This window comes from Girardinichthys multiradiatus, chromosome 18, assembly GCF_021462225.1.
Source record: "Girardinichthys multiradiatus isolate DD_20200921_A chromosome 18, DD_fGirMul_XY1, whole genome shotgun sequence".
In the NCBI taxonomy this organism is placed as follows: domain Eukaryota; kingdom Metazoa; phylum Chordata; class Actinopteri; order Cyprinodontiformes; family Goodeidae; genus Girardinichthys; species Girardinichthys multiradiatus.
The window spans coordinates 8,336,129-8,393,341 of record NC_061810.1 but is presented as its reverse complement, the minus strand read 5'-3'; the positions used below and the strand labels follow the sequence as shown (position 1 = coordinate 8,393,341).

At 41.5% G+C, this 57,213-nt stretch overlaps 1 protein-coding gene across 2 annotated transcripts; it reads right to left on the bottom strand.

Annotated features, from left to right (window-relative positions):
* Positions 1–6,910: 6,910 nt before the first annotated feature.
* Positions 6,911–49,535, bottom strand: LOC124883446 (SPRY domain-containing SOCS box protein 4-like). Of its 2 annotated transcripts, none has more exons than XM_047390545.1 (3): positions 49,443–49,535; positions 14,339–15,214; positions 6,911–8,062 (listed from the first exon to the last, which is right to left on the bottom strand). In XM_047390545.1, exons 2-3 carry the CDS (start codon positions 15,045–15,047, stop codon positions 7,935–7,937), a joined length of 837 nt encoding a protein of 278 aa, XP_047246501.1. In that variant the 5' UTR covers positions 15,048–15,214; positions 49,443–49,535; the 3' UTR covers positions 6,911–7,934. The 2 variants fall into 2 exon arrangements, with proteins under 2 accessions (XP_047246501.1, XP_047246500.1); XM_047390544.1 differs by lacking the exon at positions 49,443–49,535 and adding an exon at positions 47,657–47,958.
* Between the last annotated feature and the right edge of the window lie 7,678 nt (positions 49,536–57,213).

Sequence of the window (57,213 nt, the reverse complement as noted above, 5' to 3'; positions counted from 1 at the left end):
TAAAAGGGTCTCTAAACGAGCTATGAACCTAATCATCTGAATCAACAAGTTAACTCTAAACACCTGCAAAAGATTCCTGAGGCCTTTAAAACTCCCAGCCTGGTTCATCACTCAAAACCCCAATCATGGGTAAGACTGCCGACCTGACTGCTGTCCAGAAGGCCACTATTGACACCCTCAAGCAAGAGGGTAAGACACAGAAAGAAATTTCTGAACAAATAGGCTGTTCCCAGAGTGCTGTATCAAGGCACCTCAGTAGGAAGTCTGTGGGAAAGACAAAATGTGGCAGAAAACGTTGCACAACGAGAAGAGGTGACCGGACCCTGAGGAAGATTGTGGAGAAGGGCCGATTCCAGACCTTGGGGGACCTGCGGAAGCAGTGGACTGAGTCTGGAGTAGAACCATCCAGAGCCACCGTGCACAGGCGTGTGCAGGAAATGGGCTACAGGTGCCGCATTCCCCAGGTCAAGCCACTTTTGAACCAGAAACAGCGGCAGAAGCGCCTTACCTGGGCTGCAGAGAAGCAGCACTGGACTGTTGCTCAGTGGTCCAAAGTACTTTTTTCAGATGAAAGCAAATTCTGCATGTCATTCGGAAATCAAGGTGCCAGAGTCTGGAGGAAGACTGGGGAGAAGGAAAAGCCAAAATGCCAGAAGTCCAGTGTCAAGTACCCACAGTCAGTGATGGTCTGGGGTGCCGTGTCAGCTGCTGGTGTTGGTCCACTGTGTTTTATCAAGGGCAGGGTCAATGCAGCTAGCTATCAGGAGATTGTGGAGCACTTCACGCTTCCATCTGCTGAAAAGCTTTATGGAGATGAAGATTTCATTTTTCAGCACGACCTGGCACCTGCTCACAGTGCCAAAACCACTGGTAAATGGTTTACTGACCATGGTATCACTGTGCTCAATTGGCCTGCCAACTCTCCTGACCTGAACCCCATAGAGAATCTGTGGGATATTGTGAAGAGAACGTTGAGAGACTCAAGACCCAACACTCTGGATGAGCTAAAGGCCGCTATCGAAGCATCCTGGGCCTCCATAAGACCTCAGCAGTGCCACAGGCTGATTGCCTCCATGCCACGCCGCATTGAAGCAGTCATTTCTGCAAAAGGATTCCCGACCAAGTATTGAATGCATAACTGTACATGATTATTTGAAGGTTGACGTTTTTTGTATTAAAAACATTCTTCTTTTATTGGTGGGACGAAATATGCTACTTTTGTGAGATAGGAATTTTGGGTTTTCATGAGCTGTATGCCAAAATCATCCGTATTAAGACAATAAAAGACCTGAAATATTTCAGTTAGTGTGCAATGAATCTAAAATATATGAATGTTAAATTTTCATCATGACATTATGGAAAATAATGAACTTTATCACAATATGCTGATATTTTGAGAAGGACCTGTACAATGTAAACAGTCATGAACAGATAGAAAACCATTAAATGAGAAAGGCGTTTTAAAACGTTTGACCAGTAGTACGTTTCCAAACTTACTGACCTAAAAATGGGACGTCCCTTCACTTCACTTGTGTATGGTCCAGTTTTGTACATTACAGCGTGACCTGAATATATATAAATAGCTTCAAGCACATTATAAAGGTGAGATCAATTTATTAGCATGCATTTTACTTCTGTGTTTAGTAGCTATTTAATTAACTGCTTTATTGATGACTTTTTAGTTTGATGCTTGTTAAAGCAATGCTAGTGAGAACTACATCCTGCATGTGGCTCCCACTTCATTAGTTCTTTCCTGGGGACCGATTTGCAGAAGTGGGGCAGCTCAACAGCAATCCATCTCCTTGATACCACAGCAAGACAGTTTTACATCCTCTCTTTGCTGCCATGAATACATTTCCCCATTTTCACCAACTACCAGCATCTCTTGCAGTGTTTTCACACTGTGAGAAATACTGCATAAAACTGGTGAAACTCTCAGTTCAATCATTCTGACTCAAAGATGAACAAGTGCAAGCTAAAAACAACCAATGAACAAGAACAGATCATGTCTCTTTGATGTTACTGGGCTTATCTGTAGCATTTACAAATTGTGAAGTGGGTCAAAGAGGAATCACTTACATTTTGAGGATTATTTGTCCTGAGGATATCTGCATGGTCTGAAGAAATGGGAAATGTTAGCTTTTACATACATTCAGATTTTCAAGCAAAGCAGACAGGATCTCTGCTCCTTTCTGGGACAAACAGCTGGTTTCCATCAATCCAGTTCATTTTTACGTCACATCACCATCTACATATACAGTAATGTAAAAAGTATTGATCCCTTTACATTTTTTTTTATTGTCAGCAAATATATTGTAATCAAAGATAACCTGAGTATACATGCAGTTTTCAGTTTTTCATTTATGAATTTGTAAAAGCTGTCCAAACCAACCTCACCCTATTTACAAATATAACTTTTCCCCTATATAAATCTAAAATTGATTCACATTTTATGGTTCAGTTGGTGGCGGTGGGTAAAGCTCCAAAGTTGGATTTTGTATTTTTGTGCTCCGCATATTCAGCGGGATCTTCCTTCCATTTGAATCTGATGCAGGCAGTCCATTACTGGCAGCTGCTCTCTGCCTGCTCCCTCCTCCTGCAGATGGTGGTTCGCTTAAGGACCGTTTTATGGTGATATAGTTTTGTGTGTTTTATTTATGTGTCTGAAAAGCTGGTTTTATGCATGATCAGCTGGTTTAGGATGTTATTAAATACAGTGCGCTGTCTGCATGTAATTCAGAAAGCTGATGTGTCTTTTTCCTTTTCTTGTTGTAGTCGCTCTTGAGATTTATTACCTTTTCCCTCAGCGAAAATGTTCTCCTTTCTTCTGGTCCCCTGGCCACTTAATGAACAGCAGTCTGTTCATGCTGCATGTAGTCTGTACTCAGCCCCGGTCGTAGCTGCGCAGGAGCAGCAACCAAAAAAGTAGGTACCCGTAAAAAAAAAAACAGTAATGGAAAAGCTTGCAAAGCGGGCCGAGTGAAGTGGAGCCGGGTCGATGACCCCCAAGACTTTAAGGAAAATATTCTGTGGACTGACGAGGAAAAAGTGGAACTTTTTGGACTGTATGTGTCCCATTAGAACTAGTATAAAACTAACACAGCATTTCACAAACTCATTTCTACAGTCAAACATGGTGTTGGGATGGTGTGAGGATGCTTTGCTGCTTCAGGAACTAGATGGAACCAACTGATGGAACCATGAATTCTGCTCTCCAGCAGAAAGCCCTGAAAGAGAAAGTCCAGCTTTCAGTTTGTGACCTTAAGCTCAAACACACTTCGGTTTTTCAGCAGGAAAATTCTCCAAAACACAACAGGAATTCCACATGTGAATAGCTGAAAAAAATTAAGGTTTTAAAGTGGTCTGTATTTACTCAGGTTTTCCTTATCTGATAGTGAAATTTCTTTGATGAATTGAACCAAGTCTAATCACATTGGCACTGACAGAGCTTTTGTGTGGGCAGAAGAAGAGAAAGACGAGTCACTTCGAACTAAATCAGAAAGGTCATGAACTTCACCTTTCAAGCTTTTTTCAATAATCCTTTAAATGACTGGTACTAGCATTATTGAGCAGCACCACATGTTGAGGGAGACATTCTACAGCTGGGGATCAATCGGAGAACAGAGATTTAAGCTGATCTAATCTCTGCAGAAACTTGCCTTCTATACTTGCGCTTTGATCCGAGAGTTAACAACCACATTCTCAAGTCAGTAATCACTCAAGTCTGCCTCAACTCATTTTTAGACGCTTTTATTGAAGCATTAAATATACACATCCATCAATTGTCTTGCATTAGCACTGATCATTCTGTCCGATGTAGCTAAAAGCAGAAGGACGGATGCCTCACAGGGTGATTAAGATGTTTTCAACAGAGGCTGCACTCTGCTGCACAACATTAATGGATTTTGTGCTGGAAGGAGCAGGAGGTTCTGAACTCACCTCAATCCATCCTGAAGCCAAAAGATTCTGATGCAGTCCCAAAACAACCAGCATTGGCAGCAAGGATTTTTTTTTCACCGCAGCTAAGCACAATTGTTCCGAAGACTGAGGTAAAATGATCCGTTTAGAGCCATCTTTGGTTATGATCAACAATTTCAACCATGTCTCCTTCAATCTCTTCCTGAAACTGAAGAAGGGCCCCTGTGCTCTGGATGTCACCCTGCATTATTCCTGCGCCAAACAACAGTGACCCAAGTGGTCTGAATGACTACAGACCCTTAGTTCTGAGATCCCATTTCATGAAGACCTTTGAAGTTAGTTCTATGCAAACCTGAGGAGCCAGCTAACATTTCTGGAGTCCGCATATGAGCCACGCATTTATGTGGAGGATAGAATCATTTACCTAATGCACAAGGTCCTCGCTCATCTTGAGAGGTGAGGAAGCACAGTGTGAGTCATGTTTGTATGACTTTTCCAGCGCTTTTAACACCCCCGGCCCTTCCTTCTGTGAGAGAAGCTGCTGGACATGCAACTGAATGCAGACACTACTTCCTGGATCACAGACTATCTTACAGGTCGACCACAGTCTGTCAGGGTGAGCAGCTGTGTCTCTGACATGTTAATCAGCAACACTGGAGCAACCCCAGGGTACTGTTTTGGCACCATTTGTAAGACCAAGGAGCTTGTGGTAGACCTTCACAAAATTTCATATACCTGTTTTCATTCAGCGTGGGAAGCAGTACGGGTGGAGCACATGAAGTCCTCGGGGGTCCGCATTAGCACGTTGGACTGGTTGCATAACACTGACACTCCCAACAAGAAAATACAGTAGACTGTTCTTTCTGAGGAGGTTGAGGTCTTTCAGTGTCACAAACTGCTAAAGATCTTCTCTACTAGTCGGTGGTACCCTGTGTTCTCTTTATATGGATATTGGTTTTTAGTGTTTTGATTACCATTATTGGTACTATAGTACTACTACTGCATTACTACTAGTAGTATTATTCCTACACTAGTACCATTATTGCCACTGTTATTACTTTCTCATTGTTTTCTTGTATTGTGTATTAAGTGATGTAACAACTGAATTGGTCTGGTGGTTTGGTCTGGCCTCCCCGGCGGCCCCGCGCCATTCCGGACTCTTTGTGGGGTGCCTTGAGACGACATTGTTGCAAATAGGTGCTATATAAATAAATAAACAAACTATCTCTGTAGTTATGCTGCTATAGGCTTAGGCTGGTGGAGGACATAATGACCACTACTCTCCATTTTTGCATTATTAGCTGTTATTTCAGCTTTTAACTTTATGTTCTCTTTCTTTTCTCTTCCTAGAAGCTACACCTGGCCTGACTCTGTGTCTGCCTGTGACACCTTTCTGGAGGGGGGCATCATCCAAGCTTCTGCTGGCAACAACTTAATGCTCCCCCTCTACCGATGATCCACATGGCCCTGTCTTTCAGTGTTTAACCCTTTCTCTCTCCTAGACATTGCAGTTGACTGAGCTTAACTGTAACTAATTATATGTGCTCTCTTTCAGACTCTAACCTTGAAAACTGGCTCAGAGTTAATCTGTTCTTTCTTTCTAGATGAAACAACTAAAGGAGCAACATCCATTAACATTTACTTTTCCTTCCATAGAAAGTACTCCTGGATCAGTGCTTCTTTGTTCTCTTTGTGTCTCTGCTCTGTTCTCTCAAACCCCCAGTCGGTCGTGGCAGATGGCCGCTCATACTGAGCCTGGTTCTGCTGGAGGTTTCTTCCTGTTAAAAGGGAGTTTTTCCTCTCCACTGTCACTACATGCATGTTCAGTATGAGGGATTGCTGCAAAGTCAACACCAGTGACTGTCCACTGTCTCTACATGCTCATCCAGGAGGAGTGAATGCTGCAAGTCACTGACTGGATGCAATCTGCTGGGTTTCCTTAGACAGAAAAACTTTTTATCCAGTTTGAATAAATAACTGAATCTGACTGCACTGTTCAATGATTAGGATTAATTGGAATGTATGTACCTGACTGTTGTGAAGTGCCTTGAGACGTGTTGTGAATTAGCGCTATATAAATAAACTTAATTGAATTCCACCACCTGGGGATCAATAAATACCTTACATCTATTAAAAGTAGATATGTCCCATTTCATTCCTTGGTTTCCAACTTGGTGTTTTTAATGGTCAATTCCCAGCACCTGTTGCTGGTCTATGTTGTGCAATGTAATCTGCCACAATCCAGCGGTGTCACCAGTTTAATAAAAAAAAATGTCAAAACCTATTTTTGTGTGTTCCAAAAAACCTTTCAGAGTTATGTAGTAAGAGACTACTGGCTGCTACACCTACCTGGCTACCTTTCATATGACCTGCTACGCCCCACAGACAAAGGTCATGTAGGAGAGATCTAAATGCCAGAATGAGATGGGTTTTTTCTACTTTTACAAAGTCAGACATTTACATCTTCTTAGCATTTGACAGAATTTGCCTTTTAGTACAACTTTTTTTTTTAACCAAAGTTTCAGGTATCCTTCAAGCTTCTGTCAATAGTTTGCTAAATTTTAGGCTATCCCTTCTGACAGAACCGCTGTTTAAGAGTCAAGTTTACAGACCACCTTGTATAACCAGCTCTGCCAACAATGTATGGGATTAAGATCAGGACTGTGATGGCCACTCCAAAAACATCGACCATTTTGACCGTAAGGCACTCTGAAACTATTGTGGTGATATGCTTGGCGTCATTGCCCATCTGTAAGACCCATTTGTACCCAAGCTTCAAGTCTCTGGCTGATAACTTGAGAGGTTGCTTTAATATTTCCACATCATTTTGTCATGATGCCATCTATTGCGTGAAGTGTACAAGACGCTGCGGCAGCCAAATTTCAGTGAAGCAAAGTTTCATCAATTTTAATTCATGGCTGGGCTTCACGAGAACAGTTGCAATAACATCTCTTCTAACCCCAACAATCAAAAAACGTTCAAACAGAACCTGTTGGTTTTTTTTAGCAGAGTTTATTTTTTATTCACATTTAAAAAGATTTTCGTGGCAGCACATTCTTCAAATCTGTGCATACGAGATATGTCCCACAGACATATTTCAAAATTCATTAAAAAGAAATTTCAAATTGTAAATCAGAGATAAAAACTAACAGTAAGACAATGAAATGTATGGGTTAAAAAAAAAAGCAGCATTTCCAACGTTGTGACAGAATGTAGTGTGCTTTTTATATGAATGCTTGCCGTAGTGGAGCAGGCACGTTAGCAGCCGAAGATACAGCTTCATCTTCTGCTTAAGAGCAGGATAACTGTGTCTGCAGTCCTAGTTCAATGAACCTGGCAGAGGAAATGTCAAACTGGAGGAAGTGATAGAGATGCACTGAGAGATGAGCTGACAGGAGAGAGAGAAGATTTCAAACATTCAAACCAGTTTGGAGGTGCTGCTTTCTACACCGTTGTGTGTTCTTGCTACAGACAGTGCATGCTATGTTTCCATTCATTGTATAGGTATATATCTGTGTGTGCGCACGAACAAAAATAGAACAGTGTATGTGTGTGAGGACACTCTCTCTTGGGAGTGTTGTGTCCCCACAGGAGCCTGCTGTGCTGTTGGGAACACAAACATAAACACCAACATGTCTGAGGAAGCTTCCTCAGCAGAGTCTATGCAGAGCATAGCGTTTGTGGAAACCACAGTGTGTAAGGCCGTTCTGACTGTGGCTAGACATGTGGTTTGACTGTGTGTCTTCATTTTAGCTTGATGCTAATCAAATCATCTCATCAGCACCTTTAATAACATCTAAGGGAAAAAAGTCAGAATATAACCATTAAAAAAAGGTTAAAACCAAGCGATAACATCCAAACCGAAAACTTCCTAAAGGTGTAAACAATCCCCCACTCACTGCACTCCGAACCGCCTATTTATGGTCAACTTTGCTGTGTTACATCAGCAGGAGGCAACAAGCAGGCCTCAGCGTTGCCCCGCCTGGATCTCTGTGTGTGCATGTGAAGGAGGGCAGTCACTGGTACTGGAGGTAGTTTTTCAGGGTCTGGGGCAGTGGAAGCGTCTCGATGTGATGGATGCGTTCCCGACCCAGAGCGAGCCGAGCTACTCGCCTGCACAGATCCATGAGGGGGAGGGGCTCCGCTGAGAAGGAGAGAACAAGAGACACATAGTTAGAGTCCAAACCGAGCTGCAGTAAGCATCTACTCCAGGATCCAGTTTGGTCCCACCAAAGCCCTGATCACAGCCAGACTATATACCACACTTCACAACTATAGGGGACCTCTGCTAAATTTCCTCAGTGCATATGTTACAAATGTTATTTGGAGTAACACAACATGAAGTAAATTAATCAACAAACAAACTTAAAACTACTAGATAAAACTCCGCGTAAAATAAAGGATTTATTTCCCCAACTCAGAGTTCACACAGGACTTGAAGATTTGGGAAGCAATGAACGTCAGGGTCTCCAAGGCCCAAACAGACAAAAATACCCCTTCTGGCTAATAAATAAAACAGGTCTCATCTAACAAAAACCAAAGAACAATACATAAACTGGCTGGCTGGAGAAAACTCAGCTCAAAGAATGCCTATCAAACTTCCCATCTAACACAAAATCTCCAACACTCAACAATTGACCTAAACAAGATTAACCACAGCATTATTATCTGACATTCAGTACACAGAGTTTCTCAATCAACCAGAAACAGATGCCCACAGAGAAGGGACGCATCTGTGGATGAGGAGTAACAGCAGGCCTGCAAACAAACATGAGAAAAACAGATAACTCCTTCCAAGGAAGAGAGCCCCCTATAGGTCAGAGGACGTAACCGCATCATTTAGACATTTACACAATGAGCTCCAGGTCCAGGCAACAAATGAAGGCTGTTGAGAGGTGAGTTGGTTAGAGGGGCTCCACCTCACTGCAGAGATTCCAGCATATAGTTCACAGAGGAAGTCTTAATGGCCAGCACGAGGCAGATGGAGTAAGGCACTGCTACACTTGAATGTCAATTTAAGAGCTAAAACCAGAATTATCCATAGCCTTCCACCTAAACTGACAGGGTGAGCAAGGAGAGGATGATTACAGAAGCAGCTAAGAGAGCCATGATAACTGGAGGAGCTGCAGAAATCTACAGCTTGGGAGGCAGGATCTGTTGACAGGACAGCTATTAGATGTGCAGTTCCCAACTCTTGCCTCTCTGGAAGAACGGTAAGAAGAAAGTCAAAGAAAATCAATTTTCAGCCAACAACAAGCCATGAAGGGACACTGCAAAAATGTGGAGGATGGTCCTCTAATTGAGAACGTTTTAGCATGAAAAACACTATGTTGTGGAAGAGTCACACTGTGCATGGCTCTAAACACACCACCCTGACTATGAACCGAGAAAGTGACAGCATTGTCCTTTTTTCTTTAGCAGGGACAGGGAAGCTGGTCACAGTTGATGGGAAGATGGATGGAGCTGAATACAGGACAGTGCTGGAAGAAAACCTGTAAGAAGCTGAAGAAGAAACTAAAACCAATTGAAAATCTGTGGGAGGATTCAGGAGCTGCTTTTCATAGACAGACACTCTCCTTCCAATCTGACTCAGCTGAAACTATACTGTGGATAAAAAAATGTAGTTTGTAAATATCCAAAGCTGGTGGATGACAGGCTTAAAGACTTGCATCAAAAGATTATTCTACCAGCAACTGACTCAGGGGCTGAATACGTCACACTTTTAAGACCTTAACTTGTTAAAATCCTCCATTTCCCCAATAATGAACTTTGTGTTGGCCTATCCCCTAAAATCCTAATATAATACATTGACGTCTCCCTCAGTAGGGAAATGTAAGTGTATTAGCAGCAAAGTGACGGGCAAATGGAGGAGCACAGATCCAGAGGTGACAAGAACACAAGGTAAGGAGAAAATCCTTCAAAGGAGCAATACAACTGTTAACTTTGACTCCAAATCACCTGGTGTTAGATCAGACTTCCAACATGAAAAGATGATAAAAAGGTAAAAATGGTGCAGTATCAGTGACTACATAAAGCTCATCTCCACCTTCTTCCTACCTCATTTCAACCAAGTTTCCTGCCAGGACTTATCAACTACAATATCTGGCATGTGAACGCATCATTGCTCTAGTTAATGAGTGTCTGCAGGATTGGCTGACAACCTTCTGATTCTGAAAGGCGAGTCGTGTCAGGATGTCAGACAGACTGCTGCCCGTTTACCAACGATCAGCTTCACCTCTAGGATCCGCCACCTGGCCGAGCACAGCTCCTGCTGCACTGATTTCAGCAGCACACAGTCTGAAGGACGCGAGACGAGGCATGAAGACATTATTACACACCTGACCAACCGGGTGACCACTGATAAAAGTTTCTTTGGTTTCCATTAACCTTCAGGGACTACTGAACTCCGCAAAGCACATTTGGCCTTTAGGCAGCAGAGCAGCATGTTTTTTTTTAATACATCTAAAGAACAAGAGTCCTGAATTTACTTATAAATGATAATATTTGCCACTGTAAGTGTTAAGGAGTAAATGTGAATAACTCTTGTAGTAAGCAAGCCTGGAATGAAGCCTTCTTAGGGGAACAGACCACCGTTTTAACATCTCATCACCATGACGGCACCTGTAATGAAATCTCACTCCAGCCATAGTTTCACTTGTGACAAGAGAGACATCAAGGATGAGTCAGCTTCGTCATGCTGCTTAGCAGTCCTTTCATTAAGCTTCCCAGTTAGTCATGAAGCCAGATGCACAAAAGCTTCATTACAAAGGATGCAGTAACTATTGATGCATCTGTGCTTCATTACTGCAAAAAGTGAAAATGTGCACTTTGAGAAAGGTCCATCTGAACAGTAAAATGTTTGCTATGGCAGAAATAATTTCTAAAAAGAAAACAAATTATGAGCACACACATAAGACCCAACAAGCCTCCTCTGTGACTGGCTGAACTATTTCTGGAGAAAGGGAGCCTGTCAGGAGACCCCAGCCATCCCTCCGGGTACAAAGTGCTGTCCCTGTGGCTGCGTGATCACCGAACGGTGGAGTCAGCAGAGAGGAAACAGCAGCTTCTCTCAGGTGAGGCTTGGATGAGAATCAGAAACTAACTCTGAACAGGGCTCTAGCAGAAATCATTCTGCAGCATCAGCTTTTCATTCAAGAAAGGATTCTTTTTGTTTTCATACTTCGCCTTGTTGCTTTCTTTGCATGTCACAGTGAACTCAAGTCACTTTTTCACCACGGTTTGTTTAGAAGACCTTTGAATGCATCGTTGAGTAAGAAACCCAGCAGTTGACGGATGTAAAGAAGCTGGATTCATGTCACTGATATGTACAAGATGAAACGTTAGGGGAACCTGAGGGACATAATGCAAATGAATTAACAGCCACATGAACATGCTTTAAAGACCACTTACACTAATGTGTACAGTTAATTGGTTTAATCCAACCAGCTTCTCAATTACTGCTTCAACTGGTGACAAAGATGTAACTGGACAAATTTTTTGTGCAGCATTTCCATAACATTACATCACTAAGATTTCATTGGCCTTTCTCTATAAAGACAAGCAGATGCTCAATCACACAGACGCCAGGATAGGAAATAAGACTCGTTAACCGGCTCAAATTTGAGCTTATAAAATAGATCCCGAGAGCTCAGTGCACCTGCATGCCTGTGTTGGGGCTAACAGCACCCAACAGGTGGTCTACAGTAACCAAAACAGGTCTAACATATGGATGGTTTCCATGGTAACCACATCCTCATGAGGACTGTAAAGTCACAGATGCACATGTGATACATGCACTGAAAGTGACACATTTATTACAAATCCATAGATCCGAGTGTTGGCTTAAATATCAGGCTACAGATCTGCAGCTACGCTGATAAAAATATTCTGAAACTATAAATTGCAGACATCAAATATGAGCATTGCTCCATTCTACTAGTGTAACATCACACTGATTTCAGAACTGTTAGTTTTCAGACTAATGCAGCGCTGCATATGCCTCCTCTGATTAAATAGAAAGTTATTATCGCTTCATGTAAAATCTCCTCTTTGGAGGTGAATCACTGTTGCTTGCAGTGATGCTACCACGAACACTTGCATCACTTGGCAGAGATTCTCCTGAGGGCGGCAGAGTGGTGATGATTCTACAGACTGAAAACCAGCCAATCACTGCTGACACAAGCCGGTCTCCATGGTAAGGGTTGCCTAGGGCGACAAATGGCCCTGTCAGACAAATTGATGAGCACCGACGGGAGGTACACACTAGAGGTACACACTCCCTCAAATGGCCCAACAGAGTGATGGTGCCGTGAGTGGTCTCTGTTGTGGTTGAAAAGTCATTTCAGCTGGGCTCAGTTTGTACCACAAGCTTTTAATTGAGACATTACATAGCAGATCCAACACATGTCACATAGAAATGTCAATTGGAGGGTATTTGACACGTCTGCTGCAGTCCACCAACTTCCTGCACTGCAGAACACTGCTGCAACAATACCTCTTTACATTATTCAAAATAACACGCAGTGCTGGAGAGAAACTTTGGACTGGACATGTTGGTTCAGGGAACTTCAATCTAAGTAGGTAAACAGCTTATTTGTCAGATTATGAACATTAAAAAGAAAATAATTTGTGGTGTCTGTCCACAGCAGCCAACTTCTCACCCTCTATACTTGAAGCTCCTCCCTGAAGCAGAATGAATAGTAAGACCAAATAATTCATCCGAGCTCATTTCTTTCTTCGGTTGAATGGCGAGCCTTTTCACACCTTCTTCATCCTTCTCGTTCCTCAAGTCCATCATGCAGCTGTCAATATGTGCAATCTTCCCTTTCTCACATTTCTTCTGAAACAGCCAGTGAGCAGTTTCTGACAGGTTTATGGCATACCAAAGACACGATGGAGTGTGGGAAAGTGTGCTTAAAGAAAGGAGAGTGCGTCGGATGCACCACTGGACCAGACATCCTCACAGGCAGGCTGGTGGACATGCACACCTCACACCTCATTGAGAACAAAGCAGAGGAAGGGGATATAAGCTCTGCAATGGTGGCGCGTCAGTTTGTCTGTCCTCAGTCAGGTGAGAGCGCTTACAGCCAAGTGGTGAGAGTTCATTCCCGTTTCTCTCACTTTCACACATGGAGCTCAATGAATCTTTGAGGTGTGGGTGTCGCACACACAGTAGGTCATTATGTCTGACAGCACCACCCAGTTATGTCAAGCTTAGAACTGCCACCCGGTGTTTCTGCCGTGACCAATTCAGAAATATGCACCGGGGTAGCAGTTTCAGGTACAGGCCTCCAGTCATGTTTATGCATTAAATTAAAAACACTATTCGGGCCGTCTGTCGTAGTTCTAACATCACAGGTGTATGTGTCACCCTAAAGGTGTGGACACGCCACCACTAGCGAAGAAAAAATGAATAAAATCTTTTTATAGCACCACAACTGCCTGTGTTTGCCTTGACAATCATATATGGCGCACCTCCACAATTTCAGGTACGGCAACTGTCAAACATTTGTGCCATGTGTAAATGAAAGTCCTGCTGAAAATGTTCGTTTTAGCATGACTTTGGATTAACTCTAGAGTGATGGCAGAGAATGGCAGCCCTCAACTACAAAAATACAACAAAAAGCAATCCTGTGGTCATAAAGCTACAAAGGAGGCTTCCAACATCATCAATTAAATCACCCATCAAGCCACAAAAGTGAGCTAAACTGTTTCCACAGCAACCTGCCACCACAATCGGTCGTTTAATTAGTGAAAGAAAGGATTAGTGTTGGAAAGGAAGAATAGAGGAGACATAAAAAACTGGTTAGATGGATATAAGACACAAAGACAGCTCAGTCAAATAGGATTCATTTGCAAAAGGGGAGGACAAGGATGTCAGACCATCCCTCAAAAATCATGTAAACCGCTTTGACCCAGCATGCTGCCATTACATCGGCCAAGGTTGGTGAAATGGAAAACATAGCTTCCCTGGTATGAGTGAGCCTCGGTTACTTCAAGACCAGGTCATGTGTCAGTATTACTGGTCAATGTAGAGTCTAAAGGAGATCAAAATTACATTCACTGTGGTTTTCTGTGAATAGAGATAAGAAAAGTTTAACAGCATGAGAAGAATAAAAGTGGCTTAGTGGGGGAGAGGTGGAGAGGAACAAGAATGTGAAAGGATTACAAAACTAAGAGGGAGAATCTAGAGAGTTAAATATTGATGCATCATCAGCTGAGGAAGGAAATGTACAGTGCCTTGCAAAAGGATTCAAATTTTACTCATTTCATCACATTACAAACATCAATGTATTTCAAAGGGATTCTATGTGACAGCTAATACAGTTGGTGAAGAAGAGAAAACTGCAAAGGAAAAACAACCTTTCACCCACAGTGGCTTGTGAAATATTCTGTTTTTGTGCATCAGTGTGGTACTTACGATCAAGTCCATTGACGTAGCGGATTGACACTTCACAGTGCCCCCAGACTGCACTGACGATGGGATACAGTTTCTTTCCTTTTAGCCCCCTGAAGGCCACTCCCAGATATTGTCCATCCACCATAAAACTCAGTGTCCCTTCGTCCATGTCCAATATTACTGTCAGGCAGTCTGGGAGTACAAACGACTCGTCTGGCTCCAGGAAACTGGGGTATGTGGGGGCCAAAGAGTTACCAGGTCTGTTCTTTCCATCGTGGTAAAGTCTGTTCCGGCCAAGGTCCCACCCCCAGGATTCAGCGTCTGAGCCCACAAGGGCCGTGTAACCCACCGAGTGTAAAGCTGCTTCAGCAGTAGCCACCCCTACTACAGCATGAGTGCCTCTCTGTCTGGCTGGCCAGTGAATCCTCCACACATGAAGGCCCCTGGTGTAGCCTATCCTCCCTCGAATGCAGTCTGTGCTCTGAGCGACAGGGTGCCTGTGAAATGTCAGCTTGTCGTCCTCCTTGACGAAGACATTGAGCGATCGGTCGTCAGAGTTCCAGGCGTGGCGAAGTTGTGTCTCAGGGTTTGCTGGCGGCATGTCGAGCAATAAATCTAGTCTGGGGGGCCGACAAAAATCTGGACCACGTAGTTCGCGACGCACTGGGCGAAATGAGGGCTCCCCACGTACATCCACTGACTTGATGCTGCCAGAGATCTTTTGGCCCATGGCTTAGGGGATCCAAGGGAGGATGAGACAGAGGGGAGGGACAAAGGGTGGTGATGAGGGGCCAGTAGGTCCGGACGTTACCTCATGGGCGTACAGAGATGCTGCATGACCAGTGTGGAAAGATGCTGCTAGACAGATGCGGTTTTCAGCCTGAGGGCACCAAAAACCTGAAAACACACACAAAGACACAATCTTAATTTGTGGTTCAGAATTGAGAGGTCCAAAGTAATTAGAAAAATCTTTTGTCACCAGTTTTATTGTTTTACTTAAAACAGGCGTTGTTGCACATTGCCATGGGCTAGTTACTGGAAAATCTTTCTTCAAACCATTCCTACAGTGTAAAAAGCTTTTAATGACTGACAATGTGGCAGAGTGGTAGGGGTTTTCACAGACTAGAGCAGAGTAACATAAGGGTTCACCCCTCCACCACCTGTTGCTGCACACTCCCAGTCAGCTGGTTTAAAGAACACTTTTTCCTTGCTTACATGTTTTTTGTGAGCAGAAACATTTCCAGTTATAGTGAGGAAACTGAAGGTATGCCACTCATTTTTACTGAGGTACCGCTGTTTTAAAACAGTAGCTAATAAGCCATAAGGGACATGTCTGTTAAACAGTTGACTGCAGGCTCTACTGGAGCAGACAGCCTGACTAACCAGTTTGTTAAGACATGTTACTCTACAAAAAAAAACAGAACAAAATGAATAAAAAAAAAAAGTGCTGATTTGTTGGAACACGTAATGTCTACTGCTCACTCCCAGTCAGTTTCTAGATATCCATGTTTTAATATGATATTTTAACTTGTATTATGTTCATGCTGGCTTTATATTCTGAAACTGTTGAATGAATGAAAGATACTTTTCCTCAAGATATTATATATGGGCTGGTATTAAACCAACCAATACCTAGTTAATTATACAGCTATAAGATTACAAACCGATTGCTTTAGATTAATTCAAACAATGTCCTCTGCACAGCTCCAGCTAATCTGAACTTTATAAAATGTAAAGAAATTTATATTTTATAAGAAAAAAGCTTTAGGAGAAAACTAAAAGCTGTTGGCTACTTTCAGACATAAACATTGCAGTGTGGTTTGATATGACTAAGCTGCTTAAAACCTGCTGCACCAACAGAACTTCTTGTTCGCTTTGTATCTGCAAACATTCTAATGTTTCACAATCCCCTGTGGTTTTAGAGGAAACTCCACATGGTTCTTCCAGGGAAAGTACAGTGACTGGAATTAACCCCTTTATCCTACATCATTCCAAATTAAAAGTTCATTACTGATGGCTTCAGCTAAAAAAAAACAAACCTAAGATGGAGACTGATTTCTACTTAAGGCCCAGATGAGAAACAGGCAGGGACTAAATGTGGTTCAGTGGATCTACTGTCCTATGATATTAGCATGGCCTCTAACTGATAAACTGACACTATCATGTTGTAGCAACAGAAAAAGGTCAATCTTTCATATTATTCTGATCTCATGATCCTGAAAGCATAAAGGAGGACATCATAGTCTGATTACCAGACACACTGTGTGTGTATGTGTGTGTGTGTGTGTGTGTGGTGTGTGTGTGTGGGGGGGGGGTGTATATCCTGTCTTTTAAACAACATTTTACTTATAATTATCAATTGACTTTACAGGGAGAACAATGACAACTTGGGGTTTTTAGTTTAGGTGTCATATGTCCACAAACACCAAGCATCATCAGTGATCAAGTACCACCTTCAGCATCACGTACAGTTTTAAATAACCACTTCACATTTTTTTACAAGTTTGGATCTACTTGTTGGTCCAGGGCTGGAGTGATAATCTCTTAATGGACTGATATATAGAATAAGCGACTCTTAATGAGTCTTTGTTACATGGGACAAACAGTGTTGTGGCAGAACCTTTAAAAGGTTAAGAGATGGACCCATCTCACCACAGCTTGAAATGTTCAGAAAAGGATGGAACAGAAAGATGATTTGACATTTCTAAGAAAAAATCCTAGTATACCCAGAGTGGTCTACAAAATGTCTTCATTTACACAAAATACAACACAAAAAATAGTGACTTAATGTTTAGGCTGAGAAGATCTCAAATCAGAAGAGAAAGCAAGACATGATGACATGACAAATGGACAACAGTTTTGGCAACAGCAGCACACAAGTATTCAGGCGTTAGAATCTCAGAGGATCATTTGCTGAACTGTGTCTCATGACTGAACTGCAACCAACAAGAGTGACTTCTAAATTTTTCATCACTGAAGATTACAAATGATGGAGCAATTCTAGGTTAAACTAAAAGGCCAGTTTCTCAACTGATGTAATTAACTCATAAACTATCCTCAGTTACAGTATTGGTTAACCTGTTGGCATGTATAAACATTTAATAAAGCTGTAACAGGCCCATGAATGGCTTTAGACAGCAATAGACCATGTCACAGTCCATAAAGCTACTTTTATATTAGATATTTAGCTTCTGCCTTAGAGGGAGTTCTTATTACACTAGGGGTAATTGAATGTCTAAAGCCACGTTTCCTGTTTAAAACACATTTCCACAGGAAACATTTTCTTTTGTCAATGAGGATTCTCTCGCATTTAAGAGAAAATTATGAAAAACAAAAATAAAAGAAAGCTCAGCCTTTGAGCCTAAATGCAACAACAGAAACAAAAAAACAGGACAAAAAAATTTAAACTTGTGCATAATTACAAAAAAACCCAAAAAGAAATCAAAGACAACAAAATCAAGCAAGAGCTGTCATAGGTATAGTGTTTTTTTCATCCTGTTGTACAGACAGATTCCTTGTAAAAAAGGCTTCAAATCATGTCTTTACTTTAGACAGTCTGATGAATTTCCATTAATCCTCACTAAAACAGTTTTAGTCTTTAACTCTTGTCTGGACTTAGACTGATAACTGCTTTGAATTAAGAGTAGGTTTTTCTGACTTAAACTTGTGTTTAAAGTCAGACTTGTGTTAAATGGCTTCATGTATTAATGTAAAACTTGTATGGATATGTTTGCCCCATTTGAATTTCTCCATTTTTCCTTTCCAAAGTTTCTTCAAATTCAGAAAATAGGAGGACAGAACTCCAAATGATGAGTGAAAACCTTAAGTGTACCATCCATTCTTCGACTGATTTCTTTTTTAGTTTGTATGCTTAGGCACATGTTTGTTTCTTCAATGAATTAATCATTAAAATATATACTAGAGATTACTAATCAGAAAATTATAGATTCTATTAGACTAGATGATAAATAATTCAAGTTTTAATTTAACTACTGTGATTCTCAGAACAATTACAGGTCCTTCTCAAAATATTAGCATATTGTGATAAAGTTCATTATTTTCCATAATGTCATGATGAAAATTTAACATTCATATATTTTAGATTCATTGCACACTAACTGAAATATTTCAGGTCTTTTATTGTCTTAATACGGATGATTTTGGCATACAGCTCATGAAAACCCAAAATTCCTATCTCACAAAATTAGCATATCATTAAAAGGGTCTCTAAACGAGCTATGAACCTAATCATCTGAATCAACGAGTTAACTCTAAACACCTGCAAAAGATTCCTGAGGCCTTTAAAACTCCCAGCCTGGTTCATCACTCAAAACCCCAATCATGGGTAAGACTGCCGACCTGACTGCTGTCCAGAAGGCCACTATTGACACCCTCAAGCAAGAGGGTAAGACACAGAAAGACATTTCTGAACAAATAGGCTGTTCACAGAGTGCTGTATCAAGGCACCTCAGTGGGAAGTCTGTGGGAAGGAAAAAGTGTTGCAGAAAACGCTGCACAACGAGAAGAGGTGACCGGACCCTGAGGAAGATTGTGGAGAAGGGCTGATTCCAGACCTTGGGGAACCTGCGGAAGCAGTGGACTGAGTCTGGAGTAGAAACATGCAGAGCCACCGTGCACAGGCGTGTACAGGAAATGGACTACAGGTGCCACATTCCCCAGGTCAAGCCACTTTTGAACCAGAAACAGCGGCAGAAGCGCCTGACCTGGGCTACAGAGAAGCAGCACTGGACTGTTGCTCAGTGGTCCAAAGTACTTTTTTCGGATGAAAGCAAATTCTGCATGTCATTCGGAAATCAAGCTGCCAGAGTCTGGAGGAAGACTGGGGAGAAGGAAATGCCAAAATGCCAGAAGTCCAGTGTCAAGTACCCACAGTCAGTGATGGTCTGGGGTGCCGTGTCAGCTGCTGGTGTTGGTCCACTGTGTTTTATCAAGGGCAGGGTCAATGCAGCTAGCTATCAGGAGATTTTGGAGCACTTCATGCTTCCATCTGCTGAAAAGCTTTATGGAGATGAAGATTTCATTTTTCAGCACGACCTGTCACCTGCTCACAGTGCCAAAACCACTGGTAAATGGTTTACTGACCATGGTATCACTGTGCTCAATTGGCCTGCCAACTCTCCTGACCTGAACCCCATAGAGAATCTGTGGGATATTGTGAAGAGAACGTTGAGAGACTCAAGATCCAACACTCTGGATGAGCTAAAGGCCGCTATCGAAGCATCCTGGGCCTCCATAAGACCTCAGCAGTGCTGCAGGCTGATTGCCTCCATGCCACGCCGCATTGAAGCAGTCATTTCTGCCAAAGGATTCCCGACCAAGTATTGAGTGCATAACTGTACATGATTATTTGAAGGTTGACGTTTTTTGTATTAAAAACACTTTTCTTTTATTGGTCGGATGAAATATGCTAATTTTGTGAGATAGACATTTTGGGTTTTCATGAGCTGTATGCCAAAATCATCCGTATTAAGACAATAAAAGACTTGAAATATTTCAGTTAGTGTGCAATGAATCTAAAATATATGAATGTTAAATTTTCATCATGACATTATGGAAAATAATGAACTTTATCACAATATGCTAATATTTTGAGAAGGACCTGTACATTTTAAAATATATTTTGTACAATGAATGCTCCCAGATGAAGAATTTAGCCTTCAAATGCATTTTATGGACATTTAGACCAATAAAAAACTATTTTTAAGGAGTGATGCATGAATTATATTAATTTGCCTTCTCTGTTGCTACATTTAATGACCCCACTGCTGTGTTTGCAAGCTTCACAAAGCTTTACAAAAAATGCTTTGAACACATCAACATTTTTCTCATATCTCAAATATTTCTAAAGGAGCCATTAACATACAATACACAGCAGATCTCTGCAACAACCCAACTAATTCAAACATGAAAAGAAATCCACACAAATGTGCAAATCAAGATCAGCTGCTTTATTATTACCTAATACTCTATAAGCAGGTTTCTCATTACCAAACTATTAAAAAAATGGAGTGGGAATAATTGAGTGACACTGGTAAAGGCAAAGAGACCCTTACAAAAAAGCCTTCCTGTTGAAAAACATACTAATAGCAATGGTTACACCTGCATTTCTAAACATTTGGCATAATTATGTCACCATCAACCAGCAATGGCGAGCTGTCCCTCGTAAGACGTCAGGGATATCTGGTAATAAGTAGGTACGGTTCTTCCCAAGAAAACAATATGGATTGCACTCGACCACATAAGACTCCACTGCTGAAGATGTTGAACCTTGTTAGAAGGTTACAACGAAAGATTTGGACAAGCCAGTGAAATACGAGGAAAATATATTCTGGTCAGATGAGGCCAAAATGTAACCATCTTAGAGCATATAGTTCTGGCAAACTTTATACAACAGAAGGAAGGATTAATGGAGAAGTCAACCGGGACATTCTTGATAACATCCTAACGATAAAGAGAGTCTGGATTTAAAAGCGTCACAACAGTCCCAAACACATAGTCCAGAAAACTGTTAACTGGTTTAAGAGAAAGAACGTGCTAGAATGACCTAGTCAATGACCTGATTTTTATCCAATTGAAATCTATGGAAATAATAGGAGAATAAATTGTATAGAAAGAATTTCCAGAATCTGGTAGATTTAAATATTGTTTATGTGGAAGAACAGGTCACAATTACACTGGAGCAACACAATTTTCTGAATACAGAATGCAAGTTATCATTGTCTAGAAACTATTTTCAACAAAGTATTCAATAAATCTCTGTAAGAATGTTTAATGCTCACTCATTTCAATATTTTATCCAAAACGTTTTTATTTTATTTTTATTTTTTTTATTTTTTATCTGTGGATTACTGAGATTGTTGCCTGGTATTAATTTTATATCAATAGCCTCATTAGAAATATTTAAACAAATAAAGTGAATTAGTTCAAAACGTATTTAACCTGCAATACAAAAACGGATCACTTCACGTCCATTATCGTTTTAAGTACGTCAAGTATGGCAGACACTAAAGCTGGATACTGGCTGTATGAACAGCTGGAACTTTTGTCTCTGTTCTTTACTATGAAGAAGACAGAAGTGGATTGTCTTTCTGGAAACTCTCTTTGGGAACACTAGATGTCATCTCCGTCGACGTGCCGGCATCAAGAAAACAGTCTTTCCAGCTGGCAAGTGCCAACTCTCAAAGCAATGTCATCCCAGCGTTTGATTGACAGGCCTAGTCACATCTCATGAGCACACAGGCGCAATGATGACTCACTGATCAATAACATTTGTAAAAAAAAAAAAAAAACTAGAGCAGTTTTTAAACAATATCGTGACTCTTCAACTATGTTGTACAAACAATAAGCTACTGTGATTATACAATATATGAAGCCACCAGAACCAATGAAATTAGCCAACTTAACCTCAACCTCTCCAATCTCAAGCATATCTCAAACATGTTGTAGTTTATATTATATGCCTAAAACCGTACAACCTGTGGCCTTTATTTAACCAGCCACTGATCCCTTTTCTATGCTTGTTCCCGAGGTTTTATTGAGGCATTACTGTGAGAGTAACAGAGACCATGTTTGCAGCTAAATGAGACTGAGCAGATCGAGAAACACTGCAACACAAACCTTAAACAATAACTTTCTGCAAAATCTTAGGTTTTCCACAACAGTTTATAATGTTAACAAGTGTGGGGGATAAAAGCTGGTGTTTCAACTATGCTCAAAAGAAGGTAGAATTCCCCAAAGCCAGAACATTTCTTTACCCCCAGCAGCTCAGACATGAATTTAAAACACTCTGTTGCCTTTATGTGCATCAAGTCTGTTGGAACAATCAAACATTTTCTCAAAGGAGCACAGAATTTGAGACATTTCTCTTTTGCCTCATATTCACTTATTTTATCATATCGTAAAACAAATTAAAATCACTGAAACCCAGATACCGCTGACCGGAAGGAATGTTTAAGTAATGGTTTATTGGAAGGACATACTGAATGTGTTGAACAAAAGAGAAAACGGATGTGGACACTTCCGAAAGCGTTTCTATTCCTTCCCCATGTGCAAATCAAGATCAGCTGCTTTATTATTACCTAATGCTCTATAAACAGGTTTCTCATTACCAAACTATAAAAAAAATGGAGTGGGAATAATTGAGTGACACTGGTAAAGGCAAAGAGACCCTTACAAAAAAGCCTTCCTGTTGAAAAACATACTAATAGCAATGGTTACACATGCATTTCTAAACATCTGGCATAATTATGTCACCATCAACCAGCAATGGCGAGCTGTCCCTCGTAAGTCGTCAGGGATATCTGGTAATAAGTAGGTACGGTTCTTCCCAAGAAAACAATATGGATTGCACTCGACCACATAAGACTCCACTGCTGAAGATGTTGAACCTTGTTTGAAGGTTAAATCAGTCCAATATTAGAATATTGTTAAAAAAATGATACTGTGAAATGATGTTACCAATAAGGACGATTAACTTTTTCTGGAAGATCTCCCTGTTTGACATAGACGAGATGGTTAAGAGGTGTTTATCAGTTTTTTTCAGATAATTTTGCTTAATTTTTTGAAGGACAAACGGCTTCCATTATGCCTTAAGGAAAGGCATCCTGTTGGTTCTCCATTCTAAGGCATTTTGCACTGGCCCCAAAGCCTGACACAACTGTGAAATTTCAGAAGCACTGGTTTGCAGACTCACTGCCTTGAAGTGCTGCCACTTATCACATCTCTATATCAGAAATCAGTTCACATACACCTGCTTGTGTCTCCACTTCAACATAATGTATTTAAAGTGCAGACAACATATTACCAACGACATAGTACACATTTGTATTCGGAGAAAAAAATCGATTTGTGGTTATTATGAGCTGTTCGTATTTAGAGATCCCACAGTAGAAAATTAGACATGACTGTAAAGCAAGCAGTCGTGGGACAAAGAAAAGGCTGCTGAAGTAAAAACTTTAAAATTGTTGGTGTGAAAGGAACATTGTGCCATGCATTCAGTGTTTCAGGTTTCTGTTGGCTGCCTTTCAAACACCTTGGCTGGGAACACTAAGTGAAGCTAATGTCACCAGCATGAATCTAATGTAAATAAACCTTCACAAATATATTACTATTTGTATTTTTAATCTGAATACAATTATAGTTGGTTGAAAGTGTAGCTTCATTTAGACTGATCGCATCTTTCACTGGTATAAAACAGATATTATCCAGACTGTGGCTCCTCAACAGGAAGGTCTACATTTAAATTCTCAGCTGAGGTATTTTCTGCATAAAGCTTAAAAGTTGTCTGCGTGTGCGTATGAATAGGTACCATGTTTCTCTCTCACAAAGCAGCAACATGCATGTTAAAAAAAACATTTGAAACACCTGTAGAGCTGGTGAGTGTGTATGCATAGTTTTGACTTTTTGATCCCTACTGGACCGACAACCTGGGCAGCAGGTACCCTGCCTCCTCCCCATTGACATAGTCTAAACTCCCAGTCACCCCCAAAACATTAAAAGGCAAAAATTACAAAGTAGGAATATTAAATGAGAGGGAGAAATCTGCTGCAGAAATTCAAACCGAATCTCCCGGGTCAAGGATTTCAGATGCAGCAGTCTTTGCAGCAGTCACTGAATGACAATGCTTTGCTAGACTTTCAAAACAAGAGAGCAACGCAGGTGTGGGTGATGCAAAATGAGGACGTTTCTGTTTTTCCATATCTTATATATTCTGTAGGACTGCAAATAAGTCCTCAATAAAAGTCTCAGAAGTAGGTATGTAGTGAAATTGGCAGATGGCATTATATGACCTTCACTTGGTGCGACAGGTCTGAGAGGGAGCCTGTGGAAACCAGGAAATCTAAAACAGGTGATTCTTATAAGATAAAAATAGAGGAGAGAAAAAGAGGGAAAGCATATTGGCTGCAAAAGTGAAAACAATTAGCAAGTAGAAAGAAAAGGCAAACATTTGCCCCAGATTCTAGATCTGTGCCAACTTTGTGAATCAACAAATAATCAGCCAAGAGCCTTTTGGGTAACGGATTTATTTACCAACAAACTTCACCCACTTCAGGTGAAACATGCCAGGCTAACAATGTTTTTTGAAAACACTCGTTTAGTGTCACTAGTGAACAAGGAAGCACACTTCCTTGTTCACTGGATTGGAAAAGTTCTTCCAATCCAGCTGTCAGATGACCCAATCAACCCAATCAAATGATCTGATCTGAGCCCACAACTAAAATGAACTCTCAATGCACAGGGTTGGTGGGTTTATCTGAGCCAATTGTGTTACGGGCCGTGGCAATTATTTTGGTAATCTGTTGAGCCTTGTTTTGTTTCCACTGCAGTGTTTTTTTTTGTTTTTTTTTTAACCATTTACAATAAAGTTCACACGGAGAAACTGTACTGGCTGCTGCAGCTTCCTCTGTGTCTATGTGATGTAGGGTTGGGCGGTATCTAAATTCTGATACCTTCATACCGTCTCCACATTTTACCTCGGTAAACGGCATTACCGTGACTAATTAAAAATTATGACTTAAGGCTGAGACGGCGTCACCAAACTGTTGACTTGTGCCCACTTGTTCAGAAATTAAATACCACACACTAATAATGAAACAATAACAATGTGCACAATGTTAACGTTTATTAGAAGCAGCTTAAAAAGTGCAAATATAACAGTCGAAAAAATTAAATTAACCTGACCACCCAAAACAGTTTTTGCGCAGAATGCGCACACAAATCAATTAAATTAAATCACAGCCTGAACAACTTTAAATAACAAAAAGAGCGACCTTTAAAAAAGTGGTAAAAGTAAAAGAAACAAATAATAGCAGTGAGCTGGGTGGCAAGTGTCAACAAGTTTAATCAAGATTTTTAACCAGAAAAACCAGCATGTTAACCTTTTCTGGATTTAACAGGGAACGTTGGGGATTTACAACTTTTCCCACGGTGCTGAAAACCCGATCCGACGGCGAGCTTGTGGCACAGACGCACAGGTACTTTCTGGCCAATCGTGACATCAAGGGAAAATGCCCGGCAGCACATTTCTACCACAGAAGTGGGTCTTCATCTGCTTGAATAACGGGCTCCAAACAGTAGGCTGTTATTTCAGCTCCGACTCGGTCTTCTACACTCCCGACGGGACCTGTCACTGCATCGGCTTGGTCCGCTAAGCTCACAAACTCAGCTTGTAATTCTGCCTTGGTCTCAGCCAATGCGTTGGCATCAGTCTCATATCCTCCATGGTAACGAGGGTCGAGGAAAGTGCATTTTCACATTAATTCGCACTGAATCGGATTCATACTTGGCCTCTAGCTTTTTTAGAATTCCAGTTTTGATTGACTTTGTTAGCTGGAAGTCGTATTCTGACACAACCAACACATTACCCCTGCAAAGCCTGACAAAATATCAGTGAAGTCACCGACTGGTTTCAGTGCGTCGTGAACAGCTTTCAAGACGTCTGTGTCCTGCCAGGTCAGGGACAGGCTGCTCCTTCTGTCGTCAGACAAGAGGTGTCTGATCCCCTGGGCCTGCTCCAGGATGCGCTCCACCATTGCCAGTTTGGAGCCCCAGCGAGTTGCGCGCAGTCCTGCCGATGGATGAATGAATGAATGAATAAACAAATGAATTAAGAAATAAATAAGCCCCTTAATGTATATTATTATATTTTTTGTTTGCCTATGTCATAACAGATTCAGATTTTTAGATACAAATTTATTCTTACCGTTATGAGACTATGTTCTGGGAGTCCCAACTCCACTTGCTTCTTGTGGAGTTCTCTCTTACATAGCTGTGTGAAAAGGCACCGACAATAATACAGAACACCCCGAGGGCGCGCTTGGTTTTTTCCTATTGTCATGCAATGCATTTGTGACAGCCAAGTTTAGACTGTGACCGAAGCAGTTAAGCCACGGCCAATGCAGGGACCTGATTGCAGCAGAAATGTTGTCAGCGGTTATGGCTGCAAGTTTTTTCTCGTCAAGTTGCCAGTCCTGAAGTGCAACTCTGAGCGCTGCAGCAAGGTTGTCCGCCGTATGACTCTCAGGAAAATACGTTGTTTGGAGGCATTTGGATTCAAGTTTCCACTCAGGTGTAATGGTGTGGACAGTCAGGGACATACAGGGGTTGGACAATGAAACTGAAACACCTGGTTTTAGACCACATTAATTTATTAGTATGGTGTAGGGCCTCCTTTTGCAGCCAATACAGCATCAATTCGTCTTGGGAATGACATATACAAGTCCTGCACAGTGGTCAGAGGGATTTTAAGCCATTCTTCTTGCAGGATAGTGGCCAGGTCACTACGTGATACTGGTGGAGGAAAACGTTTCCTGACTCGCTTCTCCAAAACACCCCAAAGTGGCTCAATAATATTTAGATCTGGTGACTGTGCAGGCCATGGGAGATGTTCAACTTCACTTTCATGTTCATCAAACCAATCTTTCACCAGTCTTGCTGTGTGTATTGGTGCATTGTCATCCTGATACACGGCACCGCCTTCAGGATACAATGTTTGAACCATTGGATGCACATGGTCCTCAAGAATGGTTCGGTAGTCCTTGGCAGTGACGCGCCCATCTAGCACAAGTATTGGGCCAAGGGAATGCCATGATATGGAAGCCCAAACCATCACTGATCCACCCCCATGCTTCACTCTGGGCATGCAACAGTCTGGGTGGTACGCTCTTTGGGGCTTCTCCACACCGTAACTCTCCCGGATGTGGGGAAAACCGTAAAGGTGGACTCATCAGAGAACAATACATGTTTCACATTGTCCACAGCCCAAGATTTGCGCTCCTTGCACCATTGAAACCAACGTTTGGCATTGGCATGAGTGACCAAAGGTTTGGCTATAGCAGCCCGGCCGTGTATATTGACCCTGTGGAGCTCCCAACGGACAGTTCTGGTAGAAACAGGAGAGCTGAGGTGCACATTTAATTCTGCCGTGATTTGGGCAGCCGTGGTTTTGTTTTTTGGATACAATCCGGGTTAGCACCCGAACATGGCAAAACAATACAACGGCTTTCATAACCTAGTTAACTGTGTGTTAGAGAAACTGAATACTGCTGAAATTTAGTAAGTTATCTTCAATGGACTTTTAGGAATCAATGCCATGTATATGTTATCAAGTAAACATATACATGGCACTAATTTTATTAAGTGTAAAGAAGTATCACACCAGGACTTGGTATTACCACATATCTAATCTTCAATTACTGATCGGCATTTAGAAACAAAATTAAAAAAACCATCAAGAGTCAGAGTGTAACCCAACACAAAAAATGTAGACTCACACAGGAGTAGTGCTTAAACAATCGGGATTAATCAATTATTTAAGTAATTCTCAAATTAGTAATCGAAAACATGCCACTTGCTGAAAGAACAACCCTCTCAGAGCAGTAAACAAGTCAAACTGAACAAAAAATTTGTGTTTTTATATATTATATATATACTTTTAAATTTGCTAACCAAAATTTGCCAACTCCTCTAGTGGCATACCTTTAGCTTCACCTGGACCAAATTCTGTGAAAAATCCCTATTATAACACCTTTTGCCATCTGATTATTAATCAGTTTATCGAAGAAAAAAAAAAAACTGTCAGAAACATTTACAGATTAATTGATTAGCAAAATAATCATTAGTTGCAGCCCTAACACAAGACTCCTTGAAACATCATGCTGAATGCCAAAACAACCAAAGGACCTGCTCAGGAAAAACAAAAGATGTCACCAGATGTTTAAAACTTGCAAAACAGATAAAAGTGAGACGTTTCCAAAAATAAAACAAAACAACGTGACTGAACAATGTGAAACTATCATTCAGATTTAACAAGGACCCGCAGTTATGTTCTAATTGTCAAGATGTCTCGACACCTTCTGGGATGAGCACCACAGCAGCAGCACAGCTAACAGAGTGACTGCAAGAAGCACAAACAAAGGGCCAGGAGAGAGAAGTGGCATCTTACCATGAAGGCACTTCTTTAGAAATCAGCCAAGTCTTGCAGCACTAGGCAAACGTTATCACAGCAGCCAAGTAGAATAGCGGGAATACTTGCTTTTCAATGTGACATCCAAAATGAGGTCAGACTACACTCAGCCAGCAGCGTGGGACAAGACAGAGAGACAAAAAACAAGTGTCGGTAAGTCAGTAAGTTCCTGCTCGTGACGTGAGGATGGGGAAGGAGAAAAACAGAAAATAAAAAACCTTGGCTTCAGTTACCAGCCAAGAGGGAAACAGCTGCTGGAAGAGGGGGGGTGACAGAGAGGCAGGGCTTAGTGTGAAGAACGCCTAAAGTCTTACCCAAGCAGTCCAAAAAACCACCCACTCTCACAGATACTCTGACTGAGCTCCTTCAGAGGAGAAGATGATGTGGGTGCACACCAACACACACAAACACCACTGTCCAGTACTTGCAGATTAATGGCTTATCTCTACTTGCTGAACTAGACAATGCACACTGGGCCGGTCAAGATGAGGTCTAACTGAGGATGCCAGCCAATCAAATCTCAGCAGCACCACTGAATCAGTTAAATCAGTGAGAGAGTCCATCAAAGACAAAGCTACATCAGCAGCATGTGTTGTGGGAGCGATCAACACTATTCCCTAAGCAGTGTGTAATATAACAGAACAAAATGCGGCATTCAGCCTCAATAAGGAGGTGTTCCCATGTAGTATTACACAAGTGAACAACTATAGTAGTGTTTATTTGACTTGGTCCTGGTAGGAAAAGCAAGATAACAGCGAGGTTAGTTATCAGGCTTCTAGCAGACAGAGACTGAAGATCTGAAGTTTAAAGACGACAGTGGTTAACACTATGGAGGTGCATGACCCTTTACTGAAAACCAACTTATTGTCATTCACATGGCACCAGAAATGGCTCTGGGTGGTAAATGTGTAATGGACAAGCTTGTAAAATTATGAGTGGAAATATAAAAGCTAAAAAAACTTAATCAAAAGAAAAAAAAAACAATGCCAAGATACCCGTTGCCCCTTTTGCATCTTGTTAGTTGATTTCATTATTCAACTCCTGGTAACAGCCCTCTGTTGTTGTAGAACGATCAGGTTATCTGAACGGATCATGTTGAGCCTAATGTTTCCTGTTGTGCTGATGGTTTATTGGCCTTTATTTTAAATACCCATATTATTCCTGTCTGTGCTGATATTACCAACACACAGTGTGGTTACTTTACAGACTACCAAGTAAAGAAAATGACCCTAATCTTAGCCTCCTTCCATAGATTTTCTGTCGGATTCAGGCAGGGACTCTGGCTGGGCCACTCCATAATGTTAATATTACTTTCAGTCAGAAGAAATCTGTCGTTCAAATTGTAACATGACTCTAAAACAAGATCTGCATGAATAATTTTGTGTTTAACTGCAACACAGATTTAAAGAGCAAAGTAAGTTTTCCATTTTCTGATTCCTGGTTTATGAAATAAATGTTCTTTGATCAGCCAACACAGAATGCAGCTACCAAAGTTATTTAAACCATCTGGATAACTTGTTATAAAAAGTAATAGGGGAGTATCCATCTGTTTTATGATGAAAATCTGTGACTCCTGCACATTACAGTATATTCTGCTATACCTCTTCGCTCAGTCATACCATCACGCTACCATTTATTACAGTACACGCTTTGCACCGATATTACAGTATGTACAAAATACATACTGTTTTATGTAAATCTGCACTGTATAGCATTACCTAATCTTCTGTAGTAGTTTGTTTTTGCTCAAATAGAGAGATGTCACTACATCAAGTGAGCTTGCAGCAATTAAAACTTTCAAAGTGGTTTTATGTATTCACAATCTACAGAAAACTAAAAGAAAACATCAAGAGGTGCACTTTTTCCATTAAATCCAAAATGAAAAGCTGTGTGTGAAAATCTGACTACAACAAGGGTGACTCAATTTAATATTTGCTAGTTGTTGGGAATTTAACTTGGATGCCAAGCTGTGAGGCCACAACCTTTCTATACCTATAGAATAAAAAAAAAAGTCTGATATGAAAAACTGAACTAGGGTGGTCAAAACATTTGGAATACTCAACATTAAATAAAAATTCTTTAGAGAAATTCTTCTGCCTCAAAACCAATACAAACTGCACCTTTTTCACCTCCCTAAGCAGTACACATCTAGACACAACAAAGATGCAGGCACAAACACTCTGCTCCCATCACTAAAGAGGCTCATCTGAACAATCATGGCTGAGAATAAAAACAGTGAGTTGCTGCTGGAAGCTTAAAACTGCTAACCTGGCAAGTAGGTCCAGGAGAAAACCTTTGCAGCCCACAAGGCAAATACAAAAGCGTTATTCAGATGCATTTTTCCTATGAGGGAGATGAACAGGAAAAGCTGAAATATACAGAGCCCTGATGCTAGCTGTGCCAGCACTACTACAATTTCTCTCCTGTATCAGATAACGGGAGGTTTACTACTCCACTGTTGCAAACTAATTAACACTATCAGTATACGTACATTTACAGACTCACTTCCAATTTCAACTCTGAGATTTCCCATTGACATGCGTTTCCCCAGTGCAGAGTTGGTACCGACCCAGCACAGGGGGTTCTGTTGTACTATGGGTACACTTTTCAATTACTGCCAGAAGCTAGCTAGGTTATGATATAATTATGTTATATTATACCTAATACACTACAAAGAAATATAGGGTCAATGAAGTGACAGCAAGAACCCAAATCATGTAGGTGCAAAAGAACCCTAACGCAACACTCCTCCACCACCATGCTTCACAGCTCTTTAGAAAGCTTTGTACCCAAGACATGTTTTTATTCCACACGTCTTTCTAAAAGGAAGTATTCTTATTTATTCACATAAAACTAAGCAAACTAAAGAAAAGCTTGTTTTCTTCTTTTAAGAGAAATCCTTAAAAAAAAAAAAAAAAAAGCCATACTTTGTCAACATGTTTTCTGACTGAACAGAAAAAAGTTTATCTGGCCAAAATGCTCTAGATCAGCAAAACTTTACAGAAGTTCTTACACTTGCTTATGACTAGGGCTGCATGATATTAGGAAAACATGCCATATGCGCTAATTGGTAAATGCTGCGATAATGATATGACTTGCTATAATTAATTAAAAAGCAGCATTTTCCCTACTGTTAAGCAAGGGGAAACAGGAACAAGAAAATCATAACATGTAGTAAATTATTACACGTCTATGAGTTCACAATTTACCACAGTGGGCGAGGAACTATATTGTTTCCAACTTATGGAGGAGAAACGTGGCAATTTAAGTCTTGACGTAAGACCGCACCATGCAGATGCACACGAGGAGCAGGGAGGTGGATAACATGGAGAAACGTCACTGTTCCACTGGTAGTTTTATTGGTGGAGCGGGACCCCACTTTCTCCGATAGTTAAGTTAATTCATTTTCAAAATTAACGTGCGAGAGCAGAGAGGGAAAGAGAAATCAACTGTGGTGGTTTATACCATTGCATCAGGGTTCTTGCCAGCGCATTTCGAAATTAGGCCAATATGCTCATTTTTTATGGGCGTATCGGCCCTTTAACTGACATTTGTGATCCCTCCTTGTGGTTTTTATGTCGACTATAACGCATGCGCAGAGTCTGTTCCCGCTTCCATTCACCCAATGACCCTGTGGGGTGGGTATAAATGGCATCATATCGGGCCTGCAGAAAAAAATCATGTGTCCCCCAACGCTCACAAAACTTCCTGGTGAGAACCCTGTGTATGGAAGCTTGTATGAGCCAAAACTCAAATTTGTGTTTACTTACTCCCGAGACCTCCTAAAGAACAGACTGTGTTTTACATCTCAAGTTCCACAAGGTTACACTGAAAGAAAATGTAGTTTGCATAATCATGACAGCATATATTAGTAGATTTTAAATAAAAAGCACTTGAGTTGTGATGAACAATGATACTAACATAAGATTCTATCTGTGTAAAAGTACTTTAAACTAGAGATCGGTCAGAGAAAAAAATGGTTCAGTTGTTAAACTTCAACAGCATGAACCTCGTTGGGAAAACATTAATGGCATCAAAGCAGAATGTAAAAAAACTGTCATTTTCACAAAGTCATTACACATTGAAATCCCCCTTTATCCATCAGTCTGAATGTTGCTGCCAAGTCAGGGGGAGGTCAATAATGGACCCATTTGTCCAAATGATTTCCTGCTCCTCAGACACAACCATTAGCCAAGGATGAGAGGTCGTTTATGGTCTACACATCTCCGCTTACACAGGGAGAATAACTTTGGCAACTTTGTGTTAAAACTAGGAGCCAGTGCTAGCTTTTCATACAGACTGTGGTATTTCTAACACTGGTTTGGAGCCAAAGCTTAACCTTTATACAGATTGTATAGAGCACATCACAGCATAATGAGTTACTAAAGGCTTCTATCAGTTTGAAATGTCAAACTGTCTAGATCAGTTCAAGGCAATGCAATAATGGAATGTTTTACCATTGACCGATTACAACATCCAATGAAGTGCTCTTGGATTTTATGTAATAGCACAACACAAATTAGCTCTGAATTGTGAAGAGGAAGGAAAATGGCCAATGGTTTTAAACAAGTATAGCATGCATGTGTATTCGGACCCCCTAGTTCAAATTTCTAGACCTATTACAGTCCAAAGTCTTTTGGGTTATGTCCATAAACTGACCAGCTTAATTTCCCAGCTAAAGCAAAAAATCCAAACAGCATGAGCTAAGATAGCCGAGTGTTCAGGGTGATGTGGAGTATTTCAATGGGTGTGAGTACTTTTGCAAGACACTGCAGGCAGTTAATGACTCGCTTTTTAAAAGGCAATTACTTGTAGTAACAAGCTTGAGCTTTCCTAACCTTTTCAATCTTGGTAGGCAGATATTGAGGTGCCACATGCTTGTTCCCCTACATTTTCATTATCCATGTAACATTCGAACCAACAGCATGTGTATGTACATCAGACCATGTCAAAGGTGTCACCTTACATGTTAGACATTTACTTCTACAACCTTACTGGTTAAAAGTAAGATTAGAACATTTCTCATCGTTTTTCAAATTCTAGACATTAACAGGACCGCCCCTTCAGCTTGTGGTTGACTAGCTTAATTAAATGGATTCAGAGAACAACATGTTCTTATTCTTCACCAACCATACACTAAGATTTATAGAGCTGCATTGCCAGGCCTACAGTTGGAAGAAACCTCTTCTGTTTTCAGCTCTGACCGTTAAAATTGAATGGTTGAACGGCGGACGTACAAAGAAGCGCAGAAAATGATAAGCTGCTCGGCTAAAAGGATCTCCAAAGATTTTAAAATGGAAAGCAAAACCAGAGACATGGAACAAAACAAAAGACTACCAGTCGAACGGATAGAAGAAAAGCCAGCATGGCAAAAACCCAGCCAATGAGCCGCTCCAGGGTGATCAAAGAAGGTTTGAAGTTAACAGTGAGTACTGGGATAATTATGATGCCAGTGTGAAGCTAAACTATTGGCAAGAAGCCCCGCAATGTGCCACTGTTAAAAATAAGACGTGCTGAAGACGATGCAATTTGCCAAAGAACACATCAACTGGCTTACAGCATCATGATATGGGGATGTTTCTCTTACTATGGTCCCGGGCCTATTAATCAGATGCGAGGGATTATAATCAGTTTGCATATATCAAAATTCTTGAAGTGGTCATGTTGCCTGATGCCGAAGAGGAAATGACTGAAATGGGAATTTCTACAAGACCACAACCCCAAAAGACACCAGTAACAACACCAGCAGCATCTTGTTTCCAGACCAACAAAATCAAAGTTATAAAGTGGCCAGTCAGCTTTAAGCCTGATTTTTATTTTGAAATTAGATTAAAACAACAAAGATGGTCTAAACCTACTGACATAAAAACAGAGGAATGGTGTTTGGAAACAAATCTCATAATCCAACCAAATCTCTGCCATACTGAGAGAATGCACACTTTGGGTCAGCAGCATGTGGCTCACAAGAAAAGTCCAGGTGATTTCCTGTTTAAACATGATGCCACAATGGCTAAAACTATATTTTATAAGTCACCTTATTCCACATCATTTACAGGCACCAGGAAATGATGCCATTAGCTTGATAAATGATATTTAGGAGAGCATGTTAAGGAGCTCAAACACAAGCAGAGGCAAAGATCCGACATGATGTCATGCATTATAAATACAGTAAGCACTAAATGACTGGAGCATGTTCTCTACGAAAAGCTGGATTTAATTGGACCAGGATAAAATACAGGCAAGGTTTAAGCAGTTCAGGAGGGCAGTATGGCAAAAGATGAGACACCAGAGATAAAAGAAAAGGGACATTACTATGAAAAAACCTTAATGTTCATAAAATATTAAGAAGACAGCAGATTGTTTATAATGCATGGTGGTGGGCGCGGCGCTGATGGTGTAGGGGTTAAGCACGCGACCATATATAGAGGCTCCTCGATTCAGCCGTCCTGGGTTCGAATCCCGGCGACCTTTGCCAAGTGTATCCCCTCTCTCTGCCCCTCTTTTCTGTCTGCCTACTGGCAAAAAAAAAAAAAAGACATAAAAAGGCCTCTAGAGCAGAAAAAATATATATAAAAAAACAAAAGCCTGGTGGTGATGCAACATCCACAGTACTGCTATGGAGGGCTTTAAAAGCAAGCTCCTGTTTTGATAACTGTAAGGTTAAATGCGATCATTAAAAATTGTTTTAAAAAGAAAATACATATTTTTTTCCTTAAAATGTGTTATTTTTTAGATGTAAACAGAGATAGCAATATTCAGTCTTTTATTTAAATGCTTACATACTTGACCCTTCCCTTGGAGGTCACAATAAAATGGGAGAAAAATTCATGTCAGGCGAACAGCTCAAACACTGTCCATTAGCCTCATAGCACAACTGCCTAACGCAACCACTTAGTCATAGTTTTCATGTTTCCATCAATAACAGCAATCAATTACATATCAAGATAAACAAAATAGAATTTAAAAGTAATTGAACACTCATTTATGTATCCGTCCATGTACAGGTCCTTCTCAAAATATTAGCATATTGTGATAAAGTTCATTATTTTCCATGTCATGATGAAAATTTAACATTCATATATTTTAGATTCATTGCACACTAACTGAAATATTTCAGGTCTTTTATTGTCTTAATACGGATGATTTTGGCATACAGCTCATGAAAACCCAAAATTCCTATCTCACAAAATTAGCATATCATTAAAAGGGTCTCTAAACGAGCTATGAACCTAATCATCTGAATCAACGAGTTATCTCTAAACACCTGCAAAAGATTCCTGAGGCCTTTAAAACTCCCAGCCTGGTTCATCACTCAAAACCCCAATCATGGGTAAGACTGCCGACCTGACTGCTGTCCAGAAGGCCACTATTGACACCCTCAAGCAAGAGGGTAAGACACAGAAAGACATTTCTGAATGAATAGGCTGTTCCCAGAGTGCTGTATCAAGGCACCTCAGTGGGAAGTCTGTGGGAAGGAAAAAGTGTGGCAGAAAACGCTGCACAACGAGAAGAGGTGACCGGACCCTGAGGAAGATTGTGGAGAAGGGCCGATTCCAGACCTTGGGGGACCTGCGGAAGCAGTGGACTGAGTCTGGAGTAGAAACATCCAGAGCCACCGTGCACAGGCGTGTGCAGGAAATGGGCTACAGGTGCCGCATTCCCCAGGTCAAGCCACTTTTGAACCAGAAACAGCGGCAGAAGCGCCTGACCTGGGCTACAGAGAAGCAGCACTGGACTGTTGCTCAGTGGTCCACAGTACTTTTTTCGGATGAAAGCAAATTCTTCATGTCATTCGGAAATCAAGGTGCCAGAGTTTAGAGGAAGACTGGGGAGAAGGAAATGCCAAAATGCCAGAAGTCCAGTGTCAAGTACCCACAGTCAGTGATGGTCTGGGGTGCCGTGTCAGCTGCTGGTGTTGGTCCACTGTGTTTTATCAAGGGCAGGGTCAATGCAGCTAGCTATCAGGAGATTTTGGAGCACTTCATGCTTCCATCTGCTGAAAAGCTTTATGGAGATGAAGATTTCATTTTTCAGCACGACCTGGCACCTGCTCACAGTGCCAAAACCACTGGTAAATGGTTTACTGACCATGGTATCACTGTGCTCAATTGGCCTGCCAACTCTCCTGACCTGAACCCCATAGAGAATCTGTGGGATATTGTGAAGAGAACGTTGAGAGACTCAAGACCCAACACTCTGGATGAGCTAAAGGCCGCTATCGAAGCATCCTGGGCCTCCATAAGACCTCAGCAGTGCCACAGGCTGATTGCCTCCATGCCACGCCGCATTGAAGCAGTCATTTCTGCAAAAGGATTCCCGACCAAGTATTGAGTGCATAACTGTACATGATTATTTGAAGGTTGACGTTTTTTGTATTAAAAACACTTTTCTTTTATTGGTCGGATGAAATATGCTAATTTTGTGAGATAGGAATTTTGGGTTTTCATGAGCTGTATGCCAAAATCATCCATATTAAGACAATAAAAGACCTGAAATATTTCAGTTAGTGTGCAATGAATCTAAAATATATGAATGTTAAATTTTCATTATGACATTGAAAATAATTAACTTTATCACAATATGCTAATATTGTGAGAAGGACCTGTATATGTCTATACATTTATCTTTATGTTTGGATTTTTCTGTTTCTTTCCATCTGTCCTCATCTATTTGTTCATCTATCCGTCTTCATCTATCTATATCCATTAGTGCTGGCCAACTATGTAAACTCGTACACAATATTTGATAATGCAAGAGAAAATATTTGTTTTCCTAAAGCTCACATTGGCCCTCTTAAGCCACAAAGTTCATTTGTAGTTTTTCGAAAGCTAAATTAAAAAGGTATTCGGCTTTTAGACATAAGACACTGATTTAGGCATGATGGCAGAAGGTGGACAGAGAAAGAAAGAAAAACAAATCCAAGTAATTCAGACATTGATGCTGTGAGGCTTGATATGAGATAGGAGTGGTTCACTCTGTAGCCTCCTTGCCACGGCTCCTCCAGCCCAACACAAACAGCTCCACCATCAGTCCCTGGACTGGGTTAGATGCCTGCTAAATTTAAACTAATGACCCGTCTTTCCTGGGGAAAAATCTTCTTTCCTTAACCTCCAATTGCACGTTAATCCTTTTTAACAAATTTACATGTGTTGAGAATCTCTTTTATAACATCATTCATGTCCTTGCCATTTTATCATCTATTCATTAACAGGTCAATTAGTTTGCAGTAACTAAGGCACAAATCCAATTTGGTTCACAAACATTTTATATTGCATATCCACATGCTCCCAGGAGGTAACAGTGCAGAGGTTAGCGAATATGGAAAACTGTGGCTTGTACTGATTTGACATTGTTAATGAAGGCTAGAGGGAAGTGGGAGTGGACCATTTATCAGCAAAGGGCCTCGGGGAAGGCACAGACAGCCAACCATTTCTAACCCAATGCGTTTCAGTTCAAACACAGTCAAGTGACTGATTGCTTCTGTGGTCTGAGGTGCTTCTGAATGGGCTTACGTTGAAATAACAGTCATTAAATATTCCAATACAGTCGTGGTGGGTGTCCCATGGTACCACCCCTATTTGTAATGCCAGGTGTAAAATGGGCTCATAAAAACATCCTTATCCACATGATCAAGAATAAAAAAACGCCTTAACTAAGAGATGGTGCTGAACTCCGTCACTTGATCGTGTTAACCAACTTTTTAGTGTTTCAGAGAAGCTTTCAAGAACACCTAATTCCCCTGACTTTCACTCATTCAAATAAAACCACTACTTTTCCCAAAGGAGCAATTTAAAAGGGCTTAAAAGTAGACCAGGTATGTAGTGAAGTCTGTTGTGGAGAACGTGATCTCTTCTGACATCATCAGAGCCAGGGACTTAAAAAAGCTCAACAAGCTAATAATGAAGGCTGGCTCTGTTTGGGGGACTTCTCTGGAACCTCTGGAGATCATTGGGCAAAGAAGGATTCTTCATAAAATGAGGAACAGTTTGGAGAACCCTGAGCATCCTCTTCCTCAGACTGTGGTTCAACAACAGTCTTCAGTCAGAGGCTTCTTCAGATCTGCTGTAAGACAGACGCTACAGGAGATCCTTCCTGCCCACAACCATCAGCATCTACAACAGTTCTTTGAAGAAGGAACAGCAGCTTGTCCTGCCAAAGAATCCATGCTGCAGGTTCTTCAATAAAAGGTAATAGTTTTTAATTCTGTATTAAATTACGAGAATGTCCACATACATGAAATTAAATTACCACACTTTATCACATTTCTTCACTCAATAAAAGTGCACCAAAGTGATGCATCGGTGGAAGCAGTTTTTAGTTTTGATATGCATTTGAGAACAATCTGACATTTCAGCAATTGATCTGCTGATCCCTTATCAGAGCCAGTTAAATGAACATTTTTGGGCATTTGACTGGTGCATCTCAACAAGTACTTATCCTTCTAAAAGTGATCTATCATTTGACTATATTTGCAAACATTACTCAAAGGGACATAAACATAATCAGCTCAGCTGATCGTGTATTTACAATCACGACAACAGACCAGTTTGCATGCAAAGCGAATGTTTGTGCCAACTTTCAGTTAACATGACAGCTTCATTTCTTTCTGCATCCAGTAAACAAATCCCCATTCCAAGTTATAAAAAAGAAAAAAAAAGAAAAAGAAAAGCTGTCAAATTCAAGTATTTTTCACAACTTGACAGAGAGTTGCGATACTGGCCTGATCTCGTCAAGCATTCCACACTATAAAGACAGACTGTTAAAAGTGAAGGTAACCAACAACTCCAGTCACACTAAAACATGATCTGACACATTCAGCACATCAGCCATAGAACTGCTCTGATGACAAGGAGCTTAACCAGGAGGCATGTTAGATGCTGTCGTTTAAGTAGTTAAATGAGTATACAGTCTGAGCTTGTGGCCTTATCAGAAAATTAATCAACTACGATCAAACATGCTATGAATTAATCTGGCCAATTAACAGGCTGCTGTTCTCAAACTTTGTGGAGAAGAAGATCAGACAAAAAGATTGCTGTGAAATTAGTCTGTTCTGTTTTATAAGAAGCTTTGATCTCGCATAGACGCTCGGCCTCAGACTGTCAAGTGTGACCCAGCAACAAAACCCTTAACTCAACTTTTAGGTTAATGTTAATGTAATAAATCTGCAATTAAAATTTAGAGCAAACTTTTTTCTGACAGCCTGAGTGGAGGACATGACCAACATGATCCTGAGAAGATTCAAAAGAGCTGAGAAACAGCACTGACACTTTGCCAAGCAGACAGGAAAGATGTTGTACGTCACTGGAGCAAAAGGATCCTGGTGGTGTACGCCTATCAGCACATGGGACAGTTCAATTATTCATGCCATGACATTATGTGGAAACAATGGCTTGGCTGAAGGGATGGTTGAAACTAGAGGAAATAGCTGAGTGTATGGTTCAAGTTACAGCAAGGTAACAGGAAGACACAGTCAAACACTGGAGGGACGTTGAACCAGCACACCTTTCCTATCACGAATAATCCCTCAGAGCAAATGTATATGGAAAGAGTCAAAACTCTTTGTGCCTACTACTACATCAAATCTGCCTAAAAGTAGTTTTGTCATTTCTTTTAAAACATTTTATAAAAGTTCTGACTTATGTTTTGAGTAGACTATTAGTTCATAGAAATAAAATTATAAGAACCTTCAACCAATATATTCTGTATAGTTCAGATAAATCCAAGACCGCAGGTCCTAAAGATCCATTTACCGTATTTTCCCCGACAATAGAGCGCACCTCAATATAAGCCACACTCACAAAGTTTAAAAAAAAAAAGGAAATGTACATATATATAAACCGCACCGGGCTAAAAGCCGTCAATATCGACTGAACTGATTACATAGTTTAACTGAACATAACTGAACTGATTGATTTCCGAATGGTGCATGTGGCATAAAAGTGAAAGTGCTGATCAAACAAATCAGAAAAGTTATTGATTGGTTTATTCATCGTCCTCACTGCCCTTCAACTTAAAAGCGGCATCATATGAACTGGATTCCTTGATGAGTGGCTACAGGTTTTAAAAAAAATCTCCGTCATGCCTGCTGCTTGCATGTGCCAAATGAAAATTAGTGCTTTCTTCTTCTTTGATTTCCAATTTTGACTTCCCACCCGTCACGTTTTTTTCACTTTCTGCTAAAGTGCCCCCTGGGGAGTGAAGAAAAATCCACAGAAAAGCAGCATGGTTTAAAGCATGGGGAAAAAGTAGCAGCTTTCGGGAAAATACGGTACTGTCTTCTACTTAACAGAGATCAGACTGAGGAGATAAAAAGTCCAGAAAGGATATGTAGTTCCTACAGGTTTGGGGTTCTTTCTCTCTCAGTGGGAAAAGAAGTAGCAGTTGTACTCTAAACTCAACCCTGGATGACAAAGCTCCTCAACCCATCTCTAAAGCTGAGCCGACCCACCCTATAAAGGAAGCTTTAGACAATCACATCTGGGATTTCACTCTTTCAATCAAGATGCATATCTGAAAGCTAGAGCTGACAATCGAAACACAGACAGATAAATTGAAGGCTTTTGGGCTCAGACGTTTCTTCACTACCACAGAGCAGAGCAACAACCACGTTTCACAGATGAAGCCCCAATCCAGCTTCCACTCCATCCAACCATCACTTGTCAACAAGCCACGAAGCGACTTAAACTCCATTTTAGGCAGAGACTGACCCCGATCAGGAAGGATCAGTCCACCTGCAACAGCTGAAGAACCAGGAGCTCAGACTTGGAAGAGCATACTCTCATCCCAGCCGCTTCACATTAGACTAGAAGCTGTCACATTGCAAGACTCTGTCTCGAAGATGCAGAAGCAAAGATGTGACACGCATTTTCATTTTTTACAGAAGCACTAAAAGGACGAGCTGGAAACCCTTTGCACATATGGGTTTCACTTCATCAGCATGAAACATCCTGATGAAGTCTGTGCGGTTCCCAATCTGTAGATCATGCAGAGCAAACACATTTACAACTCTACTAACACTTAGAAAATTACAGTCATTTAGCTGACACTACTGGGGTTCAGTTTCAAGCCAAAGCAAGCAGGAAGTTTTCTTCAACGATAAATGCTACCTCACGAACCAGAGAAAGCCATGATGAACACTGAACAGTAATTAAAAGCAGATTTCACCCAATGTTGGATGTCCTAAATAGATTTTCAATGAAATTTTCTAGACACCCAACTGAGGTTTAGTCTACATTTTGGCACAGACTGCATACCGGCTCATCCAAGATGAGCTGATTCCCTATAATGGTGATTGCAGACACTGTCCTCACACTTAGATTTTGTCTGGGTACACTGTTTTGCATGTCTGGCTTTTGTGGCAGGAAACTAGATGAAGATGATGGGAATATGCTGTACAGTGGGGAGATAGTCACATTCTTTACACTGTGCAGGCTGCAGTTAAACACATGAGAGTGGATTACATTATTAACAACATTTCATCCCCCTCCAGGGTAGGAAATTACAGTGTTTTGCAACTCGTTACTGAACACAGAGGGCAGTTTGACAATAAATAGAGGGAATTATTGTCAGGAGTAATCTTCATTCAAAGTACTTTCAATGCAGCAAACCTTTAATGTACAAGCATAGAAACATGTGGGAGGAAGCTCCTTCCAGGAGAAGCACTTTTCACCACATCCTTCTCACAGTTACAAGATGAAAGCAACCTTGTAACATCTCTCTCTCTCTGGTAAGTACACTGGGAGCACTGGGTGTGCTTCAAAACTTGATAAGAACGCTGTCAACAGTAACAACAGGGGGATCAAACATAGACCAGCCACAGCCCTTACTCTATATTAGCACACTGTTGTCGAGTATGATCAGGAAAACTAGATTTTGATGGTTTAACTTTACAGTATCACAGTCTACACACGCCCAAATTTAGTCTTAAGTGTTGAGAATTTCAGAAATTTACTCTTACTTTCAGACTTAAGTAAAAAAGCAAGTTAGCAAAATTCTTAAAAGCTATGAATCATTGTTACTCAACCGGTTATTTAAGACAGCTCTGGAGGTCTCAACTGGTTAAGAGTTGACTCCCATACTTCTTTTTTGGTCCACAGTCGTTATGGGACTAAACGTTCCTTTTTGATATTTTCCTTTTTTAAATAACTCAACGAGTGTCAGCGTTTCTACCAGTTGAGTTTCCTCTTAGAATCCACAGCTGCAGCGTTCACATCATCCAATTTAGTGTTTCTATACACAACTCAGTTAACCACCACCTGTTTCTAATTTGTTGCCAAGAAATGGTCTGAACAAATAGGAAACTGCTTGTCTTTAATTTCCCACGAGTATATTGGATTATTTCAGGCATTCTTCAAAAAACAAACACGTTACTGCGTTGAATGGGAACTTGAGATTTTCACAACTTTATCTTGTTTTTCTCTGAGAATATTCTTAAGAAATCAGATTCAGTGATTGGTCCTTGTCTGGGGCTTTCTATATATGTCATGGAGGTTCAGCTTTGCAGCACAGCAACATGTTGTAAATCAGCTCAGACTGACTAACATTTGGTCCTGACGTTTGCTTAAAGTGAGACCCCAACACTTAATAACTAACTTAAGCCCAGATTTGAGTCAAGAGTTTTCTTAAACTTTAAGTCCATTATTAAAGTCTTTATGAGAAGTTTGATAAATTCTGGCCCAGAGTTGAGGACATGTATGGCATCTTAAGCATTTGTTTTCATTGCAACAAAAGGTGCTGAAGTTTCTGACAGGTACGTACAATTAAAACAGAGAGTGTCCAATGCCAACATCAAATTTGCATGGGGAGAACATGCAAACTCCATGCAGAAAGACCCCAGGCCTGGAATTGAACCCAGGACCTTCTTGCTGCAAGGCAACAGTGCTACCAACTGCGCCACCATGCAGCCCTAAAACTAATCTTTATTTATTAAATCTATAGGAATCAACATTTATTAAAGAATTGGGAGAAAGGCATCAATTAAGAAGGGAATATAAATTCAATATCTTGAACACATGAACAACTTTGAAACATTTTTGTACATCTACTTCGAGTGTTAGGCTATGGATAATGATAATCAAACCTTATTATCCATCATTATTAGCATTTTCTAATGGAGATAGCAATGAGACGCTCTAATTCAGCCCAAAGGTGTTCCATCAGGTTGAAGTCAGAACTCCGGTGTGAACGAGCTTGAACGGCCTACCCAAAGTCTCTCATCCAGGTCTTGATGGATCTCGCTTTGTGCACTTGTGCGCAGTCATGTTGGAAGAGGAAGGGATCATCTCCAAACTGTTCCCACAATGCTGGGAGCACAGAAATGCCGGAAAAAAAAAATCACCTTGTGCGCTGAAGCATTCAGAGTTCCTTTAACTAGAACTAAGGGGCCAGCTCCTGAAAAACAACCCCACGGCCTAATCCTCCCTCCACCAAACATTACATAGTACAGTCAGTACCTTTCTCCTGGCAACAGCCAAATCCAGACTCGTCCATCAGATAGCCAGATTGAAAAGCACCTCCACTGCTCTGGAGTCCAGTGGCGACGTGCTTTACACCACTGCATCTGATGCTTTGCATTGCACCTGGTGGTGTATGGCTTGGAGGCAGCTGCTCGTTCATGGAACCAATTCCATGAAGCTCTCTACACACGTTATTGGGCTAATCTGAAGGCCACATGAAGTTTGGAGGTGTGGGGCGATTGACTCCGCAAAAGGTTGGCGACCTCTGAACATTGCGTCAGCTGCGTCACTTTACGTGGCCTACCACTTCATGGCTGAGTTACTGTCGTTCCCAATGTCTTCCACTTTCTTATAATAACACAGACGGATGACGGTGGAATATTTCGGACCGAGGAAATTTCATGACTGGACTTGTTGCACATGTGGCATCCTTTCACAGTACCACGCTGGAATTCACTGAGCTCCTCAGAGCGACCCATTGTTTTATAAATGTTTGTTACAACAGTCTGCATGAATAGGTGCTTGGTTTTATGCACATGTGGCCATGTAAGTGATTGGAACACCCATATTAATTATAAATGATTCGTTTTATAAAACTTGACTAAAAGCTCATTTCAAATCAGTGTGAAGAAGCTCCTCACACACGTTCTAGACATCATTACAGCTGGACATTTTCCACTTGGCCAAAGTGGTTCCAGACACTGCATCCGATGCAGTAAGACAAACAGTCTCATTGCAGAGACCAATTCAGCATAAGGTAAGGCTGAATTTTAATATAAATACATAAGAATTTTCTTTTCTTCTGTTTGATGCTAAATATTTTGCTATTTTATCCTTTTTACTGCATCGTCTACAAAGCAAGGCTGTTGCATGTGTATAATTGAAAAATGATGAATTACAGTGCTCCATCTGGAGATTTATAGAAATAATAAACTTCTGCAGAAACACTAATCTGGAAGTAAGTTTGCTTTGTGGAGGAGTGCCGCCAACCTAAATTAATTTTTTTCCTAATAAAGCCAATATAGATGCAGGTGCTTTGTTTTTATAGACTTTGTTCTCTTTTTACCAATCAGTATTTGCTCTACAGGTACAATAATGGAGGAATGTGTACAGGTCCCAAAAATCCATTGCTTTGTGCTGAAAAGACACAGCTAAGCCATTTCTAAAGTTGAATTTAGACTCTCAAAGCCTCTCAGTAAACTACTACCAGCTACTGACAATAGTTACAAAAAGACTAGTAGAAACTGCTTTGATGAGCAATGAAAAATGCTTGGCAAAGAAATAAAAGCAGCTTGTTGTAGTGTGGGGCACTGAAGTGGTTCAATTTTCTCACACAAAACATGAGGGCACAGCAGGCCGTTTAAATGGCCTGCTGTCCAGTAAATCCCAGGCAGGGCTCTGCTCAGCACCGCATTGCTCTTAAGGGGATTTCACAACATTACCATTTTCTACCGAGTCAGCATTGGACACTGTGCCTGCAGTAGCCAATGTGCTGACTACAGCCTGGGTTCTAACTATACATCGCTATTATTGTGCATGTGTGAAATAACAGTAGGGAATTACTGTATACTCGTGCATCACTTTCAGGTACGAGATAAGTGACAATAGCTACAGCAATCTGCAACAACAGTGTCATAGATCACCTTCAGACATAGCAGACAGTAAACCGCAACGTGTTTGAGCACGTAAAGATACAGCACTTAAAGTTAGAGGTTAACCAGTACTGGTTTGCTACTGCCAGAGCAGCAATATAAAACAAGAGGTGCCAATGGCCAATATTTATTTGGCTGAAATATTTTTAGCTTTTTTATTCTGGGGTTGGAAGTGACTACAGACAAATGTGTTAATAGGGGTGGTGAAAGCTATTAATTAGGAGGGGAAACACCTAAACAGTTCGCATGGTGACCAGAAACAGCAGATTTCTTACTTTGATCATCATGGCCAACAAAATCGGATCTGATTTTTCCACTGAAACAAGCTACCCTAATTGCTACAGCATTACAATGAGTACACGCAGTTTGAGATAACAAGACTCAAACTTAGCTATTTTCAGTATCACCGAGGTGTGTGGTCAGCAGTCAGAGTAGGCACACAAGTTGTCAGACTATTTAATAGGAATCTGATATCTCAGCAGTTTGTTTAGGCTGTGGGAGACTTTTTGCACATAACAGAAAAGTTTAACTTATGGCTGCAACTTCGCTCTTTTCTGTCCTTTTCGAGTTTCAACCTCTCCATCACGCAAGATGCAGGATTTGAAAATGCTGCCGGCCTTTTGAAAATCTCAGTGTTCAGGTATGGATCTACGTCCTTTAGGGAAGATACACAGAAACATATGTTTAAGTAATGCTAGCCCCTCTGATCATTAACAAATGGTAAAGGTGGTTTAAAATGTCAACTTGATGGGGTTTTTTTTTCCTTCAAATTGGCAAAAGGCATTGTAGCGGTCTTTGTTTCATAATGAATAATTAGGAAGAAAGATAAATGCATCTTGAATGCAATTCTTTCTTCTTGTTAGATATCTACCAGATCAGAGTCTGACTTTTTTTTCTCTGCCTCCGATTGGTGATTAAGAGGACAAATATCAAATACCTTAAAGAGTTCATTAATGTCTCTCTAGTTAGTGCATTTTTGAAAACCCGACTGGCGATATCATCGGGAAAAAAACAGTGATGACGATATGAATTGGGATAAATTCACATTTTTTTCCCAGCCCCCTATTTCCACTTGCATCTCTGCCATTTTTGGCCTTTAAGCACAAACATTAACTGAGAGCATAATAAACTACTGAGAGTAGTTTGATGCATTTCAGAGTTGAACAGAAATCACATTAACGTTGGAGACGTAGGGCTGCGTGGATGCATTTGCTGGGTTGATATTACTTTGCTGTGCTGCTGGTTCTCTACCAAAGAACCTGCAGCACATTTTGTCTGTTAAGCGTTATAATTAGTGCGTCTCGAAACAAACCCAACAGCTCAGCAACATTCAATATAATTTGTTATAGGAGGAGAGTTTTTGTTTATTACAAGGACCCCAAAATGAAAAGCCCAACAATGACAACAGTCGGCCAAGCTGCCACATCAGCCAACTATGTTCTCCATCTCACCATCTGCTGCTGGTCCGCCCCCACGATCCTTTATCACACTTGATCTGGACAGCAGCCTGCCAGGACCCAGCAGGGCAAAGCAGATGGTGTGGGCAAAGGCAGAGCACTTAGCCACTAGCAGGCAAACCTTAAACCAAACAGACAGTGAACGAAAAGCCACAGTCTGATTGCTGTAGAGAGCAGAACACGTCCCCAGCATTGTAGGGCACTGCACGGGTTGTTAATGCGTGGATGAGATTTAGGTATGGCGTGAGTCACAGACGACGAGTCAATTCCAGTAGTTTGATGCCGACACCATCCCTCTTTACACAATGTATTCATTAACTTTTCGTTGCGCCATTTCTTTGTCTTAATGAAAAGTTTTCTAGACAGTTTGGGTAATGAAACACAAAATACACGAAAAAGTAACGCAGACAATTCCTGAACCACGAGTCGTTGAAGTTCAACAGGTTAGACGGTTTCAAGAAAATACAACTGGCTACAGGACTGCACCGTCAATGGAAAAGAAACATGCCCAACTCCTTATGAAAGCGTGCATGTTCTGGTTTATCTTTGTAGCGTGTCTCACGCAGCCAGAAATCAACAAAATTGAACATTTATTGTCGCTAAACGGAGTTTGGCAGTTTGGTTGACTGGACGCGAAGAGAGTTTATCCTCACTTTCTCATACTCGAAAGAAAGTTTGTGCTTCAACAGTTTTACGTTCTTCGCGGAGCTAAAATTGACAACAGTTTTATTATACAGCTCTTTTAGACTCCATGAACACCGTCCGAGGAGTAGTGAGAAACATAAACTTACCATAGGTATCCTTCCAACGAACGCATCCAGGCGAACCTCCAAGAAAAGCGACCCGAGACAGAAGAAAACCCCCTCACGACTTCGTCTCTCCTCAGAGAAACCGAGTGCTCGACGCAAAACCCCAAAATGTTGGGAAAGTGTTAAAAACAGCGGCAAAAAAAATGGCTGAACGCAGTTTGTTTTAGGGGGAAAACGGTAAAGAGGGAACGGGCGGCTTTCTTTCTTTGTTCCTCCTGCCTGCAGCTTGTTCAGTGGATATATTATCACCCGTTCATGTGTCCCCGACAGCCGCTGATTGGCTGGAGTAACGGGATGAAGAAAAGGTGACTGACGTCAATTTAGCCAGAATAACGATGCATTTCCGGTCACGACGTCTACAAACTAAATGTATTTCACAGGACTACTTTTAGTTAAGAGAATATTCCTTTGCAGTTTTAAGGAGTGAAGCTACATAATAAAATCTTAATTAATTTCATGTAGTGTTTTTTGTATTTTTTTAAGTGTTACTATTTTTAAACCCAGTTATGAGGTGCTTTTATTTTGTAGGGTGTTCTCGTTTTTCACGTTAATGTTTAGCGTTTAAGCGTGGAGACTCTTCTTAATAATCATGTAATCATGTTTTTGGTGGGGTGGGGTTTCGCCTGTATGAATTAATTTCAGTAAATTTTAAATTTATTTATTTATTTATTGGTTTGTTTATTCATTTTATAGCGATTAACAATTAACGTTTGAATTTCGCCTGCCCTACCCTTCCGTCTATAGATTATCAATGGCAACCATCTGGCCACTGTTTTATTATTTTAAGGTAGTATAGGCTCAGCCCAGCTTACATCAGACTATATTTTGTGTTTTTTCATGTTTGTTTTCAAATGCCACGGAAATGTAATAAAATAATGCAAAAGGATCTTTCTTTTTGGTCTTACAAATATAGAGTGATACTTCCATTAATCTCTGTTCAATGTAGAGCACTCAACCTTAGATATGACCAGTCTAGTATTTTAGATTTTTAACTAAATGCAATCATATGCAGTCTCAAATAATGGGAAAAAAATGTAAAATAGCCTTTTAATTTTAAACCTGGCAGCTGAAGTTTTAGCTTCTTTGCCCAGCTGCAGTGTAGAGGCAATAGCAACTTACAGCTGTTAAACTCTGCGGGACACAAGGGTCATCCAATAGCCATTGTGCAGACATGCAAACAAGCAAAAAACTCTTTCGGGTCAGAACTGGCCTGTTTTTTCTATTGCTTGTGCACCCTCTAAACCAGGGGTGTCTAAAGTTGGTCCTCAAGGGCCAGTGTCCTACATGTTTTAGATGTTCCCCTGCTATTAACATGTCTGATTCAGGTGATTGCAGTTCAGCAAAAGCCTGGTAATCAACCATCAATTGAAATCAGGTGTGCTGAAGCAGGGTACCATTTAAAACATGCAGTACACCAGCCCTTGAGGACCGACTTTGGACACCACTACTCTAGGCCATATTGCTCTGGGTATCAGCCCATATCAAACAACCTCCCCCAGGTGTTTGTTTCAGCTTCATGCAAATGCCTCTAATCTGCAACACAATGTAAACAGCTTTCTTGATTAGGAGACCCTCTGTCAAGAGTAGCTAGGAATTTCCCTGGTTAGCGGGCCTCCACTTAATTAAAAAAAAACAAACCAAGAGAATGGAAGGTGATGCCCTTAACATAGCACATATCTCTTGCCCATCACTCCAAAACACAAAGCCATTCTGCAATGAGTCATTAAAGGCCTTGTGCGACATTTCTTGATAAACACCCTTTACTTACTTGCCAAGAGTTGTTCGACGAGATCAATAACACTCCCATTCCTGTCCATTAAAAGTAAAGCTCCTGCCAGGAGATCCCTGGCTCGACACTGAAAGCACAGGTGGGGGTGGGGTACCTCTATCTATAAGCTGTCACCACAAGCAGTAAAATGTTTGTTGCTCACTTAGAAACCCTGTCTCAGTAAGACAGAGGTAGCTTCAGCTAAACATGACTCATAGCTCCCATGATGTGCAGAGTTTCCCAAGTTGTGTAAGGGCGAGTCTTGTGCATATCTCTTGTGTTCGGAACAGAGCTCTGACTGTGAGGTAGTGTGTGCATGCCAGCCTGTCAGCTTTTTGGGGGGCTGACTTCAAGGAAACCCGCCTCGGCTGTTTCTTGCAGATTCCTCCCTGAGTTTTCTGGCAGGCCTCTTTATATCAGATGTTTTCATTCCCTTCTCTCTCACCACCTACCCCCCAGCATCTACCCTCCTTTTCCTTATCTTTCTCACAATGTAACCCTGTTTGCCTGTTCCCTCACAGTTCTGGCATGTCACATCTTTTTCCTCCTTGGACTACTTGTAGATCTTAAGATGAATAAATAGTGGATCATCGGTACCGTAGAATGACTCTGAGGATTTGAGCCTGTTAGAATTTGGAATGGAGGGATTGGTTGAATTTTCTGTTTACTGTGGATTTGCATATGAAGAGACGTGAGTGAACAGAAATCTAAAGTGCATCCTCTGTTTGTTGTAAGGCTTTAGAAAATAGAAAAGAAAAATGCATTTCTTGCAAACGTCAGTGTGAATGCTACAAGTTGAAAAAGCTGAAGTAAAGCAGAAGACCTAACATGGTTTGAATGTAAAAATGAAAGTAGAATTATTGTAAAATAATTTAGCTTAAAGTTTAAATGTAAGACGACATAATATTTCAAACTGCTGTGTCGAAGGCAATGTTAAGTCTTGGGGGTAAATGGAGAAGAAAACATTGGAGTTTATCTAGTGTTTAAAGTAAATAAAATATATTTAAAGAAAGACAAGTTGTGTTTGTCGATTATTTGTTTGATGTAACAAAGCTTCTTGGCAATCAATGATAATGTTGGAAAGCATGTTTTATTTTTTGTTTTTATAAGTTGTGCTGCAGAGCTGAGTATGTGGGTAGCACCCAAGTGTTGGGACCCACAGCCATGGATACAACATTAAACTCGGGTACGGACTTTTCTGGAACTTTCAAAATAAAGTGCATAAACTTTCTTCCGGCACAGCCAGGTAACGGGATAACGGCGGACTTCCTGTGACGCCATTACTCAAATAAAAACACAGCTGTTGCTAAATCTGCTCTCTTCTACACGGCCTTCAAAAGGGACCGGATAGTGGAGACAAGCGCACTGATGTCTCTTTGCTGGCAAACAGACATAAACTTTTCAACTGGATCCAAGGATGTCATACGATCATCGATCATATGCAAAGATAAGTACGAATGAAATACTGTCTGTGTATCCGGTATTTTCATTCATGAACGGGGAAATTAAGGTGTAAGAGTTGCTTACTTTTTCTCTGAGGCCTGCAGAAGCAAATTGTCCCAGAGAAGTTCCCTACAGAGAAGCGGTCTCTATGAAGCTGAGCGGAGCGGTCTCCCAGTCTGGAAGGAAGACCGCAGAGACCGCATCACCGTGTTAACGTGCAGCGTGGTTGGCGGACACAACGAGCCATTTTTCATCCACGGCTGGAGGTTAGCGGGAAGCTAACCCTTTGTTCACAGAGCACCTTCAACCCCCCACAGCTAAGGAGGTCAGCTGTGGCTAACCATTGTTCACTGTGGATACCTTCTTCAAACTTCATCGTCGCTTGGACAACATTACTCACCACAGTTCATGAGGTTAAGTGTTTTGGACAGAGAGTAATAGAGAGATATTTAGATTGAAATGATCTAAACGTTTTTCATTTTATGAAATTTGGTTTTGTTTGTGTTGAACTCAGCTATCTTGGTGCTAGCTGGCAATCTGCAGCACACGTGCTCAGGTTGTGTTCTTTGTTTGTAGGTTTTTAAAGTTAAAACAAAATTTACTTGAAGGGTGATTTTAAACAGAACATTGCTCATAACGCGCCGTCCGCGCTTATGCATTTTAACCCTTTTATTGACCCTGGTATTCTAAAGGTATGTGTTTGATTCTGGTGCTCAGCTAGCAGCTTCTTTGTTAGCTTAACTGCTAACAGCTAAGGACATGTGCTTGCGGCTAAATAATATTTACCCAAAAAGGTTTAGTTGTCAATCCAGTAAATAATGTGTCCGTAACATAATTTTACAAAATTTGATAACTAAGTAAACACCATTAAGCCCCATTTCTCCAGAAAGATTTGGCTCTTTAAGAAATATTCCCTTAATAATATTTCTTCAAATATTATTTTAATAAAGGCAGCTAATGAGACACCATTGAGAAATGGTCATCCAGAAGGTTGGTTTTATTCAGCAGATCATTATTTAAAACATTATTTTATTAAAATAATATTTTATCTGATCTTGCATTGTGAATGGTTGTCTAAACGTTTGCTGATTACTGCCAAGACTAACTTAACTTCATTTCCAATATTAATATTAAATATTAAATAATATTCTCAGATTAATAATCACAACACAAGAAAGACTTGCCAAACCCTCTCTGCCAAAGCCAAACAACTAAATCTGCTCCTGGGGTTGTTGATTGGATTGGATAGCAGAACTTTGAAAAAGCAAGACAAACTGACAATTTATTCATACATTTAATAAACAAGGCTCTCAGTAGTTTGTGGGACAATCATACACAACCTCAGCAACCTGTGGTGGTTGATACTTTAAATTTGGGTATCAATTGGATATCAAGTAAATCCAGAGCCAGTATTCCCTACAATGATACCAATACTAAGTGTTTATCTAGACAAAATCAAATAATTTATGCAAAATTCTTTCAGATGTATGTTCACTTTTAAGCTTATTTAGCTTCAATAAAAAAAATTAGTTTTACAAATGTTAATTGGCTGAATATATTCTTTGAATGACAGATGGACTGGTGACCTGTCCAGGGTGTTCCCCACCAATGACCTCCGGAGCTAGGCACCAGCCCCTCCTTGACCCTGCAAAGATAAGTGGGTTTGGACAATGGATGGTTGCGCAGATATAGTCAGTGGGTAATCAGACTGACTGAACAGGATGTTTTCACATTCACTGATGGAAATCAGATGTGAATTAAGATGAAAAATCAGAAACATCAGTTTCACAGATAAATGATCTACCTGGATAGTCCCTGCCAATAGAAAAGAAATGTCAGTAAGCTCTATCTTTATGCCTGGGGTTGCAATTTTCCCCATTCTTTCAAAGGCCATTGTTTTCAGTTTTGTGTGTTTTCCTGTGCTTAAAGTAAATTTTGTGACTATATTAGTGAACCAACTCCTGACATGCGTTGTAGCTTACTACATTTTCATCCATGGCAGTGAAATAGTTTTTCATTGTGTCGTCACTAATTCACTGCTGGGCAGAACTCAGGCGTGTTGAGTCACATCACATCACAAAGCAGAGCTTAGGAGGGGGCAGGGCTAAGTGTGTCTGCCAGCCAGTTTGTTGTTGAGTGTAAATGAGAGACAGAGAGAAAAGTAAAGTTTCCATGGTGCCGAAGAAACATACTGATACCAGAAAGGAGACACAAACACAGCATCGATCTCATTAATACTACTGATCCTTTTACCACTACTGGCACCTCCTCCACATGCTGGCCACCATATTGGACAATGTTGTGGGATGACATCCCATTCTTCAACTAGCATTTGTCGAAAGAAAGCCAATGTGGCTGTCTTGGTTATTCTACGTCCAAGCTGATCCCACCAAAACTCAGTGGGGTTGAAATCAGGACTGCATGATGACCATCACATCCTCTCCACTCCCAAACTCTGGAGGTAGTCTCTGTTAAACCCCGCTCTGTAGGGTGAGTGTTGACCTCTTACAGGACAAAGTGCAGTCCCTGAGAGAGGAGATATGAGATTGCTTCTAGTTGGAGAATTTCATCTAAGAATGTCTTTACACTGATATTGCTTCAATAATGACAAGCCTTGAGGAAAGTGCTGCCACATACCATCTCAACGATATAAGGCGTGAAAGTCACAGTTTATGGGAGAGGGGAATATTTCCAGCATTCTGATCAATAAATTTAGCATTTAATATTAAAGACTTGGCAGCAGATATAATTGGTTTGCAACAATTTTGAATTGTAGGGGCTCAGATGAATAGTTGTGTCTAATGTCATTACCTTTAGGTGGCATCTGATCAAAAACCTTATGAAATTTAAACTGTTATCTTATAAAAGAAGTAAAATATATTTAAAACCTGAAATAATAGAGAAATGTCTTGCTACCAATTTAAACTATGAAAAGAGTTTCTAGCTGAAAATAGCTGAAAGGAGTAAGCCTTAAAAGAGCACATGGTGTTTGATAATTTAAAAGCTTGTCCCATTCATTTCTATGGGAATTAAATACTTAAAAACTGTTGCTGTTTCAAAAAAATTATAAGTAGCAGAAGTCCTGAAGGAGCTGAACATTTAAATGGGTGAAACAGCAAAAACCAAAAAGTGAACAGAAAAAGCCTCTGCAGAGGTAGGACCTCAACAGGGTTAAGGTTTTATAGCATTTACACAATCAGTATGGTTTCTACCACATGTACTAATTAACTGATTTTGATTAAGTGTGAGCCCCTCTCATACAACACACATCTCATTTAGTGTTTTAACTGAAAAAGAAACATGGCTGCGCAGCAGAGCTATGCCAGAAGAGACAGAGGAGGTGAGGGCTGCCTTTGCTGTCATTTCGGCATTTTGGAACACCAACAGTCAGAGCAACACCAGGGTTCTTCTTCCTGCAGCGCAACAGAAGATAAGTTACAGTAAAAACTTTTTTCCTGAAAGAAAGAATACTTGAAGACCTTAGGATGGTTTAGTAAAAGCTTCATCCTCATAACATGCAACATTGATGGTGACTCATGATTTAACTGGGCATTCAACAGAATTTGATTTGAGTGGGGTAACTTCCAGTTAAACCTGTCACCCACCACAACTAATATTGTTTTATTGGGCAATGAACACCCCTAGTTTCAAGTTTTTCTAGTAAGCCAACAATTAAGCTGCCCAAAATAAAAACAAAATGTGTTTTTCCTTTACATTTATGGAGTGTCATAAGTGCTGCAATGTAATAAATACACAAAAAAATTATTAAATGAAAAATGATCATTTTATTTATGCAATATCGTTCGTTTGTCGTCTTTCGCTTATCCAGGACCGGGTCGCGGGGGCAGCAGACTCAGCAGAGACGCCCAGAAATCCCTCTCTCCAGACACCTCCTCCAGTTCCTCCAGGGGGAGCCCAAGGCGTTCCCAGGCCAGCCGAGAGACATAGTCCCTCCAGCGTGTCCTGGGCCGTCCCCTGGGCCTCCTCCCGGTGGGACGTGCCTGGAACACCTCCCGAGGAAGGCGTCCAGGAGGCATCCGGTATAGATGCCGAGCCACCTCAACTGGCTCCTCTCGATGTGGAGGAGCAGCGGCTCTACTCTGAGCCCCTCCCGGATGGCCGAGCTCCTCACCCTATCTCTAAGGGAGTGCCCGGCCACCCTACGGAGGAAGCTCATCAGCCGCTTGTATCCGTGATCTCGTTCTTTCGGTCATGACCCAAAGTTCATGGCCATAGGTGAGGGTAGGAACGTAGACCGACCAGTAAATTGAGAGCTTTGCTTTTCGGCTCAGCTCTCTCTTCACCACAATGGACCGGCACAGCGCCCCCATTACTGGGGCAGCCGCACCGATCCGTCTGTCGATCTCCCGCTCCATTCTTCCCTCACTTGTGAACAAGACCCCGAGATACTTAAACTTCTCCACTTGAGGCAGGAACTCCCCTCCAACCTGAAGAGGACAAGCCACCCTTTTCCGGTCGAGTACCATGGCCTCGGACTTGGAGGAGCTGATCCTCATCCCAGCCGCTTCACACTCGGCTGCGAACCGCCACAGCGCATGCTGTAGGTCTTGGCTAGAGGGGGCCAGCAGGACCACGTCATCCGCAAAAAGAAGAGACGAAATCCACTGGTCCCCAAACCAGACCCCCTCCGGCCCTTGGCTGCGTCTAGAAATCCTGTCCATAAAAGTTATGAACAGGACCGGCGACAAAGGGCAGCCCTGCCGGAGTCCAACATGCACTGGGAACAGGTCCGACTTAGTGCCGGCAATGCGGACCAAACTCCTGCTCCGCTCGTACAGGGACCGGATGGCCCCTAATAAAGGGCCCCCGATTCCATACTCCTGGAGCACCCCCCACAGGGCATCACGAGGGACACAGTCGAATGCCTTCTCCAGGTCCACAAAACACATGTGAACCGGTTGGGCAAACTCCCATGAACCCTCGAGCACCCTGTAGAGGGTATAGAGCTGGTCCAGTGTTCCACGGCTGGGACAAAAACCACACTGTTCCTCCTGAAGCCGAGGTTCGACTATCGGTCGGACTCTCCTCTCCAATACCCTGGCATAGGCCTTACCAGGGAGGCTGAGGAGTGTGATCCCCCTGTAATTGGAACACACCACCCCAGTCTGCCAGTCCAGAGGCACTGTCCCAGACCGCCACGCAATGTTGAAGAGGCGTGTCAACCATGACAGCCCTACAACATCCAGAGACTTGAGGTACTCAGGGCGGATCTCATCCACCCCTGAAGCCTTGCCACCGCGGAGCTTTTTAACCACCTCGGTGACTTCAGCCTGGGTGATGAAAGAGTCACACCCCGAGTTCCCAGCCTCTTTTTCCACCACGGAATGCGTGATGGCAGGATTGAGGAGATCCTCGAAGTACTCCTTCCACCACCCAATAATGTCCTCAGTCGAGGTCAGCAGTCTCCTGCCCCCACTATAAACAGTGTTGGCAAAGCACTGCTTCCCCCTCCTGAGGCGCCGGACGGTTTGGCAGAATCGCTTCAAGGCCAACCGGTAGTCCTTCTCCATGGCCTCACCGAACTCTTCCCAGGCCCGAGTTTTTGCCTCTGCCACAGCCCGGGCCACAGCACGCTTGGCCTCACGGTACCCGTCAGCCGCCTCAGGAGTCCCACAAGCCAACCACAGCCGATAGGACTCCTTCTTCAGCTTAACAGCATCCCTTACTGCCAGTGTCCACAGCCGGGTTCTGGGATTGCCGCCACGACAGGCACCGCAGACCTTACGGCCGCAGCTATGGGCAGCAGCATCGACAATAGATGCGGAGAACGTGGTCCACTCGGACTCTATGTCTCCAACATCCCCCGGGATCTGGTCGAAGCTCTCCCGGAGGTGGGAGTTGAATACATCCCTGGCCGAGGGCTCCGCCAGGCATTCCCAGCAGACCCTCACTATGCGCTTGGGCCTGCCAAGTCTGTCTGGCTTTCTCCTCCTCCAGCGGATCCAACTCACCACCAGGTGATGATCAGTGGACAGCTCAGCCCCTCTCTTCACCCGAGTGTCCAAAACATGCGGCCGAAGGTCTGATGATACGACAACAAAGTCGATCATCGACCTCCTGCCTAGGGTGTCCTGGTGCCAAGTGCACTGATGGACACCCTTATGTTTGAACAGGGTGTTCGTTATGGACAATCCGTGACTAGCACAGAAGTCCAATAACAAAACACCACTCGGATTCAGATCGGGGAGGCCATTCCTCCCGATCACGCCTCTCCAGGTGTCACTGTCGTTCCCCACGTGGGCGTTGAAGTCCCCCAGCAGAATAATGGAGTCCCCGGGAGGGGCACTATCCAGCACCCCCGACAGGG

Bases quoted from the DNA above. Each gene is read 5' to 3' on its own strand.
- LOC124883446 (XM_047390545.1), bottom strand. From the start codon at position 15,047: ATGGGCCAAAAGATCTCTGGCAGCATCAAGTCAGTGGATGTACGTGGG. The intron at 8,063-14,338 runs GTAAGTACCACA...TCTCCTTCTCAG, and splicing joins CTACGTCAATGGACTTGATC to CGGAGCCCCTCCCCCTCATG.